This window comes from Schistocerca serialis, chromosome 7 (assembly GCF_023864345.2).
Source record: "Schistocerca serialis cubense isolate TAMUIC-IGC-003099 chromosome 7, iqSchSeri2.2, whole genome shotgun sequence".
Classification (NCBI taxonomy): Eukaryota; Metazoa; Arthropoda; class Insecta; order Orthoptera; family Acrididae; genus Schistocerca; species Schistocerca serialis.
The window spans coordinates 86,166,972-86,239,060 of record NC_064644.1 but is presented as its reverse complement, the minus strand read 5'-3'; positions in this window follow the sequence as shown (position 1 = coordinate 86,239,060).

Below are 72,089 nucleotides of genomic sequence, written 5' to 3'. Positions count from 1 at the left end.
AGCAGTTATTCGTCTAGGCATTGAATGCGAGGATTGTTAGATGTCTTCCTCATGGATATCGTGCCAAATAAGGCCCACTGGCGCGCTAGATAGTCAAAATGCTGAGATGAGTGGAGGGCCCGCCCACAATACTGCAAACGTTTTCAATTGCAGAGTGAAACGGCGACCTTGCTGGCCAAGATAGGGCTTGGCAAGCGTGAAGAAACTCTCACTGCGTGTGGGCGGGCATTATCTTGCTGAAATGTAAGTCCAGGATGGCTTGCCGTGAAGGGGCAAAAAATCGTGGCGTTGAATATCGTCGAAGTACCGCTGTGCTGTTTGAGTGCAACGGGTGACAACGAGATGGGTCCCGCTGTCAGGTGGAGTGCCACACCAGACCATCACTCCCAGCTGTCGGACCTCATGGCGGGCCACAGTGTGGCTGGTATCCCACCGGTGTCCAGAGCAACTACAGACCTGTCTTCCGGCTGGAATCTCATTAACTGGAGTAGAATTGTCTTGAGTGATGAGTTGCGCTTCGAACCGAGCCACAATGACTAGCGAAGACGTGTCTGAAGACGCCCCATACAGTGTTCGGGTACCATCCTGAATGTCAGCCGCCATGCAGCCCGACCACTGGCAACGACTGTCTAGGGTGCCACTTCATTTCGTAGCAGGAACCTCTGGTCGCCATTCGCTACACCCTTACGGCACAGCGGTACATCGACGATATTCTACGCCCCGTTTTGTTGCCCTTCATAGCAAGCCATCCTGGGCTTACATTTCGATAAGATAATGTTTGTTTCGAGGTAGAATGGGATAGGAATGATGATGGAAATAGGATCACATTTGAGGAAGTTGAGAAAATGGTTAATAGATTGCAGTGCAATAAAGCAGCTGGGGTGGATGAAATTAAGTCGGAACTCATCAAATACAGTGGAATGTCAGGTCTTAAATGGCTACACAGGATAATTGAATTGGCCTGGGAGTCGGGACAGGTTCCATCAGACTGGACAAAAGCAGTAATCACACCAATCTTTAAACATGGAAACAGAAAAGATTGTAACAACTACAGAGGTATCTCTTTAATCGGCGGTGTGGGTAAAATCTTCTCAGGTATTGTTGAAAGGAAAGTGAGAGTATTAGTTGAGGACCAATTGGATGAAAATCAGTGTGGGTTTAGGCCTCTTAGAGGTTGTCAGGACCAGATCTTTAGCTTACAGCAAATAATGGAGAAGTGTTATGAGTGGAACGGGGAATAGTATCTATGCTTTATAGATCTAGAAAAGGCATATGATCGGGTTCCTAGGAGGAAGTTATTTTCTGTTCTACGAGATTATGGAATAGGAGGCAAACTTTTGCAAGTAATTAAAGGTCTTTACATGGATAGTCAGGCAGCAGTTAGAGTTGACGGTAAATTGAGTTCATGGTTCAGAGTAGTTTCAGGGGTAAGACAAGGCTGCAACCTGTCTCCACTGTTGTTCATATTATTTATGGATCATATGTTGAAAACAATAGACTGGCTGGGTGAGATTAAGATATGTGAACACAAAATAAGCAGTCTTGCATATGCGGAGGACTTAGTTGTGATTGCAGGTTCGATTGAAAGTTTGCAAAGTAATATTTCAGAGCTAGATCAGAAATGTAAGGACTATGGTATGAAGATTAGCATCTCCAAAACGAAAGTAATGTCAGTGGGAAAGAAATATAAACGGATTGAGTGCCAAATAGGAGGAACAAAGTTAGAACAGGTGGACGGTTTCAAGTACTTAGGATGCATATTCTCACAGGATGGCAACATAGTGAAAGAACTGGAAGCGAGGTGTAGCAAAGCTAATGCAGTGAGCGCTCAGCTACGATCTTTTCTCTTCCGCAAGAAGGAAGTCAGTACCAAGCCTAAGTTATCTGTGCACCGTTCAATCTTTCGACCAACTTTGTTGTATGGGAGCGAAAGCTGTGTGGATTCAGGTTACCTTATCAACAAGGTTGAGGTTACGGATATGAAAGGAGCTAGGATGATTGCAGGTACTAGTAGATGGGAACAATGGCAGGAGGGTGTCCACAATGAGGAAATCAAAGAAAAACTGGGAATGAACTCTATAGATGTAGCAGTCAGGGCGAACAGGCTTAGATGGTGGGGTCATGTTACACGCATGGGAGAAGCAATGTTACCCAAGAGACTCATGGGTTCAGCAGTAGAGGGTAGGAGGAGTCGGGGCAGACCAAAGAGAAGGTACCTGGATTCGGTTAAGAATGATTTTGAAGTAGTAGGTTTAACATCAGGAGAGGCACCAATGTTAGCACTGAATAGGGGATCATGAAGGAATTTTGTAAGGGGGGCTATGCTCCAGACTGAACGCTGAAAGGCATAATCAGTCTTAAATGATGATGATGAATGTTTGCTCGCACGTGACGAGAATTTCTATTGATTGTCTTGCTGCTCGCCAAACCCTGCCTTGGTGGTTAGCACACTGGACTAGCATTCGGGAGGACGACGGTTCAAACCCGCCTCCGGCCATCTTATTTAGTTTTTCCGTAAGTTCCCTAAATCTCTTCAGCCAAATGCCGGGATGGTTCCTTTGAAAGGGCACTGCCGATATCCTTCTCCATCACTGGCCAGCTTTGTTGACACATACCAGTTCACCCAGCAAGCTCTCCGGATCTCTCCGCAACTGAGAACGGTTGGGGCATTATGGGCAGGGCCCTCCAACCATCCCGGAATTTTGACGGTCCAACGCAGCCTTTGGACGGAATTTGGCGCGATATCGCTCAGGAGGGCATCCAACAACTCTGTCAATCAATGCCAAGCAGAATAGCTGCTAGCGTAAGGCCAGAGGGGAATCAACGCATTAGTGACTTGCTCAATTTGTGAAGCTCTTCCTCTTCAATAAATCGACCTATTTTTATTATACTGTAATCAATTTTTTGTCTGTACATGTACATCACGTCTATCGATCTTCGTGGGATTTATCGCTGACGGAAGCACTGCCTGATTATTGGCGGGTTCGACCGGACGCGCGCTGGATTTTCAGGTGCGCCGCCGTGTCAGGCCCGACACAGGCTACAGCGGCGGAGCCAGTGAGATGGTGGAGTGTGCAGCTGTGTGACCAGCGGACGACACGTCAACCTCTGCTGTCAGCGGAAAGCGAGGCTGACCGAATAAGCCGGCTGACAGGTGGGAAACCGGGGCTGCTAAGAGCGGTCTTCCCAGAGCGATCCGCCATTGCAGGTACGCCTCTGGATGAAGCTGCCACTATGGTCAAAACTCAGGTGTCGTAAATTTTTTCACGGCTACCGCAAAAGTAAAGTGAATAAAAGTAATGACACAGAACGCGCAGTGGCCTTTAATAGGTTCCAAAACGAAACATTGTCTCGAAATTAAGTAGAAAATCCGAAGAAATTCTGGTCATATGTAAAGTACACAAGCGGCAAGACGCAGTCAATACCTTCGCTGCGCAGTGCCGATGGTACTATTACTGACGACTGTGACGCTAAAGCGGAGATATCGAACGCAGTTTCCTTCACCAGGGAAGACGAATGGAATATTCCAGAATTTGAAACACGAACAGCTGCTCGCATGAGTTTCTTAGAAGTAGATACCTTAGTGGTTGCGAAGCAACTCAAATCGCTTGATACGGGCAAGTCTTCAGGTCCAGATTGTATACCGATTAGGTTCCTTTCAGATTACGCTGATACAATAGCTCCCTACTTAGCAATCATATACAACAGCTCACTCACCGATAGATCTGTACCTACAGATTGGAAAATTGCGCAGGTCGCAGCAGTGTTTAAGAAGGGTAGTAGGAGTAATCCATCGAACTACAGACCTATATCATTGACGTCGGTTTGCAGTAGGGTTTTGGAGCATATACTGTATTCAAACATTATGAATCACCTCGAAGGGAACGATCTATTGATACGTAATCAGCATGGATTCAGAAAACTTCGTTCTTGTGCAACGCAGATAGCGCTTTATTCGCACGAAGTAATGAGCGCTATCGACAGGGGACCTCAAGTTGATTCCGTATTTCTAGATTTCCGGAAAGTTTTTGACACCGTTCCTCACAAGCGACTTCTAATCAAGCTGTAGGCCTATGGGGTATCGTCTCAGTTGTGCGACTGGATTCGTGATTTCCTGTCAGGATGGTCACAAGACTTGGGGGCTAGAAGCTTGCCCGCTCAGTACAGCAGGATACAATGCTGGGGCAAGCATAAGTGTTTTGCAGCACACAGTTCAGGGCACACTGTTGAACATGGAACTTTGAGGCAGGGAACCTCTACATGTTCTCATGGTTGACCCAACGACATCATCAGTTACAATTGGAGTGCGCACAGGATCATCGACATTGGGCTCTGTACGAATAGAAACGTGTTACATGCTCGAATGAACCACGTTTCTTGCTAGACCAGGCCTTTAATCGTGCCTGGTCACACTGTCATCCGAGGGAACAGCTGCTCGCACATGCACCGCGCCACGGGTGCAGGCCGGCGCGGAAGGGGGGGGGGGGGGTGGACAGTATTATGCTACGGGACACATTCATCTGGGATTCAATTGGACCTGCGGTAGCTATCGAAGGCACCATGACAGCTATGGACTACGTGAAAAAAATTGTGGGCCACTTGCATCCCTTCATGTTAATGTCTTCCCAGATGGCGATGAAATCTTACACCAGGGTAATTGTCTGTATCACAAGCCAATAATCGTGCTACAGCATTGTGTTGAACGTGATAGTGAAGTGTTAATGTTTAGGCCACCCGTTTACCTGATACGAACTCTATGTGACAAAGCTGGGAAGCTACCGGATGGGCCGACCGAGGTGGCCGAGCGGTTCTAGGCGCTACAATTTGGAGCCGCGCGACCGCTACGGCCGCGGGTTCGAATCCTGCCTCGGGAATGGATGTGTGTGATGTCCTTAGGTTAGTTAGGTTTAAGTAGTTCTAAGTTCTAGGGGAGTGATGACTTCAGATGTTAAGTCGCATAGTGCTCAGAGCCATTTGAACTACCGGGTGGCATGTCCGTGCTAACAAACCATCAGACCGAAATGTTCTGGTGTTGTGTGACTTGTGCGCAGATGCCTGGTCTCACATACGTTCGGTAATCTACCAAAGACTTACAGAATCCATGCCGGACAGAATAGCTTCTATATTGCGCACCTAAGGTGAACCACTGGCTGTTATAGGTGGTCGTAATGTTTTGTCTCATCAGTGCTGTATATACAGACGTTAAGTCAGCAAATAACGGAGAAGGCAACATTAAGAGACCGCTGACGTGTTCTGGTATACTTTTCAGATGTTCCTGCACAGGTGACTTACACGGTTGAACTGGACGGTATGTTTCAACAAAGCTGTATAGGCGAACAGGACTGTCCTGTTTAAGGGAGAAGAATCGAAACGCGAATATCCGCGCAGGTGTGCAGGCTACTGTGTGCGCCTGCGCAGTTGTCAGATTTAGATCTCTCAGCTAACACTATGGTTTGGTGTCAGCACGTGAGAAGTTCAAAACTAAGTTCTGTGTCTGTGTCTGTTACGGAAATTTGCAGTGGCATTCGTTTCTCAGACATTAAGATATCTTCCAATATTTTGTGGAACAATAAAAAGTTTGAGGTAATCCAAAGTGAAACAGCACATTCAGAATCCTTAAAAGGCTTGAGCCGTAGTATGGAGACAGGAGAGTAATCTACATCATCTTGAAACTTTGCAAGAACGCTACATAGTAATGTGCAAAGGTACGCCCCTCTTATTTAATTTCATTCCGAAGTTACTGCGTCCAATTCTGTTAATAATTAAATTAGTTAAAGGCTTCTTCTATTTGAAGAAAAGGATCAGTCCACTCATAACATGACATGATAAAACTAGTTACTTGGTAACTCATTTCTTTTGAAGTCATTTTGACTATTTTTTCGACCGCGACTGTCTCAAGAAATACGTAAAGGTTTTTAACTATCGCTACCATTTAGAGGGAATACATCATCATCAGGCTATATGGCATTACAATAACAATTTCACGGTAAGATCATACAGATGTTAATCAGTCTTTTCATAAATTTTGCGGTTATCCTGTGGAAGAAGGGAATACATAGTAAGAGACGATGTCACTTTGTAAGCTGGACTGATGTTTGTGTGAAAATATTTTGTTAACAGTCACTTTATTCTTATGGCGTGGCAGTCTCATTGTGATGAGCTGAGATGTTTCCATTTCTGTGGCTCTCTTGGCTTTCTTGATCGCTATTTACAAAATTTTCACAAATGTACCAGTCACTTGGAAACATGATCACAAAACAAGTCTGTAGTGCAGTGGACAAGATGTCGGTCAAAATACAGCTGGTTTCGATTCGACTGTCGATTTGTTGATCTAAGTGGAGTCAGATGTTTACATGTCTTTTGCACATCTTGTTATCAGCATTACAGATGTGGGTTTACGAAATACATTACAAATTGAGCACATGTTACAATATTATTGTACACATGATGATATAAGAACTATTTGCTTTACAAAATTCTAAGCTATTGCTTGGGCTAGAGGTAAAAGACCGTGACGTTATGCATCTTTTATTCTGAGAGTACTGTAATGAAATTGGTAAAGAAATGTGAATTTTTGAAGTCTGTTATTTCATTCAGGATCTCTTTATATGCCATGTGGCCACAGATGAGTATTTCCATTTGTTCCAAGATGTCCATTTTCTAGCTCTTTTCTACATTATGTAGTACTGTGAGATCGTTGTCTATTGTACCACTGTGTCCTTTGTCTATTTACATGTTTCGGCATAGCTGGTTTATTCGGTTTGCCAAGTCTGAAACAGTGAAAGTGCTCTTTGAAGCGGGTTTTAACATTTATTCCCATTTGGCCAATCTAATATTTGTTGCAATGACTTCATGTAATTTTACAAATTACTGATTTGTTCAGTTTCTCTGTAGGATGTGCACTGTCATCTATCACATTCTTTTTTAAGTTGTTGATGGTGGCAAAGGTGATCCTGATGTCTGTTTTTTTTTTTTTAAACTGCTTGGTTATTTTGTCTGATATGACACCTAAATAAGGTAACGTTAAATAATTGGATTTTTGGATGTTGTGTGAGGTAGTGTTTGCTGTCATTTTTAGTTGTGAAATTGCATCTATTTCAGGTTTGTGATAGCCAATATTATGTGCAATGTATTTGATAGTGTTCATTTCTGTCTTATAGTCGGCAGCACTAAGAGGGAATTTTTGTGCTCTGTTCAAGTAGTATCTGAATGCAGCTTGTTTATGTGAGTTGGGATGTATGGACGATTTATTAATGAGTGTGTGTGTAACGTTAGTTTCTATATACATTGATATTTAGGGTTTGGTCTGCGTTAGTTATTGTAATGTCTAGAAAATTAATTTTGTTATTTTTCTCATGTTATGTGGTGAACTGGATGTTGTGTAAATTATTAAACCTGTTTAATAGAGTTTCTATTTCTTCATCAGTTCCATTGTATACAATGAATGTGTCATCAACATATCTGCAGTAGTGTACAATTTTCTGAGTTATTATGTCTTTCTTGTTGAGAAGTTTATTTTCAAACTGGTTAATGATATTTTCTGCAATGATTCCACTTAGAGGACTTCTCATTGCTAGGTGTACATCTTATTTGTACATTTTACCATTAAATGTGAAATAATTGTGTGAAAGGACAAGCTCTAGCAATTCTTGACTTCCACTGTGGACATAGTCTGACCTTTTAGTAGATTATATTTAATTATGTATTCATTGATGGGTATGCTGCTACATAAGTTTACTATGTCAAGGGAGATGAGCTTTGCATTTGTTGGGATATGAAGCTCTTTAATACTTTGAATTGCTTGATAGCTATTTTTCACTGAAAAAGGGGTTCTAAATTTACATGAGATGGATGGGCGAGTAATAGTAATTCTAAGTGCAATTTGTATGCTAACACATTTGAGTGATTTTTCTTTTTGTATTGTTGTTTCACCCCAGTTTTCAACCAGATTTTTTAACCTTTCTTTAGTGCCATTTGGCAGAGAAAGAACTGTTGTTTGCTTTTAGATTTATATATTTGGTGGTCAAATCCTCTTTCAAACAGACGTTGTTAAACTTTATGATTAGGTTAGTTTCCAGTATTCTCATTTTAATTTTTTTCAAAACTGACTCTGAGCATAATGGGGCTTAACTTCTGAGGTCATCAGTCCCCTAGAACTTAGAACTACTTAAACCTAACTAACCTAAGGACATCACACACGTTCATGCCCGAGGCAGGATTCGAACCTGCGACCGTATAGTTTTTATGTTTTTGTATCCCTGAAATACTGTAACAACTTGGCTTGTTGGTATATAAGAATTAAAGATATTTTGAATATTTTTACGGCCGTGACTGTATCAAGAAATTTGTAAAGGTTTTTAACTTCAGCTACCGGACACAAAGTTTCTTACCTAATGTATTGTTTATTTATTGTGCGACATGTTTCGAGGGAATACCTCATCATCAGGCTATATGGCATTACAAAAGCAATTTGACAGTAAGATCATACAGATGTTAATCAGTCTTTTCATAAATGTTGCGGTTATCCTGTGGAATAAGAGAATACGTAGTAAGATGCGATGTCACTTTGTAAGCTGGACTGATGTTTGTGTGAAAATGTTTTGTTAACAGTCACTCTGTTCTTATGGCGTGGCAGTGTCGTTGTGATGAGGTGAGGTGATTCCATTTCTGTGGCTCTCTTGGCTTTCTTGGTCACTACTCACAAAGTTTTCACAAATGTACCAGTCACTTGGAAACATGATCACGAAAACAAATCTGTAGTGCAGTGGTCAAGATGACGGTCAAAATACAGCTGGTTTCGATTCGACTGTCGATCTGTTGATCTAAGTGGTGTCAGATGTTTACATGTCTTCTGCACATCTTGTTATCGTATTACAGGTGTGGATTCACGATATACATTACAAATTGAGCACATGTTACAATATTATTGTACAAATGATGATATAAGAACTATTTGTTTTACAAAATTCTAAGCTATTACTCCGGCTAGAGGTAAAAGACTGTGACGTTATGCATCTTTTATTCTGAGAGTACTGTAGTGAAATTCAGGATCTCGATATGCTCCATGTGGCTATGAATGAATATTTCCATTTCACCTAAGATGTCCATTTTGAAGTTATTTTCTAAATTATGTAGTACTTTGTTGTATGATAAACGTTATTGACGGACATATCGTAAACGACCCGTAAGGGATGGCGCCGTGTTTCCTGTGCGCTCGCAAAATTCCAGTTGGCAAACACCACTCTAATTATCAGTGCCTTAGCATGTAGTAATTCCATGGAAACATCTTGACCGCTAAAAGGTTTATTCATGATGCGTTTTGAGTAATCATCATCTGATAAGATACGCTTAGGAAAGCTCATGCAAGTGAGAAATACAAGAAAAACGTACAATCTCATGTGCAACTACTTTAGGCGTATTTGCATAATATGTTACTTTGAGATGTCGCATGCCAGATCCACAAACAAACGAAAAGTTGGATAGGCTGGCCGAAGTGGCCGAGCGGTTCTAGGCGCTACAGCTTGGAAACGCGCGACCGCTACGATCGCAGCTTCGAATCCTGCCTCGGGCATGGATGTGTGTGATGTGCTTAGATTAGCTAGGTTTAAGTAGTTCTAAGTTATAGGGGACTGATGATCTCAGAAGTTAAGTCCCACAGTGCTCATAGCCATTTGAACCATTTGAAAAAGTTGGATAAATCAGAATGTCAGGAGGCTGGACTCCTTCTGTGCGTTCTGTGTTCCGTCTGTGAGAAACGGGCCTTTGAGCTGATTGTTCACTATTCCAGACCACACGTTAACACTCTATGGACGTTGATATTCCACCTGACAAAGCCAACGGGGATTGCCAACTGACAAATAGTGCCTGTTTCGGCGGCTTATGTCGCCATGACTGGTAAATATGGCTTCAATAATAATAAGGTACACGATACATCTGGAGTATCCTGTCCTAATGTCCGTGTGCAGAAGTTAAAACGATTTTCATAATCGTTCCCACACAGCTCTTGATGGAGAGAGATGTGGTAGGGATGGAAACTGTGTCGAAGGGAGAATCCGCAGGACACTTGCCAGACTCGTGCCGGTTCCTTGTGCGGATGAGCTGCATCAGTAGCAACAGCAAGAACATTAATTTCCCCCTCTTCTGTTTCCATTTGTTTCCTTCTGTTACGTTGTCTAAGTACTACAATACCAATTTCACGTAACTGGTTGGGGAGGTGACATAATTGCCCAGATGGTTGTCGTCTATTTTGATATCTTGCCACATACATCGTACAAAAACAAACTGCATTTTTCCTACACTCTCCATACCCCTTGAGGATGTCGGCTCACTCACGAACTACCGCATGGACTGACACACTGACTGAATAGCAAGTGGCAGTGCGCTCAAGGAGCACACAAGCAGACTGCAAGGAAGTATGACAACATCGTACCAAGCAACTACGCCGGATGAATGGCACAAACAAGTGTCGGCGTGGAAACGTTTCAAAATACCGTATCCCGCCAACGACTCGCACAAGAATCCTGTAACAAACACCACTGACATTCTAATTTACCCTGTTTTTAGTTTGTTAATGTCAATAGGCATCTTTACATTTAAAAAAATATGTTCACACAAAACGTAAACAATCTGTTTATTTGAAACTTCCTGGCAGATTAAAACTGTGTGCCGGACCGAGACTCGAACTCGGGACCTTTGCCTTTCGCAGGCAAGTGCTCTACCTTTCTTTCAGGAGTGCTAGTTCTGCAAGGTTCACAGGAGAGCTTCTGTAAAGTTTGGAAGGTAGGAGACGAGGTACTGGCAGAAGTAAAGCTGTGAGGACGGGGCGTGAGTCGTGCTTGGGTAGCTCAGTTGGTAGATCACTTGCCCGCGAAAGGCAAAGGTCCCGAGTTCGAGTCTCGGTCCGGCACACAGAGTTCATCTGCCAGGAAGTTCCATATCAGCGCACACTCCGCTGCAGAGTGAAAATCTCATTCTGGAATCTGTTTATTGGCTAATAATACGAGCTCCTGACTACTAATCCATTCTGTGAAAAAGGCTCATCAACAGCAGTTTCCTTTTGTGCAATATTTGCGGTGCATGTTTTATGTGATTCGCCCTGTATACGGAAGACTTTTATTGAAGCTGACAACGACTGAAAAAAGGATGGCATAATAAATCGTTTAAGAGCTGTCAAAAATGGTTCAAATGGCTCTGAGCGCTTTGGGACTTAACATGTGAGGTCATCAGTCCCAGAGAACTTATTGTTGTTGTTGTGGTCTTCAGTCCAGAGACTGGTTTGATGCAGCTCTCCATGCTACTCTATCCTGTGCAAGGCTCTTCATCTCCCAGTACCTACTGCAGCCTACATCCTTCTGAATCTGTTTAGTGTATTCATCTCATGACCTCCCTCTACGATTTTTACCCTCCACGCTGCCCTCCAATACTAAATTGGTGATACCTTGATGCCTCAGAATATGCCCTACCAACCGATCCCTTCTTCCAATCAAGTTGTGCCACAAATTTCTCTTCTCTCCAATGCTATTCAGTACCTCCTCATTAGTTGTGTGATCTAACCATCTAATCTTCAACATTCTTCTGTAGCACCACATTTCGAAAGCTTCTCTTCTCTTCTTGTATAAACTATTTATCGTCCACGTTTCACTTCCATACATGGCTACACTCCACACAAATAGTTTCAGAAATGACTTCCTGAAACTTAAATCTTTGCTCGATGAAAACAAATTTCTCTTTTTCAGAAACACTTACCTTGCCATTGCCAGTCTACATTTTATATCCTCTCTACTTCGACCATCATCAGTTAATTTGCTCCTCAAATATCAAAACTCATTTACTACTTTAAGCATCTCATTTCCTAATCTAATTCCCTCAGCATCACCCGATTTAATTCGACTACATTCCATTATCCTCGTTTTGCTTTTGTTGATGTTCATCTTATATCCTCCTTTCAAGATCATGTCCATTCCGTTCAGATGCTCTTCCAGGTCCTTTGCTGTCTCTGACAGAATTACAATGTCATCGGCGAACCTCAAAGTTTTTATTTCTTCTCCATGGGTTTTAATTCCTACTCCAAATTTTTCTAGAACTTAGAACTACTTAAACCTAACTGACCTAAGGACATCACACGCATCCATGCCCGAGGCAGGATTCGAACCTGCGACCATAGCGGTCGCGCGGTTCCAGACTGAAGCGCCTACAACCGCTCGGTCACTCTAGCAGGGTACGAGCTGTCATTGTGTTACTATCGTCTGTTTGATTTTCTGAAACATATGGCATGTCAAATCATCTACAACCGGCACGTTTTCTTTAGCCGATGCCACTGTCGCAAACGAATCTGGGAACTCCTCACGGTCATTATAGCGCGTGCACGGCTAATAATACGTGCCCCTGACTACTAATCGATTTTTGTGAAAAAGGCTCGTCAACAGCAGTTTCCTTTTGTACAATATTTGCGATGCATGTTTTAGGTGATTCAGCCTGAATACGGAAGTCTTTTATTGAAGCTGACAACAGTTCCCCGGCACATTTCCCCACAGTTGTTTAATGAACAAAGTAAGAGCGTATGGACTATCAGACCAATTGTATGATTGGATTGAAGAGTTCCTAGATAACAGAACGCAGCATGTCATTCTCAATGGAGAGAAATCTTCCGAAGTAAGAGTGATTTCAGGTGTGCCGCCGGGGAGTGTCGTAGGACCGTTGCTATTCACATTATACATAAATGACCTTGTGGATGACATCGGAAGTTCACTGAGGCTTTTTGCGGATGATGCTGTGGTATATCGAGAGGTAGTAACAATGGAAAATTGTACTGAAATGCAGGAGGATCTGCGGCGAATTGACGCATGGTGCAGGGAATGGCAATTGAATCTCAATGTAGACATGTGTAATGCGCTGCGAATACATAGAAAGAAAGATCCTTTATCATTTAGCTACAATCTAGCAGGTCAGCAACTGGAAGCAGTTAATTCCATAAATTATCTGGGAGTACGCATTAGGAGTGATTTAAAATGGAATGATCATATAAAGTTGATCGTCGGTAAAGCAGATGCCAGACTGAGATTCATTGGAAGAATCCTAAGGAAATGCAATCCTAAAACAAAGGAAGTAGGTTACAGTACGCTTGTTTGCCCACTGCTTGAATACTGATCAGCAGTGTGGGATCCATACCAGATAGGGTCGATAGAAGAGATAGAGAAGATCCAACGGAGAGCAGCGCGCTTCGTTACAGGATCATTTAGTAATGGCGAAAGCCTTATGGAAATGATAGGTAAACTCCAGTGGAAGACTCTGCCGGAGAGACGCTCAGTAGCTCGGTACGGGCATTTTGTGGGGCGGCGAGTGAGTTTATTAAAAAAAAAAAAATTATGTTGCTGTTTAATTGCTTGCATGTAGATCAGTTTCTAGCTTTTAGAATGTTGTTAATGCTGTCTTTCGCCGTTCTCAACACTGGCTCTCTATTTACTTCTTGGCACCCAGAAAGTGATTTAATAAAACATGGAGCCAGTATTTAGAGATCCTAGTGCCCACTTCAATTGAGATACCATTATAGCTGCAGCTTATAGCTCTGAGGAATTAGGAGATTGTCCGGGATTTCTAATCAAAAACGGTTTTCCAAAATAGTTGAGTATATTCTGAAATTCACTGATAAAAACCACAAGTATCCCTACAACCTAACTAACAGAGCAGTTCATAGTCTAATGCGCTGATGCAACTATAAATGTCCGAATTAAATGTTAAAAAGAATGCTCGCCATAATTTGATGAAAATACTTCATCAAACGCCACGCTAAATATTTGGTAGAATGTCTGTCCCGCGACGGCACGTGAAAATACGACAATACGCAAACTGAAGCTAGATAATGAAAATCATTCCAGAATTAACACTTCACATGAAATGTTTTCATGGTTCCGCGTATCTCTAGTAACTTAATACGGCACCCGAGGCTGTTTGTAGCAGATACACTGATGCGACGCGACTACCGACACAGATGGTGTGTCATTCAGCGTCTGGAGAGAACTGGGGCCTTGCCTCCTTGCGTAGCGTCCTTATATATAAAGCCGCGGTGCGGACGGCGAAGGGAACGCCTGATCTTTTCGGCTCTCTCGACTAGCCGCTGGGCTAGTAACGCACCACTTCAAGTTACATAATAATTTATAGCTTCTTTTGCTGATGGCCGAAGAAGCTCTTAATTTAAACGTGCATTCACCACGCAGGTAAGTATTGATAATAAAATTTTGACGTGGCTAAGTTAAATACTTTGGGCGAGAGAATTAATTAAATTACACTGCACGCAGTAGATGAACTCTGAACTGGCCCTTTTGAGATCCGCTATCGCTATAATTTCATAGGTATTCAAAAGAAACTTTTCACAACCTATTTAAATCTAAACATCCTAGCCTTATTTACTAGCCTACTTAATCTATCTTGCTTCCTTCAGTTTTGAGACGAAAACCAGAAAATCATGAATTTCCACTAAAATCTTAATTTGTGAAATCCAAAGTGCTGTTTTTATTAAATCATTACGAAAGATGAATCTAAATATAAATTTTGAAGTCTCTAGCTCTTTTCTGTTGCGCCAATGATTTTTTTAGAAAAACGTCGAAATTTCGAAAATGACTTAAGTTATCGAACTGATATTCAACACACATTAATTTAGTATTATTCCTGACATGCTAGAAAAGTTTTAGGTCATTTGCTTGATTTTTAAAGTATTGCGCAACATTTATGACGTCAGAGCTAGTTACAGCAGACTGGCTGGCACACAATGGAGCTGATGTGAATTTACTACAGCGTGAGTAGGCTGCTTCCCTACATCACCCTCTACTTAAATTTTTTTTTGTTTATGAATGTTAATGAATAAAAAAAATTTAATTACAAAAAGGGAAGCAAGAGTACAGTTTAACTCCCTATGAAAAATCAAAATTGAAATATAAACCTGTAGAAACATTAAAGAAAACTAATTACCTACATTAATTATTTAAATTGTGGGCATGTTCACTGCCTTTCAAACAATGTCATTACTCAAAATTTTAAGCAAAGTCAACGAAATATTTTGGCATACATATTGCCTTAGACAAACAAACACATACAAATTGAAAAATTATGAAAATCTTAGATCCATTAAATACATTTTTACATTCACAAATTCAAAGAAAATAACATGATACATAAACAGATGATTATCTCTTAGCAGTCTTTTCTAAACCTGAAAGAAAAAGTTCACAAATAATTTTTACACACGTGGTTGTAGCCGCTTTGGCTGGCGTCCTACACTTCCATTCACAAGGGTAGAGGAGGGGAAGTTGCTATGGTGTGCGTCCTTCACGTTCTCTCTAAATTACATGGGGAAAGGGGAGGGGTCACTGTGAGTTGTGTCCAAGTCACTCCACGCTTTCACGCAGCTACCAGGCTGCCATTATCTGGTTTGTCCTGTAGAACAAACAAAAAGAGTGCCTCAGACTCTGTTCACTTAATATTTAAGGGTGGGTCACAATGAAATGGGGATATATACATTTTATCCTTCAATATTTTGCTGGAACAAGTTAACAGAACTTTTTCAATATTACTCTCGTGGTTACTTAACTGTCATAAAATCGTTAAACAAATGGCTTAAAACGCCGTCAATGACGTACTTGAGAAAATTTATGCTCAAGGCATACAATCATAAATCATATTTAATCTGAATTTATTATTTCTGGGCCGGAACACTGAACCAATGCTCGGTACATTCCTGATACATTTGTATTTTAAGCACTTAACTGACTCATCTTTGATTACCTTATTCTTAGAGATAGTATGAGTATGATTAGTGGTTGTTTTCCCAGCTTCTTTGTGCATGTGAGTAACTTTTGGTAATAGCACAGTTCTGAGTGTTCAAATCACACTACGTTTAGTTGACTACAAAATCCACTTATTGTTCTTCCACTGTTGTGTTAGTTCCACATCTGCAGTTAGGTACTTACTTACTTTGAAGTATATTTATGCTGAGCTAAAATAATGTTTCACGTCTGTCAGTATGTTATTTATTTATTTTGCTAGTGTATGTACTTATTTAACACTCACTCTATTAATATTTAAAGCATAGGACAGCACATTTATTTCATATTCATAGTGTATTGCAGCTGATTAGTTTGCTCACGTGGCAATCCATTTCTACTCGATCGGACGCTGAAACCTCAGGTAGTCTCTCTCAGACCTACCACTAAAGTGCATCAAGTAATTATGGACGAGCGTAATGCTAAATTTCTTAAACCTATAGGACACCATGAGCTACTCTGTCTCATCTAACATAAGGGTACCTATGGTCGCATTCACGCCTCCAACTCATAACCTCAATACGTGTAGGTGTATCCTGTCACACACTACACTAAAATAATGGCCAACTCCAACCTTATAAATACTTCAGGGACGTGTCCTTCACGTCTCAACCACAAACACTGCTCAATTCTATTACCCTGCCTTTCCTTGCTACACCAGGTGAGTTTATCCTTACAACTTATCTGCATATTTTTCATAACACTAAGCAATCTCTTTTATTATTTCTTAGTTAGCTCTAATGCATACACTAGGTTTCACTACCACTTCAGATCCTGCTTGTACATGAATTCATATATCTTTTTAAATTACTGTTGGTGGACCATTTCCAATACAACAACACTTTGTAGTTACTATATTACCTGGGTTCTATACATACTTGTTATTCAAATACATTTTATATCTTAATTACGTCATACTTCTCTATTGTTTGTCACTATTAGGTTTGTCACATTAGGTATTTTTCTTCACTAATCGGTAGATATAATGGTTACATACCTCATGGCTTGATAGCCATGACAGAAAATTTTCATGTATGAAAGAAGAGGTCGAAATTTTTTTGGTGGATAGGAAAGATGAAGAATGAATGAAACCTGAAATGGAAAGAAGATCTCACACAGCTGGGACTGCACAGCTGCCACACTGTGTAGAGGTTACAGAACAACCTCCTCCCTACAGCATTCATTCACTACCTATGAATTTCTTTAGGTCAATCACGTTCCTGAGACCTAATAGCTTCTTACTTTTAGGGTACTCTAGCCTATATGCATTGGCATGTGGTTTTCCTATGATCCTGAAAGGTCCTTGGTATACGAACATGAATTTTTTTGTTTCTGCATTTACTTTCTTTGATTTTTCTTTGGTTTTGACAAGGACTAATTGACCTATTTCAAAGCTAGTAGGTACAGCTTTTGCGTCATGACGCTTCTTCCTTTCCAACGCTCTTTTTCTCATATTAGCCCTAGCCTTTAGTTTCTTCTCGTCTGTGGATATTTGCGTTAGAATAGGGAATTCTACCATATCTGCAATCACATTGTGCGGTTCTTGGCCAAACATCAATTCACAAGGTGCAAAACCAGTTGCATCATGTCTTAAGTTGTTAATTACATTCTCAAAATACTTAATGTGCTCTGCCCAACTTGAGTGTTTCCGAGCACAATAAGTTCTGCAAAGCCTATTCAATTCCCTCATAATACGTTCACTCATATTTCCTTGGGGGAAATACGCAGATATTTTCAGATGTTTCACGCCGGCCTTATCTAGACATTCCTTAAATCTATCAGAAGTAAATTGAGGCCCATTGTCTGACAGCAAATTCTTCGGAACGCCAACGTTCACGAAGAAATCTTTTTCCAACTTTTCAACCAATGTTTTTGCATTTGCTCTTTTAATTGGGTATAGTTTAACATATTTACTGAATCCATCCACCACAACAAAAACATGGGTGCAACCACCTCTCGAAACAGGAAGAGGGCCAAACAAATCACAAGCCAGTAATTCTAGGGTTTCAGTTGGCTCTACTGAATGCATATCCCCTTGTATTCTGGTGTTGGCAGCACGAACTTTCTGGCACACTACAAACGATGCTAGACGCTTGGCCACACGGCGGTACATGTTGTCAAACACAACCTTCTCTTGTAATTTTGCAATGCACTTCTTTGCACCGTAGTGCCCATACCTCAGGTGTACATAGTCGATTAGTAAGTCTACATGTTGTGAGGGAAAGCACAGCTTCCACTCAGAAACACCTACCTTTTTCCTCCTAAACAGAATACCTTTATGCAAACAATAGTATTGCGAAACCTTAGGATAGTTCGCATTCCCTAAATAGCTCTTCACTAATTTCAGTTGGTCATCTGCATTCTGCTCACGTCTCAAGTTCTTAATCACTCTCTTTAATGCACTTTCTTCCTTTACTTCGTGCAATGCAAACATTCGAATTTCATTTGGGTCTGTTGCTGTAATTCCCGCATCATCACAGAGCTCCGCACTTCTAGATAACCCATCAGCTACGAGATTGTCTTTCCCTTGAATATATCTAACCTCAAGGTCAAACTGCTGGAGATACAATGACCATCTTACCAAACGAGCATTCCTCAATTTACAGGTCTTTAAAAAGGTCAATGCCTTATGGTCACTGTAAACTATTATCTTGTGACCTAATAGATACTGCTCAAACTTCTGTACCCCAAATACAATTGCCAATGCTTCTAGTTCTGAGATGCCATAATTTCTCTCTGCTGCCTGTAAAGATCGACTTGCGAATGCTATAGTCTTGTGCACTTCTTGTTCGTTCTCTATTTCTACCTGGAATATCTCCACCGCTATACCATAGCCACTAGCATCAACAGACATACAGAATGGTTTTTCAAAGTCAGGGTGATGCAAAATTGGACTATTAATTAAAGATTGTTTAAGCACCTCAAACGCCTGTTGACATTCTGCTGTCCAAACCCAAGGGGTATTCTTTTTCAGCAGGAGGTGAAGACAGGGAGCATTAAAAGCCTGATCACTAACAAAACGCCTATAGAAGCCGAAAAGACCGAACATTGATCTCAACTGCTTCTTGTTTCTGGGAGCCTCAAATTTTTCAATGACTGCTAGCTTGCCTCTGTCAGGCAGAATACCTTTACCACTTATCATATATCCCAAGAAACCTATTTCCTCTTTAACGCACTCTGTCTTTTCAATCTTTAGTTTCATGCCACCTTTCTCAATAGCCTCTAACACTTCCTCTAATAAAGCTATGTGTTCTTCCCAGGTAGGAGTTGCTATTAACAGATCATCTACGTAAACTGTTATTTTATTGCTTAAAGCTGGTCCTAAAACATGGCACATCACACGTACGAAGGCACAAACAGAGATATTAAGTCCGAACGGTATCACACGGTATTGGTAACAAACTCCTTCGTACAAGAAAGCTGTGTACTTCCTTGAGCTTTCCGCCAGTGGCAAATTCCAATATCCACACGTGATGTCCATAGAAGTTAAGAATTTTACTCCCCGGAATTTTTGCAATAACTCGTCCATGTTCTGCGGTCTATCACTTTCCCTAACCACTATTTCATTCAACCAACGAGCGTCCAAGACCAATCTGACACTCCCGTCTCTTTTTGGTACAACAACAAGAGGATTATTGTACTCACTGAGCGCTTTTTCAATCACACCCCACTCTAGCATTCTCTGTATCTCCTTCCGAACTGCCTCCTTCCTAGCTACATGTATTTGGTATGGCTTCCTGAAAAACACTTGGCCAGGTTTCACCTTTAATTGACATTCATAACCTTTAACTATGCCAGGTCGATCTGAAAATACCTTATGATGCCTTTTTAGAACCTGTCTCAGTTCTTCCTTTTGATTGTCTGAAATCCTATCGATTTCCTGCAATTTAGCTTCTATTTTGTCTAAAATAATTGCTTCTTCTTCTTCTTCTGTGTTCAGCTTATTGTCATTGCGATTAACACCTTCGTCCCAATATCTCCTGTTTTTCAGAACTCGTATAGGCAGCTCCCAAGTTTCATGATCACTTACTACATGCTTATCACTAAAAGGTACTATAATTACTCCGGTTATTGGTAAGGCCATTTTTAACTGGCTTCTTTCAAAGTCAACAACACTCTGATATTTTGACAAGAAATCTATGCCAATTAAAACCTCAATACTGAGATTGTTTACAATTAAACATGGATGATCAATTAAATTACCATTAATGTTAAAGGGCAGTAAAGCTTCTTCCTTTACCGTTTTTGACACCTTGCCAGTAGCACCAATTATTCTTAGTCCTGACACCCTCATTACTGGAAGCTTGTCTTTACCAGGTAATGCATCAAAGAAGGACTGAGATATTGCACTCACCTCACTTCCACTGTCTAAGAGACAACATACATTGATACCCAACATATTCACTATTATTATAGGGTGGCTTATTCTAGGTTGTACAGGTGGTTCCTCAAATTCATCTAGTAGTTCCTTTTGGATTTGTCTCCAACTAAAGTGATCGACATCTGTCTTCATTACAGTTAGGTCACAGTATGTAGGGGTTTCCTGAATTACATTTTCAGCTGCCTTTTCCAGTCGGTCTATTAATTTTAAATCGAAACACCGCACGACTTCATTACATTTAGTTTGCTGAACATAACCCAAATTACTGTAGTCTGAGCGATTCTGCGCCTCCAGACCGGGCATAACATTAGTTACAGCTAAACCACTTTCACCATTATCGTCGGTTTCCTTCTCAAGTGACAACTGGTCACAGCTACTGGGTTCATTGACCCTCAACAGCCTACCCTCTACATTCCCACTTATCTCCTGTCCCAAATCTATTAGTACATTATCAACATCCTGCACAGGCACTTTAGATAAGAGCGCATCATTCTCATCGTAAATATAAGCATGAATTTCTTCTGCTTCTTCACCTGACAATTCAGTATTTTGTAGCTCGTCCCTATCGTTACACAGCTGCACTTTCTCTTTCTCTTCCCACTTAGAAAGCGTCTCTAACACGGTATCTATCAAATACTGTGAGTGATCTAATATTTCTGCTGTATTCTTAGATGCTACCGACTCTTCATCCACATGTTCAGTTTGAGTATTCTGATCTGTCTTACCAATTCCATTAACTACTGGCTTAGGAAAAGTAACCGCCTGGTGAGCGCCAGTGTCCTCATAGACGGGAACTAGTTTTCCTGCCTCGGCATACTACTGTTTCCTTTAGTTTCATTATAGTTAGCTGGCATAGCCTTACTTTCCGTACTGTTGTTTACATGCATATTTCTGTTAGGAACAAAATTATTATCCCTTGAATGCCATTGTGGGTTCTGATAATTATTTCCCCAATTCCTACCTCTCTTAGGATGGCGAACACCTACTGTTCTGATGTTTACATTGCCATTTTGCTCGTTCCTAAAATTACTATTATTGTTATTGGCATTTCGGTTATTACGTGCTTGCTCCTCATTGGCAGCAACACGTTCTACACGTTCCAAATATTCAATGAAACGATCAAGATTGTCTCTAGGGGCTGATATAATTCTAGTTTGCCAGTACCATGGCAGTTTGGCTTCAAGACCCAGTATTATCATTTCAGGTTTTAGCTTTTCGTCCAAATGTGATAAACGTGAAATCCATAACCTAGCAAACTCTTTAATTGATTCCTTGCCTGCATTGAAGCGTTTCCCACTCCAAAATTCTCTCAACACTTCATTTTGCTTATTACTAGACCAATACTCATTAATGAAAGCTGTTTTAAACTCCGCTAATGTTTTACACTTCAACATAACATCAGCTGACCAACGCATGGCGTCACCTGCTAAATGGCTTCTAACAAACGAGATTTTCTCTCGTTCAGACCAAGTTGGTGGAATCACATCTTCAAAATCGTTCCAGAAATCTAGCGGATGGATATTTTTATCTGGATCGAACCGCAAGAACTGCCGACACCCGATAAAAGCGGCGTTTGCAGCTACAACTTGTTGTACATTACCATTACCAGAAGTTACTGAAGCTACTTTACTCTCAATGTTAGCAATGTTAGTACTGATATTTTCTACTTTCATTTCAACATTATCTACTCTTTGCACAATATGAGTAGTGTCAGTTTTAATTGCATCTACATCTGCTTGACATATGTTTACTTTAATGTTAACATCTTTAAATCTATCTGAGCACAGTTCAGATTCCGCCTCGATCTTTTCTGTTAACTTGTGCTCCAGCTTCGCATCTTCCATTCGGAAGTCTTTGCGAACCTCAGCAACTTCGGATTTAACTGTTTTACACATTTCAGAAAACTGTTGAGCAACCTTTTTCTTAATATCCTCATGGTTGTAATCAATTTTATAATTCAAACTGTCCAGATCCTCTTTCAACTTATTGCAACTAGCCTTGAAAGAATTTTCTAATTCAGCTTTATTGGATTCTAATTTATTGTCCATCGCCTCAAACCGTTTATTAAAATTGGTTTGGCTGGCCACAATTTCAGACTTTAATTCAGCATTACTGCTTTTGACCTGTTCACTTATTTCAGATTTTAATTCAGCTGTCATTTGTGCATTACTGGCAGCTATGGCTTGTAATATAACATTTAGATCAACAGCCCCAGCATCTTTGGGTTGCTCACGAGCTGGCTTTTTATCACACCCAGGTGACAAAAAACCAGCTCCAATACCAGAATCATCAAAACTAAATGAAACTTCTGATTGATTAGTCATATCTAACTTCTCCTTCTTAAACTCTACCATCTCTGATGACTGTTTCATTTTTAATTCATCAGAGAAACTATCATCCAATAAATTTACAATTTCTACTTTCCGCTTTACTACAGGGGTCTCTATTATTGAATCATTGCCCCTTCCCACACTACTGTCAGGAGACAATACTTCATTTTTCACTTTAACATTACTACTTTCATGCCTATTTACTCTTGAACCGTTGTCTGGATTTACAGTTCCCTCAACAGACATAGGTTCTAATTTACGTTTAAACTCCGTTTCTTTTGGCGGTTCCATCGCCGACAGTCTTTTAGTGCAGGTTAGTAAAATTTTTAACAGCTTTTCACTTAACTTAGTTCCTTCTGCACGACGTATGGCGTTGCCGGCGCGGCGTACCAGGATTCCTGATGCGACGTGGCACGCTGAACTGCAGACGGCTCTCCGACGGCTGTTGTGTGTTAGCGTGGCCCGCAATTGCAGGCTCTGCGCCGGCTGCTCCAGCGAACGACTGCGGTGCGGCGAGACTGGCTTCTCGCGATGCCGGCAGCACCGCTAGACTCAGTGCCAGCTCCTTCAATCCAGATGCGTTGTTAATCCAATTGCGTCGTCCACATGCACACGTAACACTTTCACTGTTTTATACTCAGTTGCGTGTCGCATTCCACTCGCGAATCCGAATAGTTAAAAATCACTTTCACTTAGTTGATTTCCCGGCCGATGCACCATATGTGGGGCGGCGAGTGAGTTTGTAAAAAAAAAAAAATTATGTTGCTGTTTAATTGCTTGCATGTAGATCAGTTTCTAGCTTTTAGAATGTTGTTAATGCTGTCTTTCGCCGTTCTCAACACTGGCTCTCTATTTACTTCTTGGCACCCAGAAAGTGATTTAATAAAACATGGAGCCAGTATTTAGAGATCCTAGTGCCCACTTCAATTGAGATACCATTATAGCTGCAGCTTATAGCTCTGAGGAATTAGGAGATTGTCCGGGATTTCTAATCAAAAACGGTTTTCCAAAATAGTTGAGTATATTCTGAAATTCACTGATAAAAACCACAAGTATCCCTACAACCTAACTAACAGAGCAGTTCAGAGTCTAATGCGCTGATGCAACTATAAATGTCCGAATTAAATGTTAAAAAGAATGCTCGCCATAATTTGATGAAAATACTTCATCAAACGCCACGCTAAATATTTGGTAGAATGTCTGTCCCGCGACGGCACGTGAAAATACGACAATACGCAAACTGAAGCTAGATAATGAAAATCATTCCAGAATTAACACTTCACATGAAATGTTTTCATGGTTCCGCGTATCTCTAGTAACTTAATACGGCACCCGAGGCTGTTTGTAGCAGATACACTGATGCGACGCGACTACCGACACAGATGGCGTGTCATTCAGCGTCTGGAGAGAACTGGGGCCTTGCCTCCTTGCGTAGCGTCCTTATATATAAAGCCGCGGTGCGGACGGCGAAGGGAACGCCTGATCTTTTCGGCTCTCTCGACTAGTCGCTGGGCTAGTAACGCACCACTTCAAGTTACATAATAATTTATAGCTTCTTTTGCTGATGGCCGAAGAAGCTCTTAATTTAAACGTGCATTCACCACGCAGGTAAGTATTGATAATAAAATTTTGACGTGGCTAAGTTAAATACTTTGGGCGAGAGAATTAATTAAATTACACTGCACGCAGTAGATGAACTCTGAACTGGCCCTTTTGAGATCCGCTATCGCTATAATTTCATAGGTATTCAAAAGGAACTTTTCACATCTTCATAGTCATAGCGGACCTCCAACCTATTTAAATCTAAACATCCTAGCCTTATTTACTAGCCTACTTAATCTATCTTGCTTCCTTCAGTTTTGAGACGAAAACCAGAAAATCATGAATTTCCACTAAAATCTTAATTTGTGAAATCCAAAGTGCTGTTTTTATTAAATCATTACGAAAGATGAATCTAAATATAAATTTTGAAGTCTCTAGCTCTTTTCTGTTGCGCCAATGATTTTTTTAGAAAAACGTCCAAATTTCGAAAATGACTTAAGTTATCGAACTGATATTCAACACACATTAGTTTAGTATTATTCCTGACATGCTAGAAAAGTTTTAGGTCATTTGCTTGATTTTTAAAGTATTGCGCAACATTTATGACGTCAGAGCTAGTTACAGCAGACTGGCTGGCACACAATGGAAACTGATGTGAATTTACTACAGCGTGAGTAGGCTGCTTCCCTACAATTTGTTGAAGTTTCGAGAACATACCTTTACCGAGGAGTCAAGCAGTATATTGCTCCCTCCTACGTTTATCTCGCGAAGAGACCATGAGGATAAAATCAGAGGGATTAGAGCCCACACAGAGGCATGCTGACAATCGTTCTTTCCACGAACAATACGAGACTGGAATAGAAGGGAGAACCGATAGCGGTACTCAAGGTACCCTCCGCCACACACCGTCAGGTGTATTGCGGAGTATGGATGTAGATGTAGATGTGTGTGTGTGTGTGTGTGTGTGTGTGTGTGTGTGTGTGGTCCTCAGTGCGGTGGCTGCACCAGACGGCGACAGCAGGTATGGGCGGGCACTGCGCGCGACCGCTCGTGCCGGAGCACCACGGGTAATTACTCGCAGCTCGCTCGGCGCGGGCACAGGTGCACGTAGCTGCGGCCCGCCGCTCTGCTGCCGTGTGTTCGCGCAGCACCGGCTGCGTGGATTCAGGGGTCGCAACTGGTGGGGGCACGGAGGCCAAAGGGAGGCTTCTCAGCTCGCTACTGACTCCCCTCTCCCCCCTCCCTCCCAATCCATCTCCCAGAAAGTAACTTGTTTTTTTTTTTCCTCTTTATTGTTATTACACATATGATACAGGTAGGCCAGCAGCGGCATAATACGCCGCTCTTCGGCCACAGATAAAACTAAAGATACAAATGAAGACAAACGTAGAATAGACAGGATGGATATACAGATGTAGACATACAAAATTAAAACACACGGAGCCGTTCACGGGCGCAGAGTCCAAGATAAGAGTGTTCAGGCACATCGACACACACAGAGATGATAGATTGCACGCGCGAACGTTGGAGCACTAAACGAATAAACACTTGAGCACGAACACGACGCCACACACAAACCCTAGGCGATGATCTCCGGCGCGCGAATGTCCACGTAACGTGTGCGAGGTGTGCGAGTCCGGGGACCTGCCAAGAGGGGCAGAAGGGGGCGGGGGAGGGAGAGGGGAGAGCAAAGATGCCAATGGCAGAGGAGAGGGTAGGAGGAATGGAGGTATAGGGATAGGGGAAGCCCGGGGGAGGAGTGGGAAGAAAGGGTGGAGGGAGGGAAGGGGGAGAGAAGGGAGAGAGAGGGCCCAGAGGAACAAACACAGGAAGAGGGAAGGAGGATCAAAGTTGGTAGGAGGGGTAGATGGAGGGGAGGAGGGCATCATCAGGGAGGGGGAGCTGGCGGAAGCCACGTTGGAAGAGGGTATGGAGAGTGGAGAGATGGAGAGCAGGTGGGATGTGGAAATACAGGTGCGGCAGCGGACGTGGGCGGGAGAGGATGAGAGAGACCAGCGGGTGATGAGCATACAGTTTACGGGAGGTATAGAGGATCCATATCCATATGAGGAAAAGGAGGAGGTGGGGGAACGGAATAAGGTCATACAGGATCCGAGTGGGGGAGGGGAGGCGGATGCGATAGGCGAGGTGCAGAGCATGGCGTTCTAGGATCTGAAGGGATTTGTAAAAGGTAGGGGGAGCGGAGATCCAGGCAGGGTGGGCGTAGCAAAGGATAGGGCGAATGAGGGATTTATAGGTATGGAGGATGGTGGAGGGGTCCAGACCCCATGTACGGCCGGAAAGGAGCTTGAGGAGACAGAGTCAGGAGCGTGCCTTGGCTTGGATTGTCCGGAGGTGGGGGGGTCCAGGAGAGGCGACGGTCGAGGGTGGGGGTGAGGGCGATGGGACGGCCATAGATGGTGATGTAGAAATCGAGGAGGCGGAAGGAAGGGGTGGTTTTGACTACAATGATCACCTGGAAAAGTAACTTGTCGTAGTCCCCACTTTTAACGTGTCATTGGTCAACGAAATACATACTAACGGACAACAATTCTGACGATCACATTGAGGCGTATCGCCGTATAACCATCCTGCCTGGAGGCGGTTAAGTGGGAGATGTGTCTCAGAGCTGGATAATGACAGATGGTGAGGCGAGACTGGACGCGCACGTAGTTTATGTATCAGCCGATAGAGGACAATATTGGATAGGGGGACAGTGATTTTAGTTTCGATTAAGCCCGCTAGAGTGCACCAAAGGAATAGAATGTTTTCCATAAACTGTTCTAGTATTTACATAAAGTGTTATTATGTCTTTTTGTGTATGTAAAATGTTATAAATGTGTTTTAGCAGTATGAATGATGCGTGAGTGTTGTTTAAGGTTAATATGAAGATAATTGTTTAACGAGTTATGTAGTAGGTTTTAGTGTGGGAACATTTCGAAGAAGTATGGATATGGACAAAGGGGATTTTTGTAGAATAGATTTGTAAAGTAAGTTTATGGTAAAGGGAAAGTTAATTCAGGTATAAATAACAATAGTAAATAACTTTATGCATAAACTAAACTTCAACATATTTGATAATTATGTCGGTAAAAAGTACAGTAGTTAGGTTTACTATTATGCGATTGGTTATTGATGAAAAGCGCGGATTGACGCGGGAGAGTGTTGTTTTGCAATTGGCTGTTGAGGAAACTGACCAATCATAAAGCAATATTCTACGCGCGCCTTTCTCTACTGGTAGAGAAGATTGGCTCTGAGCACTATGGGACTCAACATGGTAGAGAAGACTTAGAGTATTCTAGAGAAGAGTGGGAGCCTAGCCATGAAACAGTTCGGACGTGTGTAGCAGTAGTTCCGATGGAAACGATAAGTTGCCCGATCTAGTATTGTTCCATACATCAAAAGTGTGGTAAAGCGATGGCTTAATTATTCCGATGGGCGTGTAGAAATTTCGGAATTTTTAAGTGAATTTTGTGACGATAAATGACATATATTCCGCGTGGCGTATTGAACAGGTCGGTGGCTAAAAAACTGTGACTGCATTTGGTACCGACAGACTTAATATTTGGCGAGCATTCTCAATCAAAAACAATCAGTATTTTTGTAGCTATTACGTTTTCGGGAAATGCAGCACCATAAACTTGCTAACGTGAGTGAAAGGGATTGTGAGTGACTGTGTTAAGACTAGCACGGGCTTGGCAGTGATAATTGTTCACCTAAGTTTCAGAATATATTAAATGAGGACAAAATTTCCAACCTTTCATTTCGTGTGAAAACTTTCTCCCGAAACGTAGATTAGTGACTTAAATTGCAGCCTGGTTCACGTCGAAGTACAGTAGGTTTCGCTCGGCTTTCCTACTGATGATATACTGAGGCAATGTGCACAGGTAGGTGTAGCTTCGTTACAAAGGGACGGAAAGAACCGCGCCGCAGCAACATTCATTTCCAGAACTTGTACCTCAATGCGTCACACTCTGTTTTTCCTCACGGCCTTTAGTATTACATTTTATTGACACTGTTGATGTAATTTAATACTGCGTATTTTCGTGGTGTGCAGGGAGTTTAAAAAAGGACTTAACAACTTCAAAAATTCATATAAATGTGTCGAAAGAAGATATAGAGCTGTATTTAGTATTATTTTGTAGGGAAACACATCAAGGTTTTTTTTTTTTTTTTTTTTTTTTGCCTTGAACTAAATATATTGTATGTGGCTTCCGTTGGTTATCCTGCACACACCCCAACAGAAATCAATTTCTTCTCAAACTCGTTGCACCATTGCAGGTGTAGTTGGCTCAGTGGTGGTGTGAATTCTTCCCCTAAGTTCAGGTAGGGAAGCCAGCACAGGAGGTACAAACACGATATCCTTGACGATTCCCCATAACAAAAATTCCAGTGGTGTCACGGTGTCAGGTCATGCAATTGGCGCATCACGCCCAGTCGATTGACCTGGAAGGCGGTCACTGAGAAAATCCCGGACGTCAGCCAGGTAGTGGGATGATGCACCATCTTGCGTGAAGTAAACATTTCGTTCTTGGTCATCCCCATCGATCTGTCGTATCAAAAATTGTTGTAATACACTCCTGGAAATGGAAAAAAGAACACATTGACACCGGTGTGTCAGACCCACCATACTTGCTCCGGACACTGCGAGAGGGCTGTACAAGCAATGATCACACGCACGGCACAGCGGACACACCAGGAACCGCGGTGTTGGCCGTCGAATGGCGCTAGCTGCGCAGCATTTGTGCACCGCCGCCGTCAGTGTCAGCCAGTTTGCCGTGGCATACGGAGCTCCATCGCAGTCTTTAACACTGGTAGCATGCCGCGACAGCGTGGACGTGAACCGTATGTGCAGTTGACGGACTTTGAGCGAGGGCGTATAGTGGGCATGCGGGAGGCCGGGTGGACGTACCGCCGAATTGCTCAACACGTGGGGCGTGAGGTCTCCACAGTACATCGATGTTGTCGCCAGTGGTCGGCGGAAGGTGCACGTGCCCGTCGACCTGGGACCGGACCGCAGCGACGCACGGATGCACGCCAAGACCGTAGGATCCTACGCAGTGCCGTAGGGGACCGCACCGCCACTTCCCAGCAAATTAGGGACACTGTTGCTCCTGGGGTATCGGCGAGGACCATTCGCAACCGTCTCCATGTAGCTGGGCTACGGTCCCGCACACCGTTAGGCCGTCTTCCGCTCACGCCCCAACATCGTGCAGCCCGCCTCCAGTGGTGTCGCGACAGGCGTGAATGGAGGGACGAATGGAGACGTTTCGTCTTCAGCGATGAGAGTCACTTCTGCCTTGGTGCCAATGATGGTCGTATGCGTGTTTGGCGCCGTGCAGGTGAGCGCCACAATCAGGACTGCATACGACCGAGGCACACAGGGCCAACACCCGGCATCATGGTGTGGGGAGCGATCTCCTACACTGGCCGTACACCACTGGTGATCGTCGAGGGGACACTGAATAGTGCACGGTACATCCAAACCGTCATCGAACCCATCGTTCTACCATTCCTAGACCGGCAAGGTAACTTGCTGTTCCAACAGGACAATGCACGTCCGCATGTATCCCGTGCCACCCAACGTGCTCTAGAAGGTGTAAGTCAACTACCCTGGCCAGCAAGATCTCCGGATCTGTCCCCCATTGAGCATGTTTGGGACTGGATGAAGCGTCGTCTCACGCGGTCTGCACGTCCAGCACGAACGCTGGTCCAACTGAGGCGCCAGGTGGAAATGACATGGCAAGCCGTTCCACAGGACTACCTCCAGCATCTCTACGATCGTCTCCATGGGAGAATAGCAGCCTGCATTGCTGCGAAAGGTGGATATACACTGTACTAGTGCCGACATTGTGCATGCTCTGTTGCCTGTGTCTATGTGCCTGTGGTTCTGTCAGTGTGATCATGTGATGTATCTGACCCCAGGAATGTGTCAATAAAGTTTCCCCTTCCTGGGACAATGAATTCACGGTGTTCTTATTTCAATTTCCAGGAGTGTATATCTAGGTACACTATGTCCTTGATAGTTCTCTCACAGAAAAAAGGGGCCGTATACTTTGTTCTTGCTCAATGCACAAAAAACGTTCAGTTTAGGGCTATCACGAACATGTTGCAATATTTGATGTGGATTTTGATTGCCCCAAATCCTACAGTTAATGTGTGGTAACCTTGCCACTTAAGTGAAAAGGCGACTCGTCAGAAAAGATGATTTTGGCCAATAAACTTACATCCTCATGTTTCAAGATGCTACTCCAGGTGGCTGTAAAATAATTTTGTGTGTAACGGAAAATACTGAACGGACAAGCCAAGAGTTGGCCCTGTCTGACTACCCTGTTAAGCAGATCTTAGGATCTCTTAATTGTGATATTATTTCCTCCTTCTTGCTCTTTAACATATAAATTACAACCTAAACATAAATGAATGATTAAGGGAACTAGTAACTACTAAGTGTTAAATGTTTTTCCTGCTTATACATTTATTGTAGATTAAAAATCCCTTTATATTACAAATGTTTATATTTCCTAACTAATATTACTGATCAATTGCCCAAATTTGCCCCTTTTTATGGCTACGCGATCTTATATAAATAATACGAAATTACTGACACCATCTACGTACCAAACACTAGAAGACACTACTTTCAAAGACGATCTACAGCGGTGTGCAACCTCAGTCGAAATAAAACTTACGTGATCACAGCTGTTTGGCCTTATAGCCCTAATAAGCCGAAGCAATTAGCAATATCACTGTATGTACTGCATCCGGTGCGCCTGAGTGATAGTTCTTGTACATGTCTGTGACGATCGAAGAAATCCAGCCTTAAAATAAACTTTTTCAAACACTAGGACGGCAGAAGGCGGTCCTCTGATTAGTGTAATCTGGTACTGTCTTCTCCTCTCTGTGGTCTACAGACAAGAAACGCCAACTCCCAGGCACAAGGATGGAATTTAGATAACGTCTCTGCATGAGTATAGACAGAACAAGTGTTCTCAATCACTGAACGCTGGGTACTCAACGACGGCTCCGTACCCAGAGGCAAAGTCCACAATCGTATAAGTTCGCAACAGTACAGTGCCTAACTTTTCTAACTATAAAATCTCCAGAGAGCAAAGACAGCAAGTTCATCTGTACCAAGAAAAGCTGATACTGGACGGCCGTCAAACACGGGCGCTCAAAACAGAAGACTCTTTCTCTCTACCACTGGCTTCCCAGCAAAGCTTAGCTCACCTCCCTCGTAACTGCAGAAGGCGAATCATATTCTCGAAACCATGGAATATTCTCCCTCTCTACAGATTCTTCCAAATGTCAACCAACCGTATTTTAGTCTTTTGTCGTCCAGCGTGGAAAGTTTGCAAGGAAATACCTATACCCATTAATTAGGAATTCATAAAATGGTACGCTTCTCAGAGTAAAAATCCTCGGAAATAACCCAGCCTGCTTGATTTCCGAGGTAAAGCTTCCTCGTTCCTCTCTGTGTCGTCGAAGATTTTCAGAGTTTCCGAAGTATTATCCAGTTACACTTCCGGCTTCGCTACAACACCAGCCAGCGGCCACTCTATTATGCTTCAGCGCTCAGGTGCCCCGACCGTCCGTCTTGGCTACTTCCTGTGTTATGTAGGACCAGTACCTGTGCGTGCTTATCCACCCAGGACTTGAGTTACGCCTGCCACTTCATTTACACTGGCGTTCCAGCCTCCACTGGTATAGGCAATCATTCATTATCCCATTTTGATAATAAAGACACTCCGTCACCTTTCACGCAATAGGAGTTATCAACTATTTACAAGGTGTACGTGACAATATCAGTATTTTCAAATAACTTACGGGTTTGCTGCCGGATGACATCGTCGAACACCGCCGATGTTTCGACAGGAGCACACCCTGCCATTCTCAAGGCAAAAATGCAAGGAAGAAGAAATGTGCAAGCAAATTTAATACCCCGGTTCACAGAGGAGAAACAAGGAAGACTCCACACACAGAACAAGTGCAAACACAAACAAAGATAATCAACATCAGAAATATCGATAGTTACTATTAATCAACAGGTGAGGTAGCACTAATTCTGTCCCTCTGTTTTTTCTTGAGAGACAGAGCCGGATTCCAAGCACCATTTAAACAAAATCCACCATCTCAGTTAACAAGGTGCTTGATAGTCTGATTTCAACAGCTTCCTTAATAACACTATCCCAATAGCTGGACGTGCAAGCCAGAATCTCCGTGTCGTTGTATTCCACAGGATGACCGGTGTCAAGGCAATGTTCTGCAATAGCGGATTTGCTCGGCTGTTGTAAGCGTGTGTGACGCTTATGTTCAATACACCGGTCTTCCATAGTCCTGATTGTCTGACCAATACATGACATGCCACAACTGGAAGGAATACGATAGACCCCAGCCTTACACAAACCAAGATCATCTTTTACGGACGCCAACAGGGCCTTAATCTTAGAAGGTGGTCGAAAAACACGTTTCACATCATATTTCCGCAAAATACGGCCAATACTGTTGGAAATGCTTCCTGCGTAAGGCAAAAAAGCCGTAGACTTAGGTGCCACTTCGTTGCTATCGTCACTCACCCGTTGCACAGAAGGCTGATGGCGCAACGCACATTTGATCTGCCTCTCACTATAACCATTCTGATGGAAGGTGACTTCGAGATGTGCAAGCTCAGCTGCCAAACTTTCAGGGTCTGAGATAACGTAGGCCCTGTGAACCAAGGTGCGAAGTACTCCTTCACGCTGAGCTGGATGGTGACAACTATCAGCTCGCAGATACAAGTCAGTGTGGGTAGGCTTCCTATAAACAGAATGTCCCAACGTACCATCCGTCTTCATTTTGACCAACACATCAAGGAAGGGAAGGCATCCATTCTTTTCCACCTCCATAGTGAACTGAATATTCGGCTGGATTGAATTCAGATGTTCCAAAAACCGATTTAAATTCTCACTAACATGAGGCCAAACAAGAAAAGTATCGTCTACATATCTGAAAAAACACGCAGGTTTCAAGGTCGCTGACTCCAATGCACGTTCCTCGAAGTCCTCCATAAACAAATTGTCCACAATAGGTGTCAACGGGCATCCCATTGCGACTCCATCAGTCTGTTCGTAGTACTGACCATTGAAGAAAAAGTAAGTGGAAATCAGCACATGTCGAAATAAATTTGTTAACTCAACACCAGACTTAACCTCAATTAGCTGCAACGAATCAGAGAGAGGAACGCGAGTGAAAAGAGAAGCACATCAAAACTGACTAATATACAGGAGTCATTCAAACGCAATCCCTGCAATCGACGTAAGAAATCTGCAGAGTTCTTAATGTGGTGTTCACACCTACCTACTAGTGGACTCAACAAACTAACAAGATGTTTAGCAAGGTATGTAGATGAGTGCATGTAAGGTGCGATATTGTAGCCACCTTACAATGTAATCGATTTAACATATCCGCACAGAAGTTTTTGTGAGCAATTTTTTTACTGTCTTTTATTGCTTGTACGATCGTCAATCTGTACCGTTGCAAATGCAAACGGTTTCTCAACACACGCCAACAGTCGTATGTGGGATTTGCAGTTCGCGAGACGCATGCCGGGTCGATTTCGTAGGGCTGGTGACAAAACGTTGTCTCACTCGTTCAACGAGTGAGACAACGTCATTCAACGACGAGTCACATGTGGTTTTACGACTTGATGATTTCCCATGGGCCGGCCGCGGTGGCCGAGCGGTTCTAGGCGCTTCAGTCCGGAGCCGTGCGACTGCTACGGTCACAGGTTCGAATCCTGCCTCGGGCATGGATGTGCGTGATGTCCTTAGGTTAGTTAGGTTTAAGTAGTTCTAAGTTCTAGGGGACTGATGACCTCAGATGTTAAGTTCCATAGTGCTCAGAGCCATTTGAACCATTTTTTTTTTATTTCCCCTGCCTTGCCGAACATCCTGTTTCTACAATACATTTATGCCACTCATAAATTGTAGGCCCACTAGAAGGATCTTTAGCGTACTTGGAACGTGAGCTGGCCGTAGTGGCCGTGCGGTTCTAGGCGCTGCAGTCTGCAACCGCGAGACCGCTACGGTCGCAGGTTCGAATCCTGCCTCGGGCATGGATGTGTGTGATGTCCTTAGGTTAGTTAGGTTGAACTAGTTCTAAGTTCTAGGAGACTAATGACCTCAGACGTTGAGTCCCATAGTGCTCAGAGCCATTTGAACCATTTGGTACGGGAATTACGCTGAACTATTGTCGCCGAATTCTTCGATTCTTCAAACCAAAACACAGAGCTACCACGCTCGGGTCCAGCGAAGGCAGCCATCTTTAACAGAACTGCCACTAGCGCTCCCTACGGTGCGATTCGGCACTAGCAAAGTACGCGGGAAAAAACGTGATGGATTTCCCTACAAATTGACACTACAATCACAACTGTAGGTACTATGATTTAATTTATATTAATTTTCAAAGTAGTAAAGTCCTTTTTGAAACACCCCATACTGTGTTTGCTACTATCTGATGTGTCCTGTGAGGAACAGTCAAATGAAAAGCGAACACCTGGCACAATGGAATCACGGAGCGGTTCCGTTCAAGCGTAATGACCAGACGTGTTAAGTCATTTATCTCAGTGGGAGACGGGACCATCAATTCCTGCTTCGTAAAACGCGATTGGCCGCTGACGGATCCACAGCTGTACCCACTCTCGCATTCCTCACCCAGGGAATGTGTTTCCCCGTGACCGCTAGAGTCCACGTAGCGTGCGGCGAGGAATGCAGCACGGTTTATGTGTTTCATTTGACTGCCCCATTATACGTGGTAGCACACACTCAATAACCGACTGTCACAGGTAGTAGTCAATTAAAATTTTTTTCCATTCTGCAGAGAAATACAAACCAACTTGTTCTGCACTGACAGTCTGCCACTCTGCCAGGCGGGATTAGCCGAGCGGTCTAGCCGCTGCAGTCATGGACAATGAGGCTGCTCCCGGCAGAGGTTCGAGTCCTCTCTAGGGCATGGGTGTGTGTGTTTGTCCTTAGAATAATTTAAGTTAGTAGTGTGTAAGCTTAGGGACTGATGACCTTAGCAGTTAAATCCCATAAGATTTCACACACATTCTGCCACTCTGACAAAGAAACAAATAAATAGAGTGTTATGAACAGGTACGGCCAAACTTTCAGGAAACATTCCTCGCACACAAATAAAGAAAAGATGTTATATGGATATGTGTCCGGAAAAGCTTAATTTCCATCTTAGAGCTCATTTTAGTTTCGTCAGTGTGTACTGTACTTCCTCGATTCACCTCCAGTTGGCCCAATTGAAGGAAGGTAGTGCTGACTTCGGTGCTTGTGTTGACATGCGACTCATTGCTCTACAGTATTGGCATCAAGCACATCAGTACGTAGCATCAACAGGTTAGTGTTCATCACGAACGTGGTTTTGCAGTCAGTGCAATGTTTACAAATGCGGAGTTGGCAGATGCCCATTTGATGTAAGGATTAGCACGGGGCAATAGCCGTGGCGCGTTACGTTTGTATCGAGACAGATTTCCGGAACGAAGGTGTCCCGACAGGAAGACGTTCGAAGTAACTGATCGACCTCTTAGGGAGCACGGAACATTCCAGCCTATGACTCGTGACTGGGAAAGACCTAGAACGACGAGGACACCTGCAGTGGACGAGGCAATTCTTCGTGCAGTTGACGATAACCCTAATGTCAGCGTCAGAGAAGTTGCTGCTGTACAAGGTAACGTTGACCACGTCACTGTATGGTGAGTGCTACGGGAGAACCAGTTGTTTCCGTACTATGTACAGCGTGTGCAGGCACTATCAGCAGCTGATTGGCCTCCACGGGTACACTTCTGCGAATGGTTCATCCAACAATGTGACCATCCTCATTTCAGTGCAAATGTTCTCTTTACGGATGAGGCTTCATTCCAACGTGATCAAATTGTAAATTTTCACAATCAACATGTGTGGGCTGACGAGAATCTTCACGCAATTATGCAATCACGTCATCAGCACAGATTTTCTGTGAACGTTTGGGAAGGCATTGTTGGTGATATCTCGGTTGGGCCCCATGTTCTTCCACCTACGCTCAATGGAGCACGTTATCACTATTTCATACGGGATACTCTACCTGTGGTGCTAGAACATGTGCCTTTACAAGTACGACACAACATGTGGTTCATGCACGATGGAGCTCCTGCACATTTCAGTCGAAGTGTTCGTACGCTTCTCAACAACAGATTCATTGACCTATAGATTGGTAGAGGCGGACCAATTCCATCGCCTCCACGCTCTCCTAACCTCAACCCTCTTGACTTTCATTTATGAGGGCATTTGAAAGCTCTTGTCTACGCAACCCCGGTACCAAATGAAGAGACTTCTCGTGCTCGTACTGTGGACGGCTGTGATACAATACGCCATTCTCCAGGGCTGCATCAGCGTATCAGGAATTCCATGCGACGGAGGGTGGATGCATGTATCCTCGCTAACGGAGGACATTTTGAACATTTCCTGTAACAAAGTGTTTGAACTCACGCTGGTACGTTATGTGGCTGTGTGTTTCCATTCCACGATTAATGTGATTTGAAGAGAAGTAATAAAATGAGCTCTAACATGGAAAGTAAGCATTTCCGGACACATGTCCACATAACATATTTTCTTTCTGTGTGTGTGTGAGGAATTTTTCCTGAAAGTTTGGCCGTACCTTTTTGTAACACCCTGTAGATCAATTAGTCCAGGGGCAGCCAATATTTCGTCTCGTGGGCCATGCCGTGACGCGACCTCCGTACCGGTCAGCCTCACTGCGCATTTCCCCCACCGCCACGTCGCGCTCTCTGAGCGCTAGGAGGGGGAAGAGGGGAGAACTACAAACGTGCCGCATTTAAGTGACAGTCCAGTACACTGCGGAAGACTTAGTTTTCTATTTCATATTTCTCAATAACATGCTGTAGATCACAAACAAAACAAATTTTTAGTGTTATTTAATTATTTTTGGCGCACTGAAGACATAATGTAATTTTTACGTGGTACAAATTATCGGCGTACTCACAGATGTAGACAGTTTCACAGACTTTCGACTAAGTTGCCACGTAATAGTGATTTATTTAATTTCGTGCTCGAAAACAGCTCTTTTAGACAAATATGTCGATCGACATGTGTCCCTTCTACAGCGCAGTTTTCTCTATCAAATCAGAAAGAAGTTACCTGCAGTGTTTTACTGTGGGCTGCGCCCAGTCAAGTCCACCTACAATGTGAAGTCGGCAATCCATTCCGAATATTCTAGCTTCCGTTCCTGCGCTTCTTTTACCTTCATAAATTCAACAATAGCGAGTTTCAAAACCAAAAATCGTTCCATGTATGTCCCTTAACTTAACCAGTATACTGGGTGATCAAAAAGTCAGTATAAATCTGAAAACTTAATAAACCACGGAATAATGTAGATAGAGAGGTAAAAATTGACACACATGCTTGGAATGACATGGGGTTTTATTACAACCATCCCATATTGCTAGATGGGTGAAAGATCTCTTGCGCGCGTCGTTTGGTGATGATCGTGTGCTCAGGTCCCCAGACCCAAGTCCGTGCGATTATTGGCTTTGAGGTTACCTGAAGTCGCAAGTGTATCGTGATCGACCGACATCCCTAGGGATGCTGAAAGACAACATCCGACGCCAATGCCTCACCATAACTCCGGACATGCCTTACAGTGCTGTTCACAACATTATTCCTCGACTACAGCTATTGTTGAGGAATGATGGTGGACATATTGAGCATTTCCTGTAAAGAACATCATCTTTGCTTTGTCTTACTTTGTTATGCTAATTATTGCTATTCTCATCAGATGAAGCGCCATCTGTCAGACATTTTTTGAACTTTTGTATTTTTTGGTTCTAATAAAACCCCATGTCATTCCAAGCATGTGTGTCAATTTGTACCTTTCTATCTGCATTATTCCGTGATTTATTCAGTTTTCAAATTTATACTGGCTTTTTGATCACCCAGTACTTTTCAGTAATATGTGAAGTTCCCACATTCTTCAACTTTTGTAGTCCTGTCTTCCTCAGTTGCGTGTAATATTACTGTATACTGGTAATTTTTACTTTCAGGCCACTGAAGATGCCTTGCAGAAAACAAAGGCGAAACGTGTATGGCTTGAAAATTGTGTTTGATTCAGTTGTAGTCAGACAGTCGATAAAGTAAAAATTATCAGTATACCGTAAAATTCCACATTCTTCATTCAATTCCACCGAAAACTGCAGCAACTGGCAATGGAATAATGCGTGCGACTTCAGAAATTTTACTATCCGTACCACCAATTTCTTCAGGTGGTGCATGCCTGAAAATTTAGCAAAATTCAGCATAAAGAACCTCTTGATGTAAAGAACAATGAATTCTGTTTGTCGATCGTTGTAATGTTTTGCTCTTTGATTCTCAGCTAAATCCTGACTTTCAATCTGCGTGGTATTGTAATGTAGTTTCATAGCAAATATTCACTACCCCTCGCTTATACGAATTGAGAATTCTCATCCCTCTCTCCTGTCATTCCCATTCATTTCAAACGATTGTGACGATAGATCGGTAGACGGGTATTTTTGGGCAGACAGCCACTGGACCTGTGAACGTCCACAGTACCACGAGAAAACAGTGAAGGATGAGCGACGCTGACACCGCGATTCTGCCGACTCGGAGGTTTGTGCAGACCGGACAGTGCCGCACCACTGCTACGTGAGATGTCGCGATGTTCCGAGCACTTCCGAGAAAGACCGAGCAAAGCCGAGTGGTACGCCAGGCCTTGGCGCACACGTGCAGACTTGGTTTATATCCATGAAAGATACTGACAGATCATAAGCCTCGTAATTGGAACCCTCATGGCAGGAGTCAGTGTGTAAGTAGGCTATTCAGTTTTTTTTTATTGGTAACGCCACGTAGCGCTCTGTATGAAAATCACTGGCTGTGCTGTGTGCAGTCTGTGGCTGGTTTGCATTGTTGTTTGCTATTGTAGAGTTGGGCAGTTGGATGTGAACAGCGTGTAGCGTTGCGCAGTTGGAGGTGAGCCGCCAGCATTGGTGGATGTGGGGAGAGAGATGGCGGAGTTTTGAGAGCGAATGATCTGGACGTGTGTTGATCAGAGACAGTAAATTTGTAAGATTGGATGTCATGAACTGATATATATATATTATGACTTTTGAACACTATTAAGGTAAATACATTGCTTGTTCTCTATCAAAATCTTTCATTTGCTAACTATGTCTATCAGTAGTTAGTGCCTTCAGTATTTAGAATCTTTTATTTAGCTGGCAGTATTTGCGCTCGCTGTATTGCAGTAGTTCGAGTAACGAAGATTTTTGTGAGGTAAGTGATTTGTGAAAGGTATAGTTTAATGTTAGTCAGGGCCATTCTTTTGTAGGGATTCTTGAAAGTCAGATTGCGTCGCGCTAAAAATATTGTGTGTCACTTTAGTGTTGGTCAGAATAGGTAAAGAGCGAAATGTCTGAGTGCGTTCAGTTTTGCTCAGCTGTTTGAAAATCAAATAACGTAAGGGGTTTACCAGTACAGTAATTCACTAATTCCTCAAAGGGAACGTTTCAAGTGCACTAGTTTACAATAGGGATAGTGAGTCTGGCGTTCATTTGGCACTGACACATTCCAAAGAAGTACAGCAAGGTTAATGTCCAATTGATCATAGAGCGACGCCAACTTCTGGGCTCTAAAGACAGTCCAAGTTACGCAATAGAACACCAGTATTGGAGCACAGACTCCACCGGGGGCCAATTCGGAGGAAGCAAAGTTTCCTGGGCTATGGCTGTCTCCTCGTATGGCTACGCTGCGGTATCATCCGGCTTTGGTTGTTGCTAGAAACTCGTTGTGCACATCCTGGTCATCGCTCTTCCTCTGAACAGCTTACATTACCTCTGCGAACTGAATTGGCTGAGAGCGGAGTGATTTCAGCTCGATGGCACGTGATTTGCGGAGGGAAAGTGGTACTTCCAATTGTGGCGCTGTTCTAAAGGCTGGTGCAAAGCTAGCATCGAATGTTGTTTCCGTGCTGCCAAACAGAATTCTAAAAAAGACCGGTGCGGCCTGGACACAATCCAGCTTGTTACGGCTCGTACGCCATGCCTGCCACACTTGCTGTCTGGGGCTGCCAAGTGAGTGTCTCCTGAGGAGTCTGACCACAGGCAACCTGCAGATCTCACCTGTAATGCGGGTAGGAGAGGCCGCAGGAGAAGCTCTTGGGTACATCACTACACAATTGCTGTAATTTCACACGTTTTGCTGCTTTACATCAGTGATGAGCGCTCAGATTAATATTTCTCACCTAACATTGTAATTCTGTCAGAGACAGCAAAGGACTTGGAAGAGCAGTTTGGATGGTGTCTTGAAGGGAGGATATAAGATGAACATCAACAAAAGCAAAACGCGGATGGAATGTAGTCGAATTAAGTCGGGTGATGCTGAGGGTATTAGATTTGGAAATGAGACACTTAAAGTAGTAAAGTAGTTTTGCTATTTGGGGAGCAAAATAACTGATGATGGTCGAAGTAGAGAGGATATAAAATGTAGACTGGCAATGGCTAGGAAAGCGTTTCTGAAGAAGAGAAATTTGTTAACATCGAGTATAGATTTAAGTGCCAGGAAGTCATTTCTGAAAGTATTTGTATGGAGTGTAGCCATGTATGGAAGTGAAACATGGACGGTAAATAGTTTGGACAAGAAGAGAATAGAAGCTTTTGAAATGTGGTGATACAGAAGAATGCTGAGGATTATATGGGTAGATCACATAACTAATGAGGAGGTATTGAATAGGATTGGGGAGAAGAGAAGTTTGTGGCACAACTTGACCAGAAGAAGGGATCGGTTGGTAGGACATGTTCTGAGGCATCAAGGGATCACCAATTTAGTATTGGAGGGCAGCGTGGAGGGTAAAAATCGTAGGGGGAGACCAAGAGATGAATACACTAAGCAGATTCAGAAGGATGTAGGTTGCAGTAGGTACTGGGAGATGAAGAAGCTTGCACAGGATAGAGTAGCATGGAGAGCTGCATCAAACCAGTCTCAGGACTGAAGACCACAACAACAACATCGCTTTCAAAGAGTCTCTCAGCTTTGACAGTATCTTTGGTTCTAATTTTTTGTTTCCTACACGCGGCCTAGTCAGTTGTTTCCTGACGCCCGCTTCATAAGCGCCGACCGCTGTGGCCGAGCGGTTCTAGGCACTTCGGTCCGCAAACTTGCTGCTGCTACGGTCGCAGGTTCGAATCCTGCCTTGTTGATGGATGTATGTGGTGTGCTTAGGTTAGCTAGGTTTACGTAGCTCTAAGTCTAGGGGACTGATGACCTCAGATGCTAAGTCCCATAGTGCTCAGAGCCATTTTGAACCATTTGAACCACCTACAATGTGAAGTCGGCAGTTCATTCCGAATATTCTAGTTTTCGTTCCTGCACTACTTTTTCCTTCATAAATTCAACAATAGCGAGTTTTAAATCGAAAAATCGTTCCATGCCTGTCCCTTAACTTAACCAATATAATTTTCAGTAATATGTGAAGTCCCCACATTCTTCAACTTTTGTAGTCCTGTCTTCCTCAGTTGCGTGTAATATTACGGTATACTGATTATTTTTGCTTCCAGGCCACTGAAGATGTCTTGCAGAAAATAAAGGCGAAACCACTGCGTCACCTCGCTCTGTGTGGGCCTGGTGACTTCCCAATCTTCGACCACGGCACAGCCACCGCTCAACGTTATTGTGACAATGTACACTACTGCCCATTAAAATTGCTACACCACGAAGATGACGTGCTACAGACGCGCAATTTAACCGACAGGAAGAAGATGCTGTGATATTCAAATGAGTAGCTTTTCAGAGCATTCACACATGGCTGGCGCCGGTGGCGACACCTACAACGTGCTGACATGAGGAAAGTTTCCAACCGATTTCTCATACACAAACAGCAGTTGACCGGCGTTGCCTGGTGAACCGTTGTTGTGATGCCTCGCGTAAGGAGGAGAAATGCGTACCATCACGTTTCCGACTTTCATAAAGGTGGTATTGTAGCCTATCGCGATTGCGATTTATCGTATCGCGACATTGCTGCTCGCGTTGGTCGAGATCCAATGACTGTTAGCAGAATATGGAATCGGTGGGTTCAAGAGGATAATACGGAACGCCGTGATGGATTCCAACGGCCTCGTATCATTAGCAGTCGAGATGACAGGCATCTTATCCGCATGGCAGTAACGGATCGTGCAGCCACGTCTCGATCCCTGAGTCAACAGATAGGGACGTTTGCAAGATAACAACCATCTGCACGAACAGTTCGACGACGTTTGCAGCAGCATGGACTATGAGCTCGGAGTCCGTGGCTCCGGTTACCCTTGACGCTGCATCACAAACAGGAACTCCTGCGATGGTGTACTCAACGACGAACCTGGGTGCACGAATGGTAAAACGTCATTTTTTCGGATGAATCCAGGTTCTGTTTACAGCATCCGTGTTTGGCGACATCGCGGTGAACGCACATTGGAAACGTGTATTCGCCATCGCCATACCGGCGTATCACCCGACGTGATGGTATGGGGTCCCATTGGTTACGCTTCTCGGTCACCTCCTGTTCGCATTGACGGCGCTTTGAACTGTGGACGTTACATTTCAGATGTGTTACGACTCGTGGCTCTACCCTTCATTCGATCCCTTTCGCAACCCTACATTTCATCAGGATAATGCGCGACCGCATGTTGCAGGTCCGGTACGGGCCTTTCTGGATACAGAAAATGTTCGACTTCCGCCCTGGCCAGCACGTTCTCCATATCTCTGGAGACGATACCGCATAGGCCCGCAGCTAGATTAGAAGTCGCTTGTGAGTAACGGTGTCAAAAGCTTTCCGGAAATCTAGAAATAAGGAATCAACTTGAGATCCCCTGTTGATAGCGGCCATTACTTCGTGCGAATAAAGAGCTAGCTGCGTTGCACAAGAACGATGTTTTCTGAAGCCATGCTGATTACGTATCAATAGATCGTTCCCTTCGAGGTGATTCATAATGTTTGAATACAGTATATGGTCCAAAACCCTACTGCAAACCGACGTCAATGATATAGGTCTGTAGTTCGATGGATTACTCTTACTACCCTTGTTAAACACTGGTGCGACCTGTGCAATTTTCCAATCTGTAGGTACAGATCTATCGGTGAGCGAGCGGTTGTATATGATTGCTAAGTAGGGAGCTATTGTATCAGCGTAATCTGAAAGGAACCTAATCGGTATACAATCTGGACCTGAAGACTTGCCCGTTTCAAGCGATTTGAGTTGCTTCGCAACCCCTAAGGTATCTACTTCTAAGAAAATCATGCTAGCAGCTGTTCAAATTCTGGAATATTCCATTCGTCTTCCCTGGTGAAGGAATTTCGGAAAACTGCGTTCAATAACTCCGCTTTAGCGGCACAGTCGTCGGTAATAGTAATGGCGTATTTCTCTCCTTAAAGGCATTTTTGACTGACATCAACTCAGCACGTCCGGCCTCAAAGGTAACACACGCTCACGACCGTTGCTGCGTGTATTTAAAGCGAACCAGATCTGCGCTCTCACACTCGCGCCATTAACGCCACTCTTGTACGACTGGCACGAAATCTGTGTGGACATTATGTTTCAGATGTAGAAAGACGCCCACCAACTTTCGTTTACGTCGCACAATTCCTTGGCGTTGCGATTTTTTCCCCCATTGTGTGTCGTAAGCGTGTAGACTGAATACGACACTGGCTGGTCGTCGCTGCGCAGGCAGCTTCGTCCAGCTCCATAGCATAAAAGGTGACGTCACGTGACGTGGCGTGGCGGAAGTTGCCGTGTCTCCGCTCCCCTGCTGCGCGCCAGCGGCCTGCTTCGTGTCTGTGTCACCGTCGGTACTGAGACCTGGTAATCAACCTGACTCTCTGAGTTGCTGGCTACAGCAGCCCAGTCATACATGCAGGAACGACTATACTAGTAAGCCCAATGATCAGTACGTGATGGCACGTCGCAAATTGGCCCTGGGATAAGCTCAAAATAGTTTCATTCGTAACTCTGTTCAGAGGAAGCAAGTGATGTGCCATAAGGGAGACGTCCTGATAAAATCCAGAGAAAAACCGAAAGCGGTTACACGAATCTTCTCAAAGAATTTAAATGAATGTGATGTCCTGGTATCCAAGCCTTTTTCAACACTACAAATCTGTTTGATAGGGTTCTTATCTTTTTTTTAGACCTCTGATTGATATAGCATGACATGGAAGGAATAATCGTAATTTCCAAGGAGAGACGATCGATCAACTACAAAAGAAAATGAATATTCGTTTTCCGAACATGTAACATGAAACCAGCATGTGCCTAGTAACGGAAGAAAACATGTTTACCCCCGAATTAAACACAAAAATTATATTTAATCTGTATTTCGGGGTTTTCAGGGAAAGGAACTACAGCCTCTTAAGGAATTGGCCTGCAAACTGTTTTAATGACCTGCAGAATATGTGATAAATTTAAATTTGATAAACTGATGCAAATGAAGAACAAAGGCAAACGCTGAAAGATGCTCAAAAACTGCGTCCGGAAAATAAACAGCGAGCATAACTCATAGAAATAAGCTTTATCGTAATTCATTAACAAGAAAGGAAAGGTATGGTGGAATAGCAGGAGAGCGTGAAATGCACGAAGGAATGAATCGTGAGGCCTATTAGTATAGTTTTGCATAGAATACAATTAAATAATTCCCAAAACTTGGTTTAACAGTTATGAAAAAATGTTGTGTATGTGAAAGAGACATCGAAACGCCAGGTTTAAGACAGACTGCATAATGGTAAGGTAGAGATTTCGAAAGTCGATTTTAAACTACAAAAAATTTCCAGGGGCAGGTAGGTCTCTGACCGCAATTTACTGATTATGAACTGGAGATTAGAACTGAAAGTACTGCGCAAACGTGGGAAATAACTGATGCGAGAGCTAGATAAATTGAAAGAAGTAGAGGTTGTTCAGAGTTTCAAAGGGGGCAATAGGCGACAATTGATTGAAATAAGTATTGCATATTACCATATATTGTTCCAAGAAAAATACTTAACTTTTAGTATGGGATGTCGGTTGCGCTGTTTTGCACACTCATGTGATGCTACACTCGGATCTCTGGTGACATACTGAGAAGGGAAGCCAACCCCCCCCCCCCCCCCACCATCACGCAAATGAATTAAAAGAAATAATAATATCGCGCAACGGAAACGTCTTACTAAATGGTAATTACGAGGGTTAGCCCTATGAAGCGTCACAGAATGGCCACTCCAACACGCACGTAGACACATTAATGAGAATAGGAACTATCTAATCTACAGGGTGATCCTACAGTCCGTTTAAATTTGAAAATGCCTTACTTTATGGGATATTGTGGTAGAGAGCTGAAAAATGCTTGAAATGGCTCTGAACACTATGGGACTTCTGAGGTCATCAGTCCCCTAGAACGTAGAACTACTTAAACCTGAGTAACCTAAGGACATCACACACATCCATGCCCGAGGCAGGATCGATCCTGCGACCGTAGCGGTCACGCGATTCCAGACTGTAGCGCCTAGAACCGCTCGGCCACCCCGGTCGGCGGTAGAGAGATGAAAATTGACACACACGCCTGAATTGTCATGAGGTTTTATTGAAACCAAAAACGAGTACAAAAGCTGGCCAATAAATGGCGCTGGATAGGAACACGTCGGTGACGTGTACAAAACGAGCTGTAGTTGAGTTAGGTGCGCCAGCAACCGCGACATGTTAACTTTTGCAGAAAAGGCACTGTTAGTGAAGCTTTACTATCAGACTGCAGAATCTGATACTGCAGCTGTACGATATTATCTCCTTAAGCAGGGTATTCGAAGGGATAAAGGTCCTGTGACAAGTGCCACGGCGAAGAAAATGATCGCAAAGTTCAAAGCCACGGGTCGTTTAGACGATCGGCTCCATATTGGGCGACCAGACTCAAGTGCTACTGCTGCTCGGACAGTTCAGGAAGAAATGAAGACTTTAGAGGGTTCATTCCACATGATGAAGGCAGCAATCGTGAAGCCGCACGTCGCACAGGTATTCCACGCACTACTGTTTGGAGAACACTAAGACATACCCTGCAATGATATCCGTACAAAATGCAGCGTCACCATGAAGTGTTAGCCACCGATTTTGTGACGCGGAAAGCAATTTTGTACTGGGAAACGTTTTCACTGGACACCACGTTTTCGATTTATTCGAGAAAGCGCTTTTAAAGATCACTTTCGCACGTTTTCCTCGAATAATTCGAAAATTTCGTTTCTGGCAAGACTGCATTCCAGTACAGAATGTAAATTAAATTTCATACGAAAAGGTCCTGTTCAGTTTTTCGGAAGGACTAACAGTTTGCTGGTAGTGAGAGAGAGGATATGAAAATCTTGTGTGTGGTGTTTGAAGGCGGTGCGGGTTGGAAAAGACCCACTCCCACCGTAGATTGACGTTAAGGTCTAAGCTCCAAACACGTTCCTAATTAAATAATTTAAGTAGCAATCAAATTGTGTGACTGGTAGCGGTATTTGTAAATGCTTTTCATATGTGACCTACTGAGGTGAACCCGCCGATGGCCTCGGTGCTACGTTACGCTGCGGCGAGTCCCAGACTCCCAGCAGCTCAGACTGTGCGCAGCCGGGAGCAGCCGTGACCCGGTTGGCAGGTGGCGGTTGGCGGTTGGCGGTCGGCCGTCCCCGGCGCTTTCCGCTGCCTCTGCGGAAGCCAGCCACACCCAGCCACGGCGCACGCGCCGCCCCTGCAGCGCGGTACAGTCTACCCGTCTGCTGCACAGGGGCTGCTGCAGACAGACACATCCACAGGGGAGCGGGGCTGGCGCGGTTTTACCTGCAGCACGAGCCGAGGTTTCTCTTTGTCCCGTCGGACCCATTCTAGAGGATGCCACAAACTGTGGACTTGAGATTGACACGAAATTTCGCACAGACATTCTTCACTGAAAGAGTGCCGATTTATCTGCTTATAGCTCCATCCAACCGACTGTATAGTACGCAGCAATCCTCAGTAAAAATTAATAAACGACTTGTTTCGGGTGCCAAGTATCCATTGCTGCGTTTCCTAAAACAAGATAAAAATTACGATATTGCGGTGCCTGTGCTATTCTGATTACGATGTAAAGTTCCTTGGGACACGCACTGCTGCGACCACAGCCGTTACGATACACAACAAATGAATTAGCAACTGCGAATAATGACTATACTGTTAGCTGTAGAATGGAACGAAAACTCGCGCCGGACCGAAACTCGGACCCGGATTTCCCGCTAATCGCTCGTGGTTGACGACGTGTGGAAGACTGGGTGTGGCCGCAAGTCGTGCACGGGTAGCCAGATGGTACTGCTCGCGATAGGAGCAAAATCCGGGTTCGAGTCCCGGCGCGGCACAAATTTTCATTGTCGTCATTCCATTCTACAGCTGATGGCACTCCTTATTCGCAATTGTGACTTCATTTGATGAGATAAAAATTATGTTTGTTAATATTACTGGGTGAACACTACAGGAACTTCACGGAGGTACTTGACCCGATAGATTGTTACAACTAGCTGTAGAAGCATCACTTCGCTACAGATACTTCACAACAAAGTTATAAAAGGTTTGAAGCACTAGCCTGTGTCTGTTGCTGTTGTGGTCTTCAGTCCTGAGACTGGTTTGATGCAGCTCTCCATGCTACTCTATCCTGTGCAAGCTTCTTCATCTCCCAGTACCTACTGCAGCCTTCATCCTTCTGAATCTGCTTAGTGTAGTCATCTTTTGGTCTCCCTCTACGATTTTTACCCTCCACGCTGCGCTCCAATGCTAAATTTGTGATCCCTTGATGCCTCAGAACATGCCCTACCAACCGGTCCCTTCTTCTTGTCAAGTTGTGCCAGAAACTCTTCTTCTCCCCGATTCTATTCAATACCTCCTCATTAGATATGTGATCTACCCATCTAATCTTCAGCATTCTTCTGTAGCACCACATTTCGAAAGCTTCTATTCTCTTTTTGTCCAAACTATTTATCGTACATGTTTCACTTCCATACATGGCTACACTACATACAAATACTTTCAGAAACGACTTCCTGACACTTAAATCTATACTCGATGTTAACAAATTTCTCTTCTTCAGAAACGCTTTCCTTACCATTGCCAGTCTACATTTTATATCCTCTCTACTTCGACCATCATCAGTTACTTTGCTCCCCAAATAGCAAAACTCCTTTACTACTTTATGTGTCTCATTTCCTAATCTAATTCCCTGAGCATCACCTGAGTGAACTCGATTACATTCCATTATCCTCGTTTTGCTTTTGTTGATGTTCATCTTATATTCTTCTTCCAGGTCCTTTGCTGTCTCTGACAGAATTACAATGTCATCGGCGAACCTCAAAGGTTTTATTTCTTCTCCATGGATTTTAATACCTACTCCGAATATTTCTATTCTTTCCTTTACTGCTTGCTGAATATACAGACTGAATAACAACGGGGGGAGGCTACAACCCTGTCTCACTCCCTTCCCAACCACTGCTTCCCTTTTATGCCTCTCAGCTGTATCTCAAATTGTAATAGTCATAGTTTACGCTACACACTACTATGCGAAAGTTAGAAACGGAATTAATTTGGCATCGTGTGCTACTAGCAAGTAACAGGGCTCGATGAAACTTGAACTACCCCTCAGAACGAGATGACACAGTATAGTATAGAAGGAAACTGAAAGAATTAACTCAGATTTTTATTCAAAGACAGTAATTACACTGAAGTCACCACGATTAATTATGGTCCCCTGCACACGCCTCTTAATGGGGTGTGTGATTACGACGAAGAGCAATGCACGGTTTGCGACACGCTCCTACCCTGGCCACAGGGCCGGTGAGCAGTTGTCACGGTGGGGCGCGTCCCACCCTAATCAGCGCGGTTCACAGCCGGCAGATGGCCGCTGGTGCACTTGGACGTGCTGCAAAACACGTCCCACCGCACTCTGCCCCTGGTCGATGGGGTTTAAGTCGGGGGAACGGACACGTCAGTCAATTCCAGTTCCAAGAGCTCGTGCAACTGTGCTTGAAATCTGGTATCGCAGGACAGAGCGGATCGTGTTGTGGAAAGGGGCCAAGGTCAGTTACTGTTAGTTACACAAGAACACACAACTTTATCCCTTCAAAACACAATGCACAGTTTTCTCTTTAAAGCAACAAGGATCAATTCATGGCTGAGGGCCGAAGTAACTTAAAAAAAAAAAAAATGGCTCTGAGTACTGGGGGACTTAACTTCTGAGGTCATCAGTCCCTTAGCACTTAAAACACTTAAACCTAACTAACCTAGGGACATCACACACATCCATGCCCGAGGCAGGGTTCGAACCTGCGGCCGCAGCGGTCGCGCGGTTCCAGACTGTAGCGCCTACAACCGCTCGGCCACTCCGGCCGGCAGTAACTTTTCAATAATAAGGTTTAAATAAGTCCTTTTTGAAGCACAAGGATTTAGAGAAACGGCTGAAAGTCTTACTTAAGTAAAATTAAAATATCCTTAAATAATTCCTTTTAAGGCACAAGAATTTAGACAAACGGCTGAAGGCCTTACTTAAGTAAAATTAAAATGTCTTCTCGGCTAAAGCCTCACACAATATTTCAGATCGACGACGAAAATTGTTTACCAATTTCGGCTAAAAGACATATTAGGGAAAATTTAAATTAATTCCTCGGCTGAAAGTCCAATAATATTTCAATATATTAAACGGCAACCTTTAAAGACAAGCATTTACACAGTACAACAAAAAACCATCTTAAGAAAACTTGAAATCTCTTAACAGCTGAAGGCCAAACAATTATTCAAAACAATTAAAGACAAACCTTAAAATAAGCATTTACACATTTTAAGAATTCAAGATAATTAAAGCGAAACCTTACAGACAGGAATTTACACATTACGGCTGAAAGCCATAAATTTCAAAACAAACGCAGCTGAAGGCCTAAATACAGAGCAAACAAGATTTTTAAATAAACACGGCTGAAAGCCTAATCTTAAAATACTTCACATAAGGTTTGGCTGAATGCCATTTACTGAACATAGAACAGACAAAATTAATACACGGCTGAAGGCCTGACACGGTACTTGCGACAAAAGAAAATCACAATCACAAACACAAGAACAGTGGTGCTAAAATGGTTCAAATGGTTCTGAGCGTTATTGGACTTAACTTCTAAGGTCATCAGTCCCCTAGAACTTAGAACTACGTAAACCTAACTAACCTAAGGACGTTACACATATCCATGACGAAGTCAGGATTCGAACCTGCAACCGTAACAGCAGCGCAGTTCCGGACTGAAGCGCCCAGAACCGCTTGGCCACTCCGGCGGGCTCAACAGTGGTTGGTTGGTTGGTTTGGGGAAGGAGACCAGACAGCGTGGTCATCGGTCTCATCGGATTAGGGAAGGATGGGGAAGGAAGTCGGCCGTGCCCTTTCGGAGGATCATCCCGGCATTTGCCTGGAGTGATTTAGGGAAATCACGGAAAACCTAAATCAGGATGGCCGGACGCGGGATTGAACCGTCGTCCTTCCGAATGCGAGTCCAGTGTCTAACCACTGCGCCACCTCGCTCGGTGCTCAACAGTGGTGCTCAGAAGTGTCGGCCTGGGGAGGAAACTCTAACAACAGTTCAGGTGAGACAGGCAGCCAAGCGTAACAGCAAATAATCGAGTGGCAGCACGATCTAGGGACGGCTGAAGAACCAACTGACAGCCTAATCAATTCCTTTCCAACCAACCGATGACACGACAACCAAAAATATCAGCGAGGACGAGGATCACAGCAGGACTATATCATAATAATTGGCGTCTAAATACAGTCAAGGCAGAATAACCATTCAAAGAACAAGGGAGAACAACACCGAGCTGCCGAACTACACGCCGTGCCGGACAGCACCGACACGTCGAGTAAAACACACTGCTGGAACTACGCCGACGACCGAGGCAGGTAACTGGAACGTTAACGGCCACGAGGCAGAAGATACCGCTGGTGCACTTTACTAATACATTATAATCATTTCAAAAGTTAAACATCATACAGGAAGACGGCTGCAAAATTTTGCCGACTCCAGCACACCGTCATATTGCTGCTTGCGGGAACAGCCCAGCAAGCGACAACTGGCAATCGACGAAGAGATGTCACAGCAGTTGAGATTTCACAACAGGTTCACTCATTACTCAACTCCAGTACGCAGGTTCGGTGAGCTACAAACCTCGCAGCTAGTGCCACACGACTCCGAGCGCGTGTGCACGCCGCAGCGGCCCCGGCCTGACCCACGGCCGCCTATATTAGAGGCCGGAGTCGTCAAGCTGACAACGACGTAGCCTGTGACGTCAGTAGGCCGGCTAGCGTGACCAGCTAGGCCGAGACTAAAGTTTAGATTTCGTCGAATGGAGACGACGTGTCAGATATAAATACGCAATCACTTTTTTTTTGTAGATTTGGTCCCTATAAATAAGACAGTAACCTAGAAAAGTTAATTTCTCGCAGTATTACTCCGACTTTATGTCGGAATTACGAATTTTATTCTCGTTTCCTTGCAACGATGAACTTTTCAATAACTCACATGTTCTTCATATTATGACGTTTCTTACCCGAGACTTGGATATACAAGTTCAGCAAACAATTTTGTGAGTTGCCTACTAACATTATTTGCAGACTTGCAATTATTTCAGTCTGTTATTTGGAATGTATTATCATATTCCTTCCTATATAAATGACAAACATGACAAACACCTTCTTGGAGGCTGCACCTTACTTAAATACGATGGTAACCCGGGGAATATTTTTGGCACAGCTTCTGGTAAAAGCTGGGCTTTGACGAGGAAACTCGTGACAGTTCCCATCAGAATCCTTGTAAATCTCCCCTCTTGATACGCCACTTTCTTCAAAATGTTTAATGCAAACAACACTTCCATTTGATGGAGTCGAGTCCTTTCTGGGGATATTTCTTGTCCATCGTTTTCTGTTTTCCTCTTCAGTAGGGAATCTGAACACTGAGATGTAACCCTCTTCATTGCTGGATTTGTAGTTGCTGTTGCAACCAGGAACACAACATTTTTATGTCATCTGCAAATAGAATGATGCATTAATTGCTAACATCTTAAATCAAAATACTATTATGTAAAAATAGCAAATGAGAATTTGAGTAGACTGGTTTTTTCTACTGCTTGGACATCACGAAACATAAGTCTACAATAGAATCAAATGTGTAGAAATATTCATAATGTTAACAAAAATCACTTAGGAGAAGATTCTGATACTAACCTTATGAATTCAAAACTTTATTTTCGAATTGTATCTAGAATATAGTAGAACTTTTGTTGCAATTGTGTAGACGAAAGTCGTTCATGTAGCACACTTGCACATATACATGTAAAAACACTATAAACTTCACAGAATTGTATACTTACATTGTGTTATATCTTCTACTGTAGTCACGACTACTTGCTATAATTTTTGCAGAGTCCAGTATAGCATAATTACACTGTAATGTCGGATAAAACAGACACCGCGAAAGTACGTAAACAACTGCTTCCGTTCGCTACCTTATAGCCGACCTCGCGCCGCAGAGACTTCCTCGCTGATCCGCCGCAACCGACTAACTGCCTCACACACATCACGACACGGAAATATAGCGGCCACACCAAAGAAGGTACAGCAGTACTAGTAACGATAAATGCCGCTGCTATCACTGACGGAGGTAAGTGAGCAACTCGTACAGGTAGTAACTGAGTGAGCAATAAGACGCCACTCGATAGTGACAAAATGCCAAAAAAAGAAAAACGGCATCAGCGCGAGCCGACCACGGCTCGGTGCTGTTCGATGGGGTCACGCATTGTTATCCGTAGAAATAAACTCAGCACAGAATGTACCCCTGAAAAGACTCACGTGTGCAAAGAATACAGTGTAACGTTGACCAATGAGGGTGCTGTGTTCAAAGACTTGGAGGTCAGTACATCCAAGAAACGTTATGTCTTCCACACCACAACACTTGGATCACCAAAACGATCATGGTCGACAATGTTACTGCGTGCAGTATGTGTCATCACCTCTTGCAATATGAAAATCACTACACGGACTGAATGTGGCCTCATCCGAGAAGAGCACGCGACCGCACTCTTCGTCTGTCCAGTCCCTATGCTCTTGACACCGTCGCAGACGGTGCTGTCGACGTGCTGACGTCAGCAGAACACAACGTACAAGTAGTCTGGCAAAGGGCCCGCCGCGCCACTCTGGAGAGTGCGACTGTGCGCCTTGCAGCACTGTCAAAATGTGGGCAACGGCACCCGCTGTGTGACGCGTGTCGCTTGTTGCCTGTTGCGGGGTTATCGGTCGTTTGCTGCTGGTGGTGGATCGCCTCCTCTACTGCGACCAGCTGTGCCTGTCGCTCGGAACACTCCCCATACTTTTGAAAGTATGCTACCAGCTATACGAAACTTGTGGGGCACGCTCATCGTCCTTCTTCCAGTTTCCCGATTGATTCTTCCCCGTGTGAAGTTATCCAAATGTTGTCTTCGGGCCACGCTGTAATGAAGAAAACCACCACAGCGCACAGAAACTTCTCGCTATTATTGACCCACCCTGTCTTTTTCTGTTTCATGAACTTCCTCATGTTGCGGGTCCGGCCAAGTTTAGCGTTACAGTCATGCTGACCTCCCGTCCTATGACGTCCAACTTACTGTGCACTGCCGGCCGCAGTGACCGAGCGGTCATAGGCGCTTCAGTCTGGAACCGTGCGACCGCTACGGTCGCAGGTTCGAATCCTGCCTCGGGCATGGATGTGTGTGATGTCTTTAGGTTAGTTGGGTTTAAGTAGTTCTAACTTCTAGGGGACTGATGACCTTAGAAGTTAAGTCCCATAGTGCTCACAGCCATTTTTTTTTACTGTGCACGATTGGCAACATGAACGCGCACTTTCAGTCATGTCCACGAACTTGTTAATATGTTGTCTCATTTTATGTATCAGATCCTTAATTTTTGCAAAGCAGTGTAAATGACCTAACAAATAACGTGGGAAGTTCAGTTAGACTTTCCGCAGAGGAAGCTATTGCATACAGCAATGTCGCATCGCTAGAAAACTGCTGCGAAATGTAGGAAGACCTGAACATGATCAACGTTTGGCACAGGCCGACCGTGCTGTTTCGCAGGGCAGTTGACGCTCAGCGTAAAGGGATGCACCTTGCGCCGCATACATAGGCGCAAATACCAATGATTGTTTGATTACATGACTGCCGAAATATCACTGGAAACAGTCACATCGATTAAATAACTAGGAGCGTTCGTACGTAATGATTTATAGTGGTGTGACCACACAAAAGTAATTGTAGTTCCGGGGATGAGATTAATTGGTAGAATCCTCAGGAGGTGTAGTAAACCTGTGAGGGAGATCGCATTCAATTTGCTGTAAGAATTAACTTGTAAGCTTACAAAACCCTCATTCAGTTGCTACTTGACTGCTACTACTCAGGTAACATTCGTACCGTAAACTGAGAACATCCAAAGAAGACCAGCACAGTTCGTCACGGGTTCTTCCAGTAAGCGCGAAAGCCACACAGAGGCGCTCATTCGATTTCAGTGGCAGACGTTGTAAGATACCTGTTGCTCATCACGATGTGGATCACTGTTATAGTTCTGAAAGTATACGTTCTCAAAACCTAGTGATCCACTATTTCCCTTCCTTCTACATTTATTTCACGAATACATCGTAAGATAAAATTAGAGAGAGTTGAGCACACACGGAGTCTCACCTGCAGTCGTTTTTGCTATCGACCATTCGCGACTGGAACAAGAAAGGCGGGGAAGAGAAAGTGGCTACCAGCGCACACGGTAACATGTTGCACAAGGTGCGCAGCCCGTGTGAGCCATCGGGTGTAATTTACTGCCCACATATTTAAAATTTTATTTCATACATGTGCCTGCAACCGAGCTACAGGCTTGGAACATAGCACGAGTTCTTGCAGAGCCTACGTGACCAACCCATTTGCCCCTTCAGGACAGGAGAGGTACGTTCTGGTAAAAGCTGCTGAAAGGGTATGCTTTCAACTCCCTTCTCACGCCACCGATCAGCCAATTTTGGGGGGTGAGGACTGAGAAAGGTGTCACTTCTCCTGGGGAGCAGAATACAGTAGCTTGGCTCTCTAGTGATCCATCTTCCAGACACTGCAGACGCTTTTGGCTTCTTCCAGCTTTCTGATGAAGCAGACAGTTTCGTGCTGTGTCTGCTCTCTCCGACCGGTCACCACTGAATCAAAGTGAAGCACCTTTCTCTTTCCTTCCTATTTCCGTATTTTTCAAACACCCAGAGAAGTGGACGCGCTTACAATCCAGCCCAGACTAGCCGTCATGTATTACGTAAGTTTCAGGATATACCATTAGTTTTAAAAGTCTCTTCCGGTTTCCTGCCGCATCCTAAAATCAAATCGATTCAATATTTCGGCGATCCAACTACACGCCATCTTCAGGAGAACGCTGCTTCTGCTGCTGAGTACCGCTGAGAACTGATGCCAAGGTTGCAAATCGACGTTCTACGTAGGCCTCCGTACCGCACACGGCGCACGCGCCGCCCACCGCCGTTGCTGCTCTCCAAGACTGGGCAAGTGGCGCCGACCTCAGTAGAACACCGGCGGCGACGATCTTCGAACACTCGAACTGGCCGCACCGAAGAACGTTCTGTTTTGAAGCGTGGTAGTACAGGGTTCCACGTCCTGCCATCACTTCTATTAATCAAATTATCCGCCAACTTAATTTCAGTTACCTCTTTACAAACAGTTCCAAAAGCCGGAAGTGCTGACAACTACCACAGTTTTGTCAAATTTCATACCGTGTCCCTCGTTTAAGCAATGTTCTGCTACCGCCGATTTTTCCGGCTGTTGTAGCCTATTACGACGGCGATGTTCCACGCACCTGTCATCGACTGTACGAATCGAACGACCGATGTAAGCCTTCCAACATTGACACGCAATTCCGTATATGCCCGGCTTCCTAAGCCCCAAATCATCTTCACAGAACCGAGTAGTGCCTTAATCTTGGAAGGTGGACGGAACACACTCTTAATGTTAAAACTCCTTAAAATTCTTCCAGTCTTAAAAACGATATGCGCCCGGCGGAAGGAATAACGCCCACCGTGCTATGCTCCTCTTCACCCACCTCCGATGGTGGTCAGAGTTACATAACCTGACGAATCTGCTTCTCAAGGTATAAATTTTCTTTAAAAACAGCCATAAAATGCGGAACATCTTGGATTAAACTGTCCTCGTAGGTAATGGCATGTTGTTTGCGTACCAGAGCCCGAAGAGACTTTCAAGACTTATTAGGCCTGCAAAGCCTTTGAAGTCGTACCGTTAATTTCTTGTACTCCTCTGTTTTCATTTCTGTCCTGCCGCCCTTGACACGGCCACAGATCATTCCCCCCCCCCCCCCCCCCCCCAAAAAAAAAAGGCTCTGAGCACTACGAGACTTACATTCTGAGGACATCAGTCCCCTAGACTTTGAACTACTTAAACCTAATTAACCTAAGAACATCACACACATCCATGCCCCATCCCTCTCCCATCCTCGACACACGCTGCCTCCACATCAGGTGTACTTGCTATTCCTGGCCGCACCCGTCGGCTAGTGAACAGCAGATTCTTCGGTTTGTGGAGAATGGACATAATGGGTCAATCCTCCCTTAATCCAGCTGTGTGGATGGTGGTGTGGGCCGATCATGTCGTTTCAAAGGGAAAATCATTTCCACAGGGTGACAGGATGACTAGCAGGAGCGTCACTCCACAGAAAGTACTATGATTTTAGCAGGAAATTACCAACTGAAGTATCTACATTCTGTATGACTGTAACTTAGCCGGCCGGTGTGGCCGCGCGGTTCTAGGCGCTTCAGTCCGGGACCGCGCAACCGCTACGGTCGCAGGTTCGAATCCTGCCTCGGGCATGGATGTGTGTGATATCCTTAGGTTAGTTAGGTTTAAGTAGTTCTAGGTTCTAGGGGACTGATGACCATAGATGTTAAGTCCCATAGTGCTCAGAGCCATTTGAACCATTTTGAACTGTAACTTACTATAACTCTTAACTGTAATTCCAATCAAATGAATACCCATAGCTGCATACTGGGGTTGATATACGTCAACGGGGACAGTTGAAAATGTGTGCCCCGACCGGGACTCGAAAACGGGATCTGCTGCTTGCATGTCAGACGCTCTATCCTCCTGAGCCACCGAGGACACAGACGATAGTGCGACTGCAGGGGCTTATCTGTGGCACGCGTCCCGTGAGACCCACATTCCCAACTTATTGTCCCGCACTATATTCATAGTGCCCCTGCCCATTATATACATTACTCGCGGCTTTTTGCCGATTCCCGTAAGAGTTCGGGCACTGTTTATGCATCCGCACAGAAGAAGAAGATGCTGAAACGGCCGGTGAGCCTTAACTACACTAGTGGCCATTAAAATTGCTACTCCACGAAGATGACGTGCTACAGACGCGAAATTTAACCAACAGGAAGAAGATGCTGTGATATGCAAATGATTAGCATTTCAGAGCATTCACCCAAGGCTGCCGCCGGTGGCGACACCTACAACGTGCTGACACGAGGAAAGTTTCCAACCGATTTCTCATACGCAAACAACAGTTGACCGGCATTGCCTGGTGAAACGTTGTTGTGATGCTTCGTGTAAGGAGGAGAAATGCGTGCCATCACGTTTCCGACTTTGATAAAGTTCGGATTGTTGCCTATCGCGATTACGGTTTATCGTATCGCGACATTACTGCTCGCGTTGGTCGAGATCCAATGACTATTAGCAGAATATGGAATCGATGGGTTGAGGAGAGTAATACGGAACGCCGTGCTGGATCCCAACGGCCCCGTATCACTAGCAGTCGAGATGACAGGCATCTTATCCGCATGGCTGTAACGGATCGTGCAGCCACGTCTCGATCCCTGAGTCAACAGATGCGAACGTTTGCGAGACAACAAGCATCTGCACGAACAGTTCGACGACGTTTGCAGCAGCATGGACTATCAGCTCGGAGAGTATGGCTGCAGTTACCCTTGACGTTGCAACACAGACAGGAGCGCCTGCGATGGTGTACTCAAAGACGAACATGGGTGCACGAATGGCCAAACGTCACTTGTTCGGATGAATACAGGTTCTGTTTACAGCACCATGATGGTCGAATCCGTGTTTGGTGACATCTCAGTGAACGCACATTGGAATCGTGTATTAGTCATCGCCATACTCGCGTATCACCCGGCGTGATGGTATGGGTGCCATTTGTTATACGTCTCGGTCACCTCTTGTTCGCATTGACGGCGCTTTGAACAGTGGACGTTACATTTCAGATGTGTTACGACTCGTGGCTCTACCCTTCATTCGATCCCTTTCGTGACCCTACATTTCAGCACGATAATGCACGACCGCATTTTGCAGTTCCTGTACGGACCTTTCTGGACACAGAAAATGTTCGACTGCTGCCCTGGCCAGCACATTCTCCAGATCTCTCACCAACTGAAAACCTCTGGTCTATGGTGGCCGAGCAACTGGCTCGTCACAATACGGCAGTCACTACTCTTGATGAACTGTGGTATCGTGTTGAAGCTGCATGGGCAGCTGTACTTGTACACGCCATCCAAGCTCTGTTTGACTCAATGCCCAGGCGTATCGAGGCCGTTATTACGGCCAGAAGTGGTTGTTCTGGATACTGATGTCTCAGGATCTATGCACCCAAATTGCGTGTAAATGTAATCACATATCAGTTATAGTATAATATATTTGTCCAATGAATACCCGTTTATCATCTTCATTTCTTCTTGGTGTAGCAATTTTAATGGCCAGTAGTGTATATTTATATACACCTGTCCGAAAGAACAGATACCATCTTCATATATAAATCTCAACTGTAGTTTTTTCCCAGCTGCCGATTTCTTGCAGAGGTCGCAGCAGCTGTATGTGGTTCGGCATTGTCACGCAAAAGACAGGGTGCTTTTCGAATTCTAAACTCGAACACAGTATGCTGTTTATCACGCAACGACTTAGTTCATTACACACCGTATCGTTACACGCTAGACTTCGGAGCCCTATAGCGCAGACGGCTGCAAATACGGGGACAAGTCCGTTAATAACGTTTGTTTTGTTTAAAAAGGTGTAACGAGTTTTCACATAAAAAATTCGGAGGCGTTACTTTTCATCACGCCCGCGTATTATGGGAGACACTGATTTACGTTGTCGGATGTATTACTGCAGGTGGCCCTGTTACACACAGAAAATTGTTTGAAAAGTATTATGTGTGTTCCCATAAAAATTCTGAGGTATTTTTTCGGCACGCCCTTGTACTATGGAACACACTAATTTACAATGCCGGATTATTACTGCAAATGGCCCTGTTACATATGGGGAATTGTTAGAAGAGAAAATACGTTAAAAAGGTAAAGAATTTCCCTTTATTTAGCACAAAGCAGTAATGCAATGGCAAGATGGCAGAACCACTTGCGTAAGAAACAAAGAAAATTATTTGTATTTCAAGTGCACTCGGGGAAAACTTCATGCAGGGCGCATGGGAGTTGTTACCTAGCTGCCAGAGTTCCAGGGACTCGGTGCAAGTGGCTGCGCTGATCGCAGTGCTCACCAGCAACAACGACACCACGTACGCGTGCCTTCTACTCCGGCATCTGTCGACAACATATTCACACGTCGCGACGGACTTTACAGTAGACCTGGACTCTGCAAGTCTCACTTCAAGGTAATGGAGTTGTGTAGCATGTTGTCTGTTGACCAGCATGGCGGAAGGCTGCTGCTCCAGTTTACACATCAACCAATAACGATCGAGAAACGAATCTACATCTACATCTACATTTATACTCCGCAAGCCACCCAACGGTGTGTGGCGGAGGGCACTTTACGTGCCACTGTCATTACCTCCCTTTCCTGTTCCAGTCGCGTATGGTTCGCGGGAAGAACGACTGTCTGAAAGCCTCCGTGCGCGCTCTAATCTCTTTAATTTTACATTCGTGATCTCCTCGGGAGTTATAAGTAGGGGGAAGCAATATATTCGATACCTCATCCAGAAACGCACCCTCTCGAAACCTGGCGAGCAAGCTACACCGCGATGCAGAGCGCCTCTCTTGCAGATTCTGCCACTTGAGTTTATTAAACATCTCCGTAACGCTATCACGGTTACCAAAGAACCCTGTGACGAAACGCGCCGCTCTTCTTTGGATCTTCTCTATCTCCTCCGTCAGACCGATCTGGTACGGATCCCACACTGATGAGCAATACTCAAGTATAGGTCGAACGAGTGTTTTGTAAGCCACCTCCTTTGTTGATGGACTACATTTTCTAAGGACTCTCCCAATGAATCTCAACCTGGTACCCGCCTTACCAACAATTAATTTTATATGATCATTCCACTTCAAATCGTTCCGCACGCATACTCCCAGATATTTTACGGAAGTAACTGCTACCAGTGTTTGTTCCGCTATCATATAATCACACAATAAAGGATCCTTCTTTCTATGTATTCGCAATACATTACATTTGTCTATGTTAAGGGTCAGTTGCCACTCCCTGCACCAAGTGCCTATCCGCTGCAGATCTTCCTGCATTTCGCTACAATTTTCTAATGCTGCAACTTTTCTGTATACTACAGCATCCTCCGCGAAAAGCCGCATGGAACTTCCGACACTATCTACTAGGTCATTTACATATATTGTGAAAAGCAATGGTCCCATAACACTCCCCTGTGGCACGCCAGAGCTTACTTTAACGTCTGTAGACATCTCTCCATTGATAACAACATGCTGTGTTCTGTTTGCTAATAACTCTTCAATCCAGCCACACAGCTGGTCTGATATTCCGTAGGCTCTTACTTTGTTTATCAGGCGACAGTGCGGAACTGTATCGAACGCCTTCCGGAAGTCAAGAAAAATAGCATCTACCTGGGAGCCTGTATCTAATATTTTCTGGGTCTCATGAACAAATAAAGCGAGTTGGGTCTCACACGATCGCTGTTTCCGGAATCCATGTTGATTCCTACATAGTAGATTCTGGGTTTCCAAAAACGACATGATACTCGAGCAACGACGACTGAGGTGGGACTAACGTGTGAACTGAGTGACTGACGCAGAACGTGCGGCCTGCAGTTTTATGACCTAGGCAGCGTGCTTCCAAGGCTAAAAAATAGTCTGCGTTGCCAGTCCTACAGAGTAACTGCACTGACTTAATCCCACTACGTCCTTATGACGTAGGCAAGGATTTTATTAGCTCTATGGCTGCCCTATCCACGTAGCGCAAACCGGAAGGAGATTAAACGCTTCCTCTACGACTGTGTGTACAACAAACAAAATTTAAACGGAAACAATTTTTTCTAATGACCACTGTAATACAAGGATTTTCGTCAGAGGCAATGCCTGGTAATCACGTAATTATTCTGACATCACTGTCTGAGAGTACAATCCCTCCAAAGCCTGTGGTAGTTTAAGAACTTCGTGTGTAATTGCCTTACGCGCAGAGAATTGATATTAACTTTATATAATTACATAATATACATGTAATCAATCTGTGACTGTGGTCATTCTACTTGTAGTTTCGTCATATGTCAGTATCTGTAATTTAAATTTATTCGTCTGGATTTATAATATGCTATTTCCTTGATTGGGCAAAATGTAATGGTTGCCTTGCCCTCGCCAATGTGAGATTGAATCGTCCTGGGTAAGTCTACAATCTACAGTACATCAATTTACTGAAGACTGAACAAGAACCCGCTTATACTAGACAAGCCTTCGTCCTCCTCAATTTTTTGCCTTCTCCCGCTCCAGTCACAACCAGTTACTGAAGAGTCAAGAAGAAACTAATTACTGTAGACGATGTTTGAGCCCCTCTGTGGTTTTTACCTTGTTCCATTACTGTCACATCCAGTTCCGGAAGATTCGAGAAGAACCTGCTTACAGCAGACAAGCCTTGGTCCCCATTTACAGTTTTTACCTTCTCATTCTACACTTGGATTAATGAATTAATTATCTCTAGATGCCTCAACACATGACCTATCGACTGTTATCTGTTAGTGAAGTTGTGACGTGTACCTCTTATATCGACAATTCAATTCGGTATGTCCTCATTTGTTATCTGATCTACCTACACAGTTTTCAATATTATTCTGTAGCTCCAAATTCCAGAAGCTTGTATGTCGTGCCTGTATTATTTATTGTCCGCTTTAGAGTTCCGTAAATCGCTACAGTCGAAACAAGTTCTTTCATACAAGGCATCTTAATGCTTACATTTCTCTCCTTTGGGAAAGTATTCCCTCCTATTGGCAGTCTGTACTTTATACTCTCTTTAGTTCTACCCCCATCATCTATTTTGTGCACACATAGCAAAACTCCACTGCTACTACTTTTAGTGTATGATTTTCTAATTTAATCTGGCTACATATCATCATCTTTGTTTTATTTTTGTTGATGTTCATGTTATAACCAGTTTTGAAGATGCTACCCGCACCATTACAACTGGTGTTCCAAGTCCTTTGCGTGTGTTTCATCTGCAAACTTTAAAGTTTTCATTTTATGGTCCATAAACTCAGTCTCGTTTCCGTATAAGTAGTAGGCAACATATCGCTCCCTGTGTTTTATTCAAAGGCTCTGAACACTATGGGACTCAACTTCTGAGGTCATTAGTCCCCTAGAACTTAGAACTACTTAAACCTAACTAACCTAAGGACATCACACACATCCATGCCCGAGGCAGGATTCGAACCTGCGACCGTAGCGGTCCCACTGTTCCAGACTGTAGCGCCTAGAACCGCACGGCCACCCCGGCCGGCCTGTGCTTTATTCTGGGTAACTTCAGAATCTGAAGAGAGTGAGCTCCACTGCTCGGTTGCAATGCTACCCCGTCCAGTAGAAGGTGACGTCACAGAGCGTCGTAGTCATAAGCGCCGGGGCCGGGCGCTAGGGCACCCTTTCGTCAGCAAACATGACTCTGTACGCTGACGGCCTGGAAGCAGAACATCAACCAAACTGATTGCAACGACCGCCAGTGAGAGGAGGTTCAGCTAGCTGCTGCGTAAACAGGTCTTGTCTCTTATGAATGCGACGCTCTCTTGCCTCTGTGGATGACGGTTTCGAACACGGATTTCCGTCCACAAGTGTAGTTTTCTCCTGGAACCCTCAGAAATCTCCAGTGTATTTCGGTACAGAGGCAACGATACAGCAGAGCATCGCATTCATCGGTGTCAAGACCTTCCTAGGCAGCAGGTAGCTACGTCTCCTACACTGGTGATCGTGCCAATCAGTCGCTATCATTGAATAACAAACAACATTTCGCGGCGTTCCGCTTATGGGCCGTCAGCGTACAAAGTCGCTTTTGCTGCCTAGCGCCAGGCGCCAGCACCTGTAATAACTAAGCTCTGTAGTGTCGTTATCCTCTACAACTCCTCAAAGTTTGTCGGTGTCGTTTTGTAACAACCTACATAGTCTCGTTTTTGTACCAGATGGTGCAGCACTCGCCATGAGCAGTGGAATTCACCCTCTGACATTCTGAAATTACGCTGAATAAACTACAGGGGGCGATGTGTTGTCTACAACTTATACAGAAACGCGACTGAGTTCAGGGACAAAACAAAAGTTTGCAACAACCTGTAAGTTGTTGAGTTGCTCATGCACGTTATTACTGGTGTGTAAACTACATCCTCTCGTGGACTAAAAGACGCACACTTCCCAACAATCGTGGCAGCATATTAGGTAGGGTACGCCATACAGAGGGGATGACAGAAAATCGAGAGTACAATTCCAGCCCAATAGCTGATAGAGTACGCTCGCTGGGCGTCTGACACGACAGTGGTGTACAGATCTCACCATACCTTTCATGAGTCCGTTTGGTGGGGTTTGGAAATATCATTGGCGTCAACAGATGCCTCAGCTGTGAACCCAGCAAACTGTTGTATTTTTGGTACCGCAGACCGCGCTGAACAATTATTGTGAACGTGTATAATTGGATGTGTCTCTTATCAAGCGAGGGGACGGGACGTTGCGCTATAAGGTATATAGAAAGGCCACACACACTGACCGTTTACCCTCATAGAATTTCTAACCACCACCACAGACAAAAAAGAGGTGCGTTTGAAGCATTGGTTGACCATTCTTACAAAATTTGTGAGTCGAGTTATTTAAAAGACGGGGTTGAACATCTGCGGTCGATATTCAAGAAAAATGGTTATTCTGACAAGGAGATAGGTAGAGCACTTCGCCCTAGGGAGAGAATCAGGATCGACGAGGAACGACGATTGCCCAAGGGGAAAGTTTTCCTTCAGTTCATCACTAAGATTACAGCTCGCACTGGGAAAGTGTTGAGCAAGTATGGCGTGTAAACCACCTTCAGACCCACCAGGAAGATGAACAGAATGTTTAAAAGGCATAGGACGTTCTATGTAAAATCCCTTGGAGTTGTGGACTGGTTTATATTGGTACCACGAAAAGAAGTGTTAACACCCGTCTGGTTGAACGTAAGAGAAACTCCCGCCTGAGACAGACGGATAAATCTGCCGTCAAGAGGGTGATTTTGAAACAAACATCCCGAAAACATCGCATTACCATGCGCGCTTGTGTAGGAGAAAGTTTTATACCACAACCATTGCCTAACGGTCTATTAGCCCGGAAGTTTTACCTGATGTCAGTACGGGACGTGAAAGTTTGCATTGTATGATAAACCTAGTAATGATATTTTTCAATCCGTTTTCACCACTCTTTTACGATTTGAACAATATGATGATGGTTGCAGAATGCAACCGAAACTAGCCGTCATGCTCTAATTGTATATGGAAATTGCAGTCTAGGCATTAAAAGTTTTATGCATTAAAAACATTTTTATTTAATACGTAGTGTTTACAAACTGTTGCTCACTGTTCACCGTGCCTCGAAAACAAACGAGGGAGATTCGCCTACGTGACATTGCACCCCAAACACCTATCTTTTGCGGAGGCGGATGGCACTTGTGCAGCTGATACGGATTTTCCGGGTCCTGAATGCTCGAATTCTATGCTTTCATTTATCCATCAAGGTGCACCATACCAATCATTGAGATTTTTTTCCCATCTGGCGTTAAAGATTAAATGAACCACTGACTGAAAGGAACACGTTGTCCATTGCTTTCGGACAGAAACTTACGAACAGCACGAATTACGTACGGATGCATCTCTAAATATTTTTGCAGTGCCGTGTGGGCACTACCAGCGAAGAGACGAGACATAATAAACAGCCGTCACACAGTTTTTGTGGGGCTCAAAGAATGTGCAGCTTGAACGTAGATAAATTTTTCTGGTGTCGGCAGTTTTGGTCGACCACGTTCGGCTGCATGCACCACACTTTCAGTCTATTAGAACTTGTCACACAGCTGTTTGATGGTGAACTCGTTTGATTCACTCTTAGCATACTTTTCTGCTAATGCATTCTGGGTCTTGACATACATCTACATCTACGTGATTACTCTGCTATTCACAATAAAGTGCCTGGCAGAGGGTTCAATGAACCACCTTCACGCTGGCTCTCTACCGTTCCTCTCTCGAACGGCACGCGGGAAAAACGGGCACTTAAATTTTTCCGTGCAAACCCTGATTTCTCTTATTTTATCATGATGATCATTTCTCTAATAACTGACAGATAGCCGGCCGTGGTGGTCATGCGGTTCTAGGCGCTCAGTCCGGAACCGCGCAACTGCTACGGTCGCAGGTTCGAATCCTGCCTCGGGCATGGATGTGTGTGATGTCCTTAGGTTTGTCAGGTTTAAGCACTTCTAAGTTCTAGGGGACTGATGACCACAGATGTTAAGTCCCATAGTGCTCAGAGCCATTTTGAACTGACACATACAAAGTAATGGGTAATAATGAATGCTATTTACTGTAATTATTAAGCTGTTTCTTCTTCAACTGAAGGAAGATCAGACCTGTAACAAAGAAGGAACACTCTTCCATAAGGCTGCATAATTATTTTTCAACATCCTGTAGGTAAAATTATTTCCAGAGTTTCAATGCGACACGAATCTACGGAATGTCAAAATTTTGTTACGAAATAAATCCCGCTCGGGTGCAGGTGAACGTCGGGAACTCTGGTGTCGGCTCGTAATGCTGGGCGAGACTGCGAGCACTGGAGCGCATCTCCCGCGCCCCTCGACGGCCGCTCATTGCTGGCAAAATCGATAGCGCGATGGTCTTCCACCCTCGCTCTAAAGCAGATGTTTCCACAGCCACCCTCCTCGTTGGGCGCATTGCTAATGACAACACTCGACTTTCTTCTCGTCGTTACAGAATACTGGAGTCCCTATCACGTTTGCCGCAATGTTCAGTATCTTCAGTTATTCAGTCTTTCACACGCCCTACAATTATTTATGTCTCTGCCCTGTTTAGTTCCTCAAAGTAAGCATAAATTTAACAATTATATGGCGAATATTTTGCTAGCTTATATTTAGGTTTTTGTATACTGAAGATTCTTGTGTAGTTCTTTTTCTCATTAGTGTACTCCATTGGGTAATATTAAATTCCCCGCTAAATTTAAACAGCTTTAAAATTTAATCTTTAGTACCTAGACTAAAAAAAGAACGCCAGTTTTGTAACATGTTTTGGTCATAAGTCTGTTCAAAGGTTTTGCGGTCTCCTCCACAAATTCTTCTCCTGTTCCAACCTCTCCATCGCAGAGCAGCACTTATCGATTATTTGTTAGGTGGATTCCAATATCTGAATTGGGAATTATTCCCTGATCTCCTAATGCATGTCCTACCTTGCTGTCCCTTCTTCTTGTCAATGATTTTTCCTGCAGAGAACCTCTTTTTCATAAGCCCAGCAAATTTTCAAAATATTTTTATGGCATTGCATCTCAAACGCTTCGGTTCCCTGCTTTTCCGGTCATCCCACAGCTCGTGCTTCACTGACACATAATTCTGTGCTCCAAATGCACACCCTCAGAAATTTCAAAACTGAGGCCGGTGTCTGTTACTGGCACACTTCTCTTTCCCTAAGCTAATCAGCTCTTTATGTCCTCCTTGCTTCGTGCGTCATGAAGTGTTTTGCTTAGCTCCGAGTTTATCTACAATCTCATTTCTGCTACTTCTCATTACTTTGGTCTTTCCTCGATTTAGCCGCGCGGGATTAGCCGAGCGGTCTCAGGCGCTGCAGTGATGGACTGAGCGGCTGGTCCTGGCGGAGGTTCGAATCCTCCCTCGGGAATGGGTGTGTGTGTTTGTCCTTAGGATAATTTAGGTTAAGTAGTGTGTAAGCTTAGGGACTGATGACCTTAGCAGTTAAGTCCCATAAGATTTCACACACATTTTTTTCCTCAATTTACTTCCAATCCATAGCGCTTGTTTATTACGCTGTTAGTACCATTCAACTCTTCCCGTAATTGTTCTTCACTTCCACTGAGGACAGAATCAGTAAATCGTATCGTTGGTATCCTTTCATCCTCAATTTTAATCCCACTTCTGAACCTTTATTTCCTCATTGCTTCTACGCTGTGTACGTTGAACAGTAGGGGCAAAGGCTACATCCCTGTCTTACACCCTTTTCAATCCGAGCATTTCGTTCTTGGTCTTCCACACTCATTGTTCCCTTATTGTTATTCTAACATGACAATATTCAAACTTAAGGTAGAAGGGTTTATTCAGAAAATCAAAGAGTTATATAAAGTTACTGGTATGTGTAACCTTTCCACACAGTCACCAAGGTTTGGTCCATCATAAAAATTGGCATAAAATAAATCAGATTCCAGTTCTGGGAGCCACGTAACTACCGCCTTATGAACGTTGTCATCTGTTATGTTACAAAGGGGCGACTGGCCAGTTACATCTTTAACAATCCGAAGAGCTGAATGTCGCTTGATGAGAGACCTAGGCTGTGTGGGGGGAGATGTTCCAAAACTGTCAGTCGGAAACGCTGGAGAAAATCACGTGTTACCGAGGCCGTGTAGGGTCTGAAGCTGTTATGCAACAACACGACAGGTTTCGAAAGCAATACCAGTCGTTTCTTCCGCATCTCCTTTGCAGCCGTTTGGGTGTCCCTATACAGAACACTCGCAAGCGGTAGTGCCGATCGAGCATCATTGGCTATGTCGTTTCTTGTCTGTCATTGAATAAATGCCTTTTAATGACACAGCGTACACCATAGTTTGCAATATCAAGTTAGTTACTGGGCTCCAGGAGAGAGAGTCAAGTGTGTAATCAGACATGAGCAGATTGAGCAGTGCATGGCTTTCCAATCCCAAAGAAACCAGGTGTTGACAGATGTGAAAATTACCGAACTATCAGTTTAATAAGTCACAGCTGCAAAATACTAACGCGAATTCTTTACAGACGAATGGAAAAACTGGTAGAAGCGGACCTCGGGGAAGATCAGTTTGGATTCCGTAGAAATGTTGGAACACGTGAGGCAATACTAACCTTACGACGTATCTTAGAAGAAAGATTAAGAAAAGGCAAACCTACGTTTCTAGCATTTGTAGACTTAGAGAAAGCTTTTGACAATGTTGACTGGAATACTCTCTTTCAAATTCTAAAGGTGGCAGGGGTAAAATACAGGGAACGAAAGGCTATTTACAATTTGTACAGAAACCAGATGGCAGTTATAAGAGTCGAGGGGCATGAAAGGGAAGCAATGGTTGGGAAGGGAGTGAGACAGGGTTGTAGTCTCTCCCCGATTTTATTCAATCTGTATATTGAGCAAGCAGTAAAGGAAACAAAAGAAAAATTCAGAGTAGGTATTAAAATCCAGGGAGAAGAAATAAAAACTTTGAGGTTCGCCGATGGCATTGTAATTCTGTCAGAGACAGCAAACGACTTGGAAGAGCAGTTGAACGGAATGGACAGTGTCTTGAAAGGAGTATATAAGATGAACATCAACAAAAGCAAAACGAGGATAATGGAATGTAGTCGAATTAAGTCGGGAGATGCTGAGGGAATTAGATTAGGAAATGAGTAGTAAAGGAGTTTTGCTATTTGGGGAGCAAAATAACTGATGATGGTCGAAGTACAGAGGATATAAAATGTAAACTGGCAATGGGAAGGAAGGCGTTTCTGAAGAAGAGAAATTTGTTAACATCGAGTATAGATTTAAGTGTCAGGAAGTCGTTTCTGAAAGTATTTGTATGGAGTGTAGCCAAGTATGGAAGTGAAACATGGACGATAACCAGTTTGGACAGGAAGAGAATAGAAGCTTTAGAAATGTGGTGCTACAGAAGAATGCTGAAGATAAGGTGGGTAGATCACGTAACTAATGAGGAGGTATTGAATAGGATTGGGGAGAAGAGAAGTTTGTGGCACAACTTGACTAGAAGAAGGGATCGGTTGGTAGGACATGCTTTGAGGCATCAAGGGATCACAAATTTAGCATTGGAGGGCAGCGTGGAGGGTAAAAATCGTAGAGGGAGACATAGAGATGAATACACTAAGCAGATTCAGAAGGATGTAGGTTGCAGTAGGTACTGGGAGATGAAGAAGCTTGCACAGGATAGAGTAGCATGGAGAGCTGCATCAAACCAGTCTCAGGACTGAAGACCACAACAACAACAACAACCACCTCGTTATGTTAATTTCAATCACTGGTGTCACTGAGTTGCCGCCTTGCCAGCCCGTGAGCCCCAGCAGCGGCGTTTATCGATATAAGCCCGGGCGTATTATCTTTGCTGACTGCCATTATTGGCCGGTTGTCGTGTGTTGTGAGTGAGTTCGGCTCTCCCAGTCAGTTGGAACGCGCTAGCAATGGAGTTCGGACCTGGCAGTGTTCGTCTTAGGACGCGGCAGAAGTTCCGTCGGGGCGCGGCTGCAGTGAGGTCCGGGCAGCCGTGACTCGCCCCACAATTGCCGATACATATCACTTGAGTGCGGACCACCTTGGCTGGTCGTCGGTCGGTCGTCTGTTCGGACGACGTGTATGTTGGCCGGCGATCGCTTATGGGTTGGCTGCGTGTGCTGACTCGTGATTCGTCCTTGTTATTCCACAGTCGCTGCCGTTAGTATTATCTACGAGGTGCATTCAAGTTCTAAGGCCTCCGATTTTTTTTTCTCCGGACTGGAAAGAGATAGAAACATGCGCATTGTTTTAAAATGAGGCCGCGTTCATTATCAATACGTCCCAGAGATGGCAGCACCGTAAGGCAGACGGAATTTTACCTCCAGCGGCGAGAATGAGAACTGTTTTAAATACTTAAAATGGCGACGTTTTCCTTACTTGAACAGCATGCAATCATTCGTTTTCTGAGTTTGCGTGGTGTGATACCAATTGAAATTCATCGACAGTTGAAGGAGACATGTGGTGATGAAGTTATGGATGTGTCTAAAGTGCATTCGTGGGTGCGACAGTTTAATGAAGACAGAACATCGTGTGACAACAAACCGAAACAACCTCGGGCTCGCACAAGCCGGTCTGACGACATGATCGAGAAAGTGTAGAGAATTGTTTTGGGGGATCGCCGAATGACTGTTGAACAGATCGCCTCCAGAGTTGGCATTTCTGTGGGTTCTGTGCACACAATCCTGCGTGACGACCTGAAAATGCGAAAAGTGTCATGCATGTGGGTGCCACGAATGCTGACGGACGACCACATGGCTGCCCGTGTGGCATGTTGCCGAGCAATGTTGACGCGCAACGACAGCATGAATGGGACTTTCTTTTCGTCGGTCGTGACAATGGATGAGACGTGGATGCCATTTTTCAATCCAGAAACAAAGCGCCAGTCAGCTCAATGGAAGCACACAGATTCACCGCCACCAAAAAAATTTCGGGTAACCGCCAGTACTGAAAAAATGATGGTGTCCATGTTCTGGGACAGCGTGGGCGTAATCCTTACCCATTGTGTTCCAAAGGGCACTACGGTAACAGGTGCATCCTACGAAAATGTTTTGAAGAACAAATTCCTTCCTGCACTGCAACAAAAACGTCCGGGAAGGGCTGCGCGTGTGCTGTTTCACCAAGACAACGCACCCGCACATCGAGCTAACGTTACGCAACAGTTTATTCGTGATAACAACTTTGAAGTGATTCCTCATGCTCCCTAATCACCTGACCTGGCTCGTAGTGACTTTTGGCTTTTTCCAACAATGAAAGACACTCTCCGTGGCCGCACATTCACCAGCTGTGCTGCTATTGCCTCAGCGATTTTCCAGTGGTCAAAACAACCTCCTAAAGAAGCCTTCGCCGCTGCCATGGAGTCATGACGTCAGCGTTGTGAAAAATGTGTACGTCTGCAGGGCGATTACGTCGAGAAGTAACGCCAGTTTCATCGAGTAGTTAATTAGAAAAAAAATCGGAGGCTTTAGAACTTGAATGCACCTCGTAGTTCTTCGTGCAAGTCTTCGTGAAACTGTGTGTAGTTTGTGTGATTTCGACTGACAAGTCATTTCAAATGCTGTCGGCGTGCTGTTGTGTACCGAGTCGGTCGGTTGTTGTGGATCAGCCAGGAAATCTCCGCGCGGCGCAGTGGGCCGGGCCCGCTGGCGGTCTCTACGCAATGTCGGAGTATGTGGGAGCTGTTTCGATCGCTATTAGGTTCGTGGCTCACCGACCCAGGACATCAAAGTTGAGTGGTGATTTAATTACCGAAGCCAGACTTCACATTGTGCCATTGGTTTTCATGGTCGGCTATTGGGGTTATTCCCATGAGCAACAGCGAGTGTTCGAGTTGGCGAAAGTTTGGCCACCATCTGGTGGAGTTTAACTGTATTTTGGTCATTTGAACTCCAAGTGCACCAGCGGAATTTTCTGCCTCGTGGCCGTTAGCGTTCCAGTTTCCTGCCCTGGCCGCTGATGTAAAATTCAGGCAGTGTCCTTTCCTCACCGTGTTGTCGCTGTCGAACACGGGTGTGTAGTTTTGACAGCTTATGCATACTTGGTTAAGGGCGGCTACGCCTTTTACGTTTTGTCTTTGGAGTTCCTCGTGCATTGGTCGGGTGGAAAGCAAGTCGTCTTGTCGGTGGGTCCGTTGACTGTCTCTTGGTTGGGATCCCGGCGGATCGGATATAGTTGCGCCGACT